Source organism: Camellia sinensis, chromosome 2 (genome assembly GCF_055761805.1).
Source record: "Camellia sinensis isolate YWXY chromosome 2, ASM5576180v1, whole genome shotgun sequence".
NCBI classification, from domain to species: Eukaryota; Viridiplantae; Streptophyta; class Magnoliopsida; order Ericales; family Theaceae; genus Camellia; species Camellia sinensis.
In genome coordinates this window covers 103,954,004-104,026,092 of record NC_138962.1, presented here as the reverse complement: position 1 = coordinate 104,026,092, position 72,089 = coordinate 103,954,004, and the positions used below count along the sequence as shown (strand labels likewise).

The following is a 72,089-nucleotide window of genomic DNA, read 5'->3' as shown; positions in this document are numbered from 1 at the left end:
GAGAGAAAGAGAGAGAGAGAGAGAGAGAGAGAGAGAGGGAGAAAGACGACCAAATAAAAAGAAGAGAATTTGAACAGGTAGAAGAGAAAAAATTGAATAAATAGGGTTTGGTAATTTGGTTTGGCTTCGTATTTCAAAAGATTAAAAAATAAAACAAAAAAATTAAACAGACAGAAGAATTTCAAGAAAAAAATTGAACATATAAGAACATTTGAATAGATAGAAAATTTACACATAAAAAATTTGGACAGATAGAAAATTTACGCAGATAAAATTTGGACAGATGGAAAAAATTTAAATAGATAGATATAAATTTCAACATATAGTTAAAAAAAATTTGAACAAATATGAAATTTTTTGAACAGATAAGAAATTTTTTTTGAACAAATAAGAAAAAAATTTAAACAGATAGTCAATGAAAGTCAACAGATAAAAAAAGTCGAAAGATAAATTAAGGGATAAAATTAGAAACAAAATGTCTTTCAAAACAAACAAAATGACTTCTCACCAAACTATTTCACAAAGGGTGGACCTCTTAATAACAAAAATATCCACTAAACCTAATACCTTATACGTTTGGACTTTTCAACAATTATCTCGTTTGAAAATCTCATTTAGCACTTAAAATTAAATGTATTAAGTGATAATCAATTAAACTCGTTTTTTAATTATAATTGATATTACTTAAAAATTAAAGTCTCTTGAAATAAATGCTAAGACTTAAGAAAATTTTAAGTTACATGAAACTTACTTATTCTAACTGAATTTATAACTATTATACATAAGTAATCAATATACACTATTATAAACCCACCACTACTACTACCATCACAAACACCATCGTCATGCTACTGCCACCAGTATTGTTATCACTACCACTACCGCCACCATTACCATTACCATTGCTACTGCCACTGCTGCCGCCGCCGCCACTACTGAATTTATAACTATTGATTTGATGATTTATTAATAAAATAACCTATTTATTATGAAATTAGAAACCTTAGGTGGCGTAATGTAATTTCTAGAACCGTAGGGGTAATTGGTAATTTAAGTAAACCTCAGGACGTGTGTTTGTAATTTATCCTTAAAATTTTTTAGAGTGGTTTAAAAATATGCTGTTTTAATAAATTTTTAATTTTTTTTTTTTAAGACTCGTTTAAGAATATGTTATTTTAGTAATTTTTAATTTTTTAACTATAAAACAAGGTAAAAAAATTAATATATTTAAAATAACTTTTTAATTTTTTACGAAAAAATATGTAAAAAGCAGAGAAAAAAATCTTTAATTTTTAATATAAGTTATAGATTTTTTAATATTTTTAGTAACATTTTTTCTTTTAAACTAAAAATATTACAAGTTAAACGAGACTTAAATTTTTTTTAAAAAAAATTGTGTATTAAAAATTCGTAATATAAAATACTCCCTCCGTCCTAAAATATTAGTCCCTTATTTCATTTTTCATTATCCTAAAATATTAGTCCCTCTTCAAAAATTAAGTACAAAAATAATATAAATTTCCTATTTTGCCATTCTTTTAAATTAATAAACAATATAAAAAGTACAATTATGATATTGATTTTCTCAAAAAATGTACTATCAAAAGGGTAATTTTGGAAAGTTAACTTTTTAAAAATTCAATAATTATACTATTAAAAAAAGTTAGATTCCCTAAAATGGACCATTATTTTGGGACGGAGGGAGTAATGTAATGGTGTGAATTTACCTTTTTGGCCCCTTATGTGAAGTCGCCAGAGCATATCACATGCTCGTTGATTGAATTTTTGTTTTTTATTTTTTTTTGTTTTTTTTCTCTTATGCAGCTGGCACGTGACAGGATTCTCATTTTTTTACTTTATTTTTTTGTCGTCTTGTGCGGCATGCACATGTCAGGAATCTCCAATTTTTTGTCATCAACGAGGGCCTTACTTTTCATCACCGTCCAAGGCTTGTAAACGGGTCCCGGTTAGATTAATTGTTGAGTTATGGTGGAGATTTTAAATAAATTGTCAAATTTTTTATACGGGTGCCAGATCATTTAATTTGTGTAAATATGAAAGGTTTGATAAAAAATTAATAATATATTTAAAATCATAATATTTTCCTTAATTTTTTGTGGAATAATTTATTAATCGAATTTTTTATGGTCATTCTTATTTACCGCAACTGTTTTATTTTTATTTACTGGTCGTCGATTGGTTGATTGGTCGAATGATCGGCATAAATAAATTTGGATAATTTGAACGCATCAAATTTGATAAATATAATATTTTTATAATTTTTTTGTTATATTTTTATCTAATTTTTATTTTGTAGTTACATCCACATTATTATGCATGATAGAAGAATTTTAAGGTTGTCTTAAGAAATGATAAATAAATTGATTTTTTTTACTTATTATAAGTCACTTCTCAAAAAAGGCATTGTAAACAATTTACAAAATTTATTAAATTGATTCTATTTTCTACCATCCATTGCTCCACCATCGCATTCTGCTTCCTCGATTTGATTTAGGGCAAATTTCACTTTACTCCTTGTCATTTGAATCAAGTGTGGTTTATCCCCTAACTTTTGGAAATGATCACAAAATTCCCACGTGGTTTGAGAATTAAAATACACCGTTAAACATTTTGTCCAACTTAACAGTAAGTGTGAAACACGTGGCAGACATAAGGAAGCTATATACTCGTTTTCAAATTTTAATGAGATAAATCGCACATGGAATAAAGAGCAAGAGGTTAAAGTGCACTTTCCCTTCCAAATAAATGATGCAAATATCCATAGTTCACACACCTAAGTTACTTATATACAATGATATTTTAGTCTTTTTCTTAAATTGTTAATGGGTTAAACGGTATTTAGGTCCACAATCCTGTGGATGTTATATGGTCATTTCCAAACGTTAAGGAGGTAAACCGCACATGACTCAAACCACATGGAGTAAAGTAAAGTTTGTCCTTTTATTTATTAAATATATTTATGAAAAATCTAGAAACCCTAGATGTTGATTTGTGATTATGTACCAATTTTAAGCTGAATATAACAATCCCAATCAAACAATCACAGACAAATCGACACAACGATTTTACGTGGAAAAACCACAATTGGACACCTCCAACTGTGATTAAAAAACCATGGGCAACAGCCACAAAACAATTTACTAAGAAGATTTAAAGGAATTACACAGGTATACTCTCAATTACCTAGCGAATCCACGCCTAATTGAACCAACCTCTATGTGCCTCTTCCAACCCCGTCTTCACCTTGGAATTGTCTTTACGATGAGCCACTCCAGAATCCACCGAAGCTTCAGGCTCGAATTCTTCAAAATCTACCGAAGAACAACTCTCTCTCTCTTGTGTATAACAAACAAAACCTTTGATGTACTCTCTTTAAACCATGAGTTGAATACTCAATAAAACATCAAAGAAAACTAACAAAATATCCCCAGATATAAACCTTAATATCCAACAAGAAGATCTGGAGGAATTAAATAGTTTTGGGAGAAAACCAACTATTTATAGAAAACCAAAGTAATCCTAATTTTGGAAGAAAATCAATTCCTTATAGAAATCCAAAGTAATCCTAGTTTTGGAAGAAAACCAATTCCTTATAGAAATCCAAAAGTAATCCTAATTTTAGAAGAAAACCAATTCCTTATAGAAGTACAAGAGTGAATAAAATTACAACTGAAAAAGTTTTGTCAAACGGGATTGCCAAGAATAAAAACCTAACAATCTCCCTCTTTGGCAATGCCGTGACAAAACACACCTAACAAATAAGATCCGAATCACCCCTAACCCATTACAGCCAACAAACACAAACTTCTTTCTCAAGGTCATGATCTGCAAAACAACTATTAGTGCCACAATCTCCAAAACAACTATTAGTCCCACAAAAGTATATTAAAAACCAATAAACATATGACAAGATTATCTTAAAGCATTTGAAGCATGAGATGGAAAACATGAATATATGCGACTTGGAGATTTTAAGAACATGCAGCATGAAAACCTGAAAACTAAAACACATGCACCCGACACATGGCATGAATATGGCTTGAATACATGAAATCCTAAGACACAAGCACCGGACAATCTTACTCCCCCTTGTTGTCACGAATTGACAAAGGAAGCTCAATCAACTAAAGCAAGATCAAAAACCACACAAACAGGAACAAGATGATGGAAAAATTAATAACCTGCGAGATGTAAGCAATAAACAAGTAGTGGATAACAACTGTCACGACCCAAACCCGGCCCTATGGGTTTAGCACCGTAACCGGCCAGTAATCCGAGATTACCGAAGGCCTGCAGAACAGTAATACAGTAAAACAGAGTACAGGGCCTGGCGGAAGCCAATACAGTAAATAAATAATGTCCATTGAGCTGTGACAGTCTGTATGCCAAAAAGATTCTCATACATTTATGCATAAACAGTACAGAACAGTATTTACAATCATTCAGACCAGGGACTCAATCCCTGCATAACAGTACAGAAAACATTCAGTCTATACAGAACAGTAAAACAGTACAGAAGGGGGAATTGTAAAACGCCCCTAAGCCTTAACAAATAGGCTCAGAACCTCGCAGTGAGGCACATAGGCTGGCTTGACAAAACTGGAGTTACCCTGACGCTCCTAGCTGCGGTCTGGAGCCTGTACACCTACATATATATATGAGCAGTGAGCTAAAGCCCAGTGAATAACATAATGCGTAAAGAGGTTGAGAATGAATGTCCTTACAGTATGAAAACAGTTCATTTAAACAGTATTCAGTCATTCAGTCAGTACAGTCATATGTGGTACATCCATTAGCATAACAGTACAGTAAACAGTAGGTCTTAAAAGACCGAGCAGTAATGATGGCCATTAGTCAGTAAACAGTAGTGGTTCCACGAGGGAACTGACAGAGAATTCTGTCACAGTAACAGTAAACAGTAGGTGCTAAGGATGCCACAATACAATTCAGAATATAAGACATACATTCATTCAGTTAACAGTAATCAGTTCAGAAAACAGTACAGTTCAGTTGTTCAGAAGATAATCATTTGTGAACATATCTTTACACAATCGTTACTCACAGAGTTCGGGCTACAGTATGCTAGAGCGTGCCTCTCCAGTCGCCAACCCTACACAGTTAACAGATTGAACACACTAAGCTACACAGTTGGGAAATAACATAACGTAATCCCTAATTTGCCTCGGTGTGTTCTACATCTATATCCCCAATACGATACCTTAAACTAGGCCTAAGAATGCCTAGAATGGGATGAGGATGCAAAGATGTAGATTCAAAAGCATTTTCAGAATTTTCAGAAAAACAGAGTCACGCTCGAGCGCAGGTTTCCCCGCTCGAGCGGACATGCAACAAAGGTACACGCTCGAGCGTAAACTTTCCCGCTCGAGCGTACTGTAAAAGTATTGGATGGGTGAAATCTCCGCTCGAGCGCCCAATACTCTGCTCGAGCGGACTGTAAAACAGTGCAGAGAGATGCTGGATGCTCGGATTCTACGCTCGAGCGCCACTTTCTCCGCTCGAGCGGGAGTGCAAAATCTGGAAAACCCAGATTGCATCTCCAAGCTCAAACTCAAGTTAAAATGCATCAAAACCGATCCTCTTGGGCTCATTTTCTGGAAAACATGTACAAACACCTAGAATAACATGTTTCAAAGCTCAATTTTGAGAAATCAAAGCCCAAGGGAGTTTAATTCAAACCATTTTCAAGAATATGAAGAACATGCAACATGCATGAATTCAAATCATTTCAAAGCTCCAATTTAATACTCTAAGGAGCCAATTCTTTCAAAAACAAGTTGAAAACATGGACCATTACAAAATTATGAACATGCATGCACCATTTTACCATGAATTCAACTCTCAAACTCATAAATTCTAACATGCATGCATGAATTAAACTCTATGTCAACATGTATGCACCAAAACATGGCTTAGCTCTATAATTGAAGCATGAATTGTGCAAGAATGGATTCTAAGACAACAACAAGAAGATGAATATCCTACCTTAATCTTGTGTTCAAGGTCTAGGAGCTCAAAGTAGCAATCAACACTTCAATTCCAAGCAACTCAAGCCAAAACTCTCAAGAACACATCAACTCTCTCTCACTCTCTAACTTGGGTCGGTTGAGTGCAAGAATGGGAGAAGAAGAGTTTGTTTTGATCAAATACGTGGAGTGTAATAAGGCTCAAAAGGTGTGAAGTGGTGGCCACTAAGTGGCAAAACGGTAATTAAGCCAAACTACGCGATTAATCAATAATTAATCTAATTTAATCATACCTAATCAGTTTTCAGATAAATATACCATAAAGTCACATTAATTATGAGGGTCCTAAAACATAAATCAATTTCCAGTTCGGCCGCCGACAAGGCCTTCAATTAGCAGTTTAAACATATAAACATGAACAGATTAAAGAAACAATCAACAGATAGAATGCAATTCAAACAGATGCACTTAATCACTTCAGTTCCAGTTTCAGTCAGTCAGTTCAGTATTTCATTCAGTTCGATTATCAGTCATGATCAAGTCAGTTATCAGTCATAATCAATTCAGTTATCGGTAATCAATGTTTAACGGTAATCAGTGGTGAGGGTTATTACAGTCTTCCCTCCTTATAAAGAGTTTAGCCCTCTAAACTCGAGTTACCTTCATTCTGGAAGAAAACAGGATTCAGTGGAAACAGGTCAGGATATCTTCTGGCCATGTCATCTTCCCTTTCCCAAGTGGCATACGCACCACCATGGTTCTGCCAGTCAACTTTCACTAGCGGGATTTCTTTGTTCCTCAGTTTCTTGATCCGTCTGTTAACAATCTGTATAGGCCGTTCCTCGTAAGTGTAGTCATCACTCAACACTACCCGAGTAGGCTCTATTATATGGAAGGGATCCCGGAGGTAATCTCTTAACATCGAAATGTGGAAGACGTTATGCATGTGCTCCATTTCAGGAGGGAGCGCAACTTGATACGCCACCGGATTGATTTTCTCAATAATCTCATATGGTCCGACGTATCTTGGTGCTAACTTGCCTTTGACTCCAAAACGAGTCTGGCCTTTCATCGGTGTCACTTTCACAAAAACGTGATCACCCACTTCATATTCTCGGTCTCGTCTTCTGACATTAGCATAATTCTTCTGCCTGCTCTGCGCAGTTTTCAGTCTCTGTTGTATCAGTTTCACCTTTTCAGTTGTTTCATAAACAATCTCGGGCCCAAACAACGGCCTGTCTCCAACTTCTGCCCAGCAAATCGGAGATCTACATTTTCTGCCATACAATGCCTCAAAAGGCGCCATGCCAATACTCGAGTGATAGCTGTTGTTGTAGGCGAATTCAACTAATGGCAGATGACTTTCCCAATCTCCCTGAAAGTCAAGGACACACATTCTCAATAAATCCTCCAGAGTCTGGATGGTCCTTTCTGACTGTCCATCTGTCTGAGGATGATAGGCACTACTCAGCCTCAATTCGGTACCCAATGCAGTCTGTAGGCTTTGCCAAAACCTCGATGTAAACTTCGAATCCCTGTCAGAAACAATAGACACAGGCACTCCATGCAGTCTCACAATTTCATCAATATAAATAACGGCCAATTTGTCCGCATTATAGATCGTCTTGACAGGTAAGAAGTGAGCAGATTCGGTTAGTCTATCAACAATAACCCAAATTGAATCCATACCTTTTCTGGAGCGAGGTAACCCAACGATAAAATCCATCGTGATATGCTCCCATTTCCACTCTGGTATGGGTAAGGGTTGCAATAATCCGGCAGGTCGTTGATGTTCGGCTTTGACCTGTTGACAATGAAGACATTTGGACACAAAGTCGGCAATTTCTTTCTTCATTCCCGGCCACCAGAAATTCAATTTCAGATCTTGGTACATTTTCGTGTTCCCTGGATGGATAGACAATTTTGAGTTGTGGCCCTCTTGCAGAACTCTTCTTTTCTGTTCAGTATCATTCGGTACACACAGTCTTTCTTGAAACTTCAGTACATTATTCTCAAATTTGAATCCCGGTCTCGGTTTGGATTCTTTTTCTTCGATGATCTTTTTCAAGAAGTCATCCAGTTGCTGTTTTTCTTTAACCTCTTCAATCAGTGCCGGTTGAGCAGAAATAGCGGCTAAGGTTCCACCTTGTTCTCGTAAAACAATTTCAATTTCAGATTTTTCAAGGTCACAAAGCAACTCTTTCTGTCCGGTAAGCAAACATGCTAAGTTTCCAATCGACTTCCGGCTCAGTGCATCGGCAACGGTATTGGCTTTTCCCGGGTGATACAAGATCTGTAGGTCATAGTCCTTTATCAGTTCTAGCCATCTCTGCTGTCTCATGTTCATTTCTTTCTGTGTGAAGAAATATTTCAAACTCTTGTGGTCAGTATATACTTCACATGTTACCCCGTACAGGTAGTGACGCCAGATTTTCAGTGCAAATACGACTGCAGCAAGTTCCAGATCATGGGTCGGGTAGTTCTTTTCATGCGGTCTCAGTTGTCGGGAAGCATAAGCAATAACTCTCCCATTCTGCATTAAAACACACCCAAAACCCTTATGAGAAGCATCACTAAATACAGTATAACCATCCGTACCTGAAGGTAAAGTTAAAACTGGTACAGTCACCAGTCGGGTTTTCAACTCTTGGAAAGCAGATTCTCTTTGGTCAGTCCAGTCAAATGATATCCCCTTCTGAGTTAGTTGAGTCAACGGTAAAGCAATCTTGGAGAAATCTTTGACAAATCTTCTGTAGTATACAGCCAACCCCAAAAAGCTTCGGACTTCAGTCACATTTGTTGGTCTAGGCCAGTTCACTACAGCTTCAATTTTCTGCGGATCAACAGAAATTCCATCTTTGCTAACAACATGCCCCAAAAACATAACATGGTCAAGCCAAAATTCACATTTAGGCAGTTTAGCATACAGTTTCTGTTCTTTTAAGGTTTGTAGGGCAAGTCTCAGATGATGTTCGTGTTGTTCTACACTTTTGGAGTAAATTAGTATGTCATCAATATATACAACGATAAAGTCATCCAGGTATGGTTTAAAAATTCTGTTCATGAGGTCCATGAAAGCAGCAGGGGCATTCGTGACTCCAAAAGGCATAACCAAAAATTCGTAATGTCCATACCTCGTTCTAAAAGCAGTTTTATCAATGCCATCTGGTTTAACTTTCAGTTGATGGTATCCGGATCTGAGATCAATCTTGGAAAACACTTGTGCATCCTGTAACTGATCAAATAAATCATCAATACGTGGCAATGGGTATTTATTCTTCACAGTTACCTTGTTCAATTCACGGTAGTCAATGCACAGTCTCAGTGAGCCGTCTTTCTTCTTTACAAATAAAACCGGTGCACCCCACGGTGAAGTACTGGGTCTGATAAACTTCTTGTCTAACAGTTCTTGCAGTTGCACCTTCAGTTCTTTCAGTTCGGTTGGAGCCATTCGGTAAGGGGCTTTAGAAACTGGCTGTGTTCCGGGAATCACATTAACAGCAAATTCAATCTCCCTGTCAGTCAAATCCCCTGGAAAATTATCTGGAAAAACATCTGGGAATTCTCTGACTATAGGAATACAGTTCACATTAGTATTATCATCAGTAGACACAGTCAATACAGAACACAGGTACCCTTTACACCCTTTTCTAATCAGTTTAACAGCTTTCACAGATGAAATCAGATACGGGGGAGGTACTACTCCAACTCCATTAAACACAAATTCAGGTAGACCAGGTGGACGAAAAACTACTTGTTTCGTTACACAGTCTATAGTGGCATGATATTTCGTTAACCAGTCCATCCCCAATATTACATCAAAATGGTCAATGTTCAGTGGCAGTAAATCAATAAACAGATGTGCATCTTCAACAATAATTTCACAAGCAGGATACATATATGCACAGGTCATAGATCCCCCAACGGGTGATGATACAGCTAACAGATAATTCATAGGTTCTAAGGGTCGATTCAATTTACGCGAAAAAGCATGCGACACATAAAAATGCGTAGACCCCGAATCAATCAGTACATAGGCATTCTGAGTACAAATAGAGAGAATACCTGACACAACGGTCTCGGTATTCTGCACATCTCCCGGTACTAGTGCGAACACTCGGCCTTGCCTCACGGGCTCTTTCCCGGTAGCTTTAGGGTTCGGTTTTGGTGGAGCATTTGTTGCTGCGCCGCTGGCTGCAGTTTTGCTATTGCCCTGAGGAGTAGAAGGACAATCTTTAACCATGTGGCCCACCTTGCCACACCTGTAACAAGCTCCAGATAGTTTGTAACAAACTCCCTTATGATTTTTACCACATTCAGAACAGGGCGGTATTGTACGGTTTCCTTGACTAGAAGTAGTCATTGACCCTGTATTTTGCTTTTTGTTCAACGGGTTGTGCTTGCCTTTCTTAGATTTAAAGCCCTGTCTTTTACCACGCCATTCCGACGCTGGTGTTTCAGTTTTCAGTGCTTCAATGTTTGATTCAGCCATCAAGGCTCGGTCGAGAACACCCACGAAAGTCGGTAGTTTCAAAACATTTATTCGATCGAGAATTGTAACATTAAGGCCGCCTTCAAATTTTCTGGCCTTCTTATACTCAGTATCCACCATATGTGGTGCATAACGGGCAAGTTCAGTAAATTTTGTTTCATATTCGGCAACAGATGTGGTGCCCTGTCTCAGTTGTTCAAACTCAGTCACTTTCCTATCCCTGACACACTGTGGGAAGTACTTTTCAAAGAAGGCTCCCTTGAATTGAGCCCAAGTCAAAACGGTATTTTCATCACGGATGAGCATCCACCACCTTCTAGCTTCTTCTTGCAATGTAAAGGTGGCTAACAGTACCTTATTCGCTTCCGAGCACGGAAACACTTCAAATAGCTTTTCTGTTTCACGCACCCAAGCTTCAGCCTTTAATGGTTCGAGGCCTCCCTGAAAGGATGGCGGTTTCATTTTGCTGAACTTCTGGGTCAGAGCAATAATATCCCCATCATTCACATTAGGTTCCGGCTGTACCGGAGGAGGAGGAGGCTGTTGGTTCTGTTGTTCCAGTCTAGTAGTTATCAGTTCTATCATTCTTTCCATTCTTTCCATTCTTGCCTCGGTAGACGAGGATTCAGGTTCATTTGCATTGTCCATGTCACTATAAGCAGTTATAACAGTTTTATACATAAGCAGTCATTTGTTTCACAGTTTAACACATTAGCAGATAGTCAGTCATAACATAGCCACACACTTTTCATGTTCATGAGATGCCCTAATTACTTTCTAGGACACCCTATAGCTCATTTGGACACGTGTGTGCGGTACGACTCGTGGTTAAGTATCGCTCTGATACCACTCTGTCACGACCCAAACCCGGCCCTATGGGTTTAGCACCGTAACCGGCCAGTAATCCGAGATTACCGAAGGCCTGCAGAACAGTAATACAGTAAAACAGAGTACAGGGCCTGGCGGAAGCCAATACAGTAAATAAATAATGTCCATTGAGCTGTGACAGTTTGTATGCCAAAAAGATTCTCATACATTTATGCATAAACAGTACATAACAGTATTTACAATCATTCAGACCAGGGACTCAATCCCTGCATAACAGTACAGAAAACATTCAGTCTATACAGAACAGTAAAACAGTACAGAATGGGGAATTGTAAAACACCCCTAAGCCTTAACAAATAGGCTCGGAACCTCGCAGTGAGGCACATAGGCTGGCTTGACAAAACTGGAGTTACCCTGACGCTCCTACCTGCGGTCTGGTGCCTATACACCTACATATATATATGAGCAGTGAGCTAAAGCCCAGTGAATAACATAATGCGTAAAGAGGTTGAGAATGAATGTCCTTACAGTATGAAAACAGTTCATTTAAACAGTATTCAGTCATTCAGTCAGTACAGTCATATGTGGTATATCCATTAGCATAACAGTACAGTAAACAGTAGGTCTTAAAAGACCGAGCAGTAATGATGGCCATTAGTCAGTAAACAGTAGTGGTTCCACGAGGGAACCGACAGAGAATTCTGTCACAGTAACAGTAAACAGTAGGTGCTAAGGATGCCACAATACAATTCAGAATATAGGACATACATTCATTTAGTTAATAATAATCAGTTCAGAAAACAGTACAGTTCAGTTGTTCAGAAGATAATCATTTGTGAACATATCTTTACACAATCGTTACTCACAGAGTTCGGGCTACAGTATGCTAGAGCGTGCCTCTCCAGTCGCCAACCCTACACAGTTAACAGATTGAACACACTAAGCTACACAGTTGGGAAATAACATAACGTAATCCCTAATTTGCCTCGGTGTGTTCTACATCTATATCCCCAATACGATACCTTAAACTAGGCCTAAGAATGCCTAGAATGGGATGAGGATGCAAAGATGTAGATTCAAAAGCATTTTCAGAATTTTCAGAAAAACAGAGTCACGCTCGAGCGCAGGTTTCCCCGCTCGAGCGGACATGCAACAAAGGTACACGCTCGAGCGTAAACTTTCCCGCTCGAGCATACTGTAAAAGTACTAGATGGGTGAAATCTCCGCTCGAGCGCCCAATACTCCGCTCGAGCGGACTGTAAAACAGTGCAGAGAGATGCTGGATGCTCGGATTCTACGCTCGAGCGCCACTTTCTCCGCTCGAGCGGGAGTGCAAAATCTGGAAAACCCAGATTGCATCTCCAAGCTCAAACTCAAGTTAAAATGCATCAAAACCGATCCTCTTGGGCTCATTTTCTGGAAAACATGTACAAACACCTAGAATAACATGTTTCAAAGCTCAATTTTGAGAAATCAAAGCCCAAGGGAGTTTAATTCAAACCATTTTCAAGAACATGAAGAACATGCAACATGCATGAATTCAAATCATTTCAAAGCTCCAATTTAATACTCTAAGGAGCCAATTCTTTCAAAAACAAGTTGAAAACATGGACCATTACAAAATTATGAACATGCATGCACCATTTTACCATGAATTTAACTCTCAAACTCATAAATTCTAACATGCATGCATGAATTAAACTCTATGTCAACATGTATGCACCAAAACATGGCTTAGCTCTATAATTGAAGCATGAATTGTGCAAGAATGGATTCTAAGACAACAACAAGAAGATGAATATCCTACCTTAATCTTGTGTTCAAGGTCTAGGAGCTCAAAGTAGCAATCAACACTTCAATTCCAAGCAACTCAAGCCAAAACTCTCAAGAACACATCAACTCTCTCTCACTCTCTAACTTGGGTCGGTTGAGTGCAAGAATGGGAGAAGAAGAGTTTGTTTTGATCAAATACGTGGAGTGTAATAAGGCTCAAAAGGTGTGAAGTGGTGGCCACTAAGTGGCAAAACGGTAATTAAGCCAAACTACGCGATTAGTCAATAATTAATCTAATTTAATCATACCTAATCAGTTTTCAGATAAATATACCATAAAGTCACATTAATTATGAGGGTCCTAAAACATAAATCAATTTCCAGTTCGGCCGCCGACAAGGCCTTCAATTAGCAGTTTAAACATATAAACATGAACAGATTAAAGAAACAATCAACAGATAGAATGCAATTCAAACAGATGTACTTAATCACTTCAGTTCCAGTTTCAGTCAGTCAGTTCAGTATTTCATTCAGTTCGATTATCAGTCATGATCAAGTCAGTTATCAGTCATAATCAATTCAGTTATCGGTAATCAATGTTTAACGGTAATCAGTGGTGAGGGTTATTACAGCAACACACAAACCAACTAATGCCAATTTCTCTTTCACTCAAAGCAACCACAAACACTGTACAGAAAACAATGAACAAAAAGAATCCGACAAAAATAATATGGTGGAGCAAGCAAGGAATTTCTGATTTGTACCTTGAAACACACAAGATTATCCAAGAAACACAATTACTTGAAAACACAATGTGCACAGCCTCTAGAAGATTCCTCATAAAAGAAAGTGATGCAGTATGTGAAAAGCATAGATCTCATGATAAAAGTGTGTGTGTGACTCTTGGAGTTCAACAAACACAAGATTCAAATCCTAGTAGTGATCTGATAGCTGGACCTCCGACAAAAGAATCTAAGCACAACTAAGGAAAGTCAAACCACTAGAAATCAAGGGGTATTTGGTGAGTAAAAGCGGAGGCTCCCCCTCAATCAATGAATCATTTATTTATTTATTTATTTTTTCACATCTTTTTCTTTTCTTTCTTTTGCACATTTTTTTTTCTTTTTCACATTTTTTTTCTTTCTTTTGCACACTCATTGGCGGCTGACATGCTCAAGAGTATGGAAACCGAATCAAAGAAGCATGGATATAATAAGGATGACCTGGTTGGTGACTCTGAGGTAGCCTTTTCCTCATGGCTGGAGTACAAAGAATAGAGGGGAAAGCCATGGAGATGCAAAAAGATGGAAGGTGGTTAAGAGACTCAACATCACCCATGATGTGCTAGTATAGGTCAATTCCTCTAGAAAAGCAAAAGATACAATGCCAGAAGTCCATAGAAAAAACAGATCACTAAGGCAGAATGCTCTGATATTTGCTAATCCAAGAGTGTGTACAGAATGAGACATACTAATCAAAAACACACACTCCAAAATGAGTAATGACCACAGAAAGCACACACATATTAACATGTAATGGATATTCTTATCAATTCCAATATGCACCAAGGACCACTCAAAAATTTCAAGCTTGCAAAACTATACTGAGAAAATCTTTTTGGATATTTTTTTTATTTTATTTTATTTTTTTTCTTAACCAAAGCAAGACAAAAAAACGAACATGCACACATTTTTTTTCATTAAAAAAAAAACACATAGAGACCCAAAAAACTAAACAGAGTAAACACATTAACACAAGTCAAGTTTTCTCACCCAAATCTTTTTGGTCTTAACAAAATCAGGTCTAGCGGACTTGGTAAGAGTCGTAGCGTTGTGAACACCCTCATGAATCTTGGTATTCCTAGACATGTAAGGTTGTCTCCTAACCCAAAAAGTATTCGAATTTCGACCCTTTTGAGACACTCTCCCATGCAACTTATAACAATAAGGGCGAATATGACCATGCATACCACAATGATGACAAATAAAAACAGGGTATACCTTCTTTTCTTTTACCTTACCAACTCTAGGAAGTTTGAGAAGTCTATCCTCATGTTGAATCTTTTGTCCTCCTTTTCCTTGAGTTCTTGTATCATGAGATATGGATACACTCTGTTGTTGCTCTTTCTTACCTCCAAAGCCAATGTCACTCTTGTCAGAATAGATTTGTTGAGACCCAATGATATCCTCCAAAGTCTTTGATCCTTTGTTCCAAAGACCAATGGTAACCATAACACACTTTAGCTCTTCCTCTTTCTTGATCATTAGTTCTTCCAAAACAACTTGTGACATCTCGAGAGATTCAATCTTTTCTTCATACATGGCATGGGTTTCCTGTAGCTCATTCCTCTCTGTCTCACAAGTCAACAGTTTTGCACAAAGAACTTGTCGATCATCAGCTATCTTGATGGCATTAATCCTAGCCTCGAAAATCTCCTCCTTCAGTTTGATATTCTCACTTTCACATGCTTTGAGTTTCTTTGTGAGTTTGTTATTCAATTTGAATAACTTAAGAGACTCCTTATACAACTTTTCATAAGCTTGCTCAAGCTCTTCATCCTTACGAATTGAATCCATTATCACAAATCAAACAAGATCTCGTTCTAAAAGAATTTTTTTTTAAAAAAAATAGAACAACCCGCTCTGATACCAATTGAAAACCCTAGATGTTGATTTGTGATTATGTACCAATTTTAAGCAGAATATAACAATCCCAATCAAACAATCAAAGACAAATCGACACAACAATTTTACGTGGAAAAACCACAATTGGACACCTCCAACTGTGATTAAAAAACCACGGGCAACAGCCACAAAACAATCCACTAAGAAGATTTAAAGGAATTACACAGGTATGCTCTCAATTACCTAGCGAATCCACGCCTAATTGAACCAACCTCTATATGCCTCTTCCAACCCCGTCTTCACTTTGGAATTGTCTTTACGATGAGCCACTCTATAATCCACCGAAGCTTCAGGCTCGAATTCTTCAGAATCCACCGAAGAATAACTCTCTCTTTCTCTCTTGTGTATAACAAACAAAACCTTTGATGTACTCTCTTTAAACCATGAGTTGAATACTCAATAAAACATCAAAGAAAACTAACAAAATATCCCCAGATATAAACCTTAATATCCAACAAGAAGATCTGGAGGAATTAAATAGTTTTGGGAGAAAACCAACTATTTATAGAAAACCAAAGTAATCCTAATTTTGGAAGAAAATCAATTCCTTATAGAAATCCAAAGTAATCATAGTTTTGGAAGAAAACCAATTCCTTATAGAAATCCAAAAGTAATCCTAGTTTTGGAAGAAAGCCAATTCCTTATAGAAGTACAAGAGTGAATAAAATTACAACTGAAAAAAGTTTTGTCAAACGGGATTGCCAAGAATAAAAACCTAACAATTTATATATATAATTTATTTATTTTAATATAATTAAAGTAAAATATTAATGTTTGGTAACGTTTACGTTTTCAGTTTATATTTACAAAAATTTTATAAACTGGTTTTTGTTTATTTTTAGAAAAACATAAACTACAAATGCGTTTGGTAATTGACAAAATGTTTAAAAAAAATTAAAAATATAAAAAAGAGTGAGAAATAGCAAGTGGTGGCAAGTGGTGACGGTGGGTGGTGGGTAACGGGTGGTGGTGGGTGATAGCGTGGTGGTGGTGTTGGCGGTGGCAATGGCGGTGGCGGGTGGTGGGTGGTGGTGGCAGGTGGGTGGCGGATGGCGGGTGGTGGTGGTGGCGGGTAGGTGGCAGGTGGTGGTGGTTGGTGGGTGGGTAACGGTGGCGGGTGATGGGTGGTAGCAAGTGAGTGGTGACGGGTGGTGGGTGGTGGTGGCAAGTGGGTGTCGGATGGCGGGTGAGTGGTGGTAGCGGGTGGTAGGTGGTAGCGAGTGGGTGGTGGTGGTGGTGGTGGTGAGTGGTGGTGGTAGGTGGGTGGCGGATGACGGGTGGTGGTGGATGGGTAGATGACGGTAGCGGGTGGTGGGTGGTAGCGAGTGGGTGGTGGTGGTGGTGGTGGTGGATGGGTGGCAGTTGGCTGGTGGTGATGGGTGGCTAGTGGTGGCGGGTGGTAGATGGTGGTGGCAGGTGGGTAATGAGTGGTGGTGGCGGGTGGTGGTAGCGGGTGGTGGATGGTAGTGACGGGTGGTGGGTGGTGGCGAGTGGATGGCAGGTGGGTGATGGGTGGTGGTGGTGGTGGTGGCGGCGAGGGGTGGATGGTGGTGGGGAGTGGCTGGTGGCTGGTGGGTGGCTGGTGTGTGGTGTTGGCAAGTAGTGGGTGGTGGTGGGTGGTGGGTAGTGAGTGGTGGTGGCAGGTGGTGGTGGGGGGTGGGTGGTGGTGGCGGAAGACGGTGATGGAAAATGGTGGCGGGTGGTGGCTAGTGTTGGGCGATAAAAAAAAAAAAAAAACTCAAAACGGAAACACATTTTTTGAGTTTACATTTTTTGGCCAAATTTATAAACTGAGACCACTGATTTATAAATCAAAACTTTACCAAACAAGTTTTTATTTTAGTTTTTAAAATTTTTGTAAATATAAACAGAAAATTGAAAACGTAAGTGTTACCAAACGGCTATTTTCACTCATTTATTTATTATAATAAATCTTTTAACTTTCATTAATTATAAATTATTATTTATAATTTTACTAAAACGATTTATTTGTAAAGTTACAAAATTAACTTGCTTCCCGCGCTCCTCCGCTATGATATGAGTGGGAGTGGAGACGGAGGATGACAAACCTGCTCTAAACTTGTTTTGTTGCCATCCCTACTCATTGTTATCAGCTATCTTCACCAATAACCTCCTTTGGCAACCACATTCAACCACCATCTCCCTCAATTGCTAATCACATGCCATCGCCACCAACCATCTCTTACAGGCAATAAACACCTTCGACCACCACATTTTTTTGAAAATCACTTTCAACCACCACTTTATAAATTAAGACAAATATTAAAAACTAAATAATAGCTAAAAATCTCTCTATCCATAAATAAATAAACACAAACACAAACACTAAAATCCTAAATTATAAATGAAGACATAATTTAAATCACAATTATACCACTTTATAAATTTATTCAATTTGTAATAGGTTTGAACAATTTCAAACAGGAAAACGATAACTACTGTATAAAAAAAATATTGAAATATATGACAGGTATATGAAAATTGCAAGGAATTTTTTTTCATAAATCCCATGTATAGGACTCATCTACGTAAAAACTCTTACTTTTTGTTTTTCTTATAACTCATTTAATACTGTGACATGCAAAATTACATAAACATTCAAATATTTCAATCACACATGTTTTGGAGTTCGAATTGTAAACTCCTAAGTAATGATATACTAGAAAGTCAACTTTTTAAAATTTCCAAACATGAATTCATTGCTACGAATATCTTAAATCAATATTTCAGTCTCATTGCAAAATCTTATTATTGCAAATTTCACAGTGATTTTGACAAGCATCCGTTATCATCCTAGTCGAGCTATCTTACTCCAGTGGCTTCGTTTGGCAAGTTTAGTTGGGATTAAAATAGTCAGTAAACGATAAAAATAAGTTAAAAAGTCAATAACATAAGATGTCACATTCAAATCATAATTATTTTTTACTTTTTTTATCAAAAAAAGTCAAAGAAAACAATCCAAACAAATTTTTTTATTCCAAGTTAAAATAACTAGAAAATTAATTGACAAACGATGACATTGCTTTCAGAACCACATTCAACATCAAGTGTGAACATTCACATTTGAGTTAGGCAATGTAAATACAAAAGATAAATTGTAAATTTGAAATCACGGAAGTTAATAAATATTGTATTTAAAATTTTATTCTTTTAAAATTATGGAAATTAATAAATATTTTATTTTCACACTTTTTTATAATATGAAAATTTAAAAATAACGCAACAAAAAATCTAAATGAAAATTAAATTACAATGTAAATGTTCACAGTAAATATCAAATATGCAATTAAAATTCGGAAAAACATAATATATACCAAAGAATAATGTGAATGCTCACAGTAAATAACAAACATACAACTAATCTTCAAAAAATAAAACTCATATCAAAATATAATGAATGTTCACAATTTATAATTAATATACAATTACCGTTAACAAAACTAACTCATAATAATGTAAACATTTACACTGCAACATGAAAACATAAAACAAAATAATAAAAAAAAAAAGTGAAAATTGATTATTTCGATTGTTCAATGATGACAAAAAATGATTGTTCAACCAACAAGTATAGTAACAAAAACAACAAACATACAACTAATTTTCGAAAAAAATAAAATTTATACCAACATATAATGTCAATGTTCACAGTTTACAATTAATATATAACTAGCCTTAAAAAAGATAAACTCATTCCAATGTAAACATTCACACTGCAATATGAAAACACGAAATAAAATTGAAAAAAAGTAAAAAAAATTGACTATTTCAATTGTTCAATGGCAATAAAAATGCTTGCTCAACTAACAAACATAGTAACAAATAATATACAACAAATCACCAAACAATATATAAAAAATCATCAAATAGTTCATATACATATTGACGCACCTTTTTTAGAAAAATCTATGTATAATAAACTCCGGCATAATATTGGTATATAAACTACACAATATCGATGACTACACAAACCGATAGGGAGATTACGGCTTATGTATACAATGAGAAAAAAATGATTGTTCATCGTTGATTTACCATCATCTCTGTTGCGAGTCCACCGCTATCTCTATCATTAGTCTATATATACAAATAACCTTTTCTTCTAAATACTCTTCCATGATAGAAGTTTATTGTAAAATAATGGAAAGGAATATCTTTGATAAAAGTGAATCCCTCACATTGAGTGAGGCAAACAAAATAATAAGAATAACAATCTTCTATATATATATATATAATATTTTATAGGGCGCTTGGGTAAAAAGACCAATTTTCAACTTTGTTTAGTCAAAAGTCTAGGTGCTAGAATTCTTTGTCCCAAAAAACAAGCTTAAACAAAATAACCAACATGCCCCTCTCTCTCTCTCTCTCTCACATTAAACCCTAACCCTCTCTCTTTGTATTGTAGTCGCTGGAGTCACCTGAGTCGTCAAAGTCGCTGCTCGACCTCTCGATCACATTGCACCACCAGCAAACTACCACAACACCTCTTTCTCATCCTCCTTCTCCTCTGTCGTCCTCCGCCACCGAAGGCCTAAAGAAGAAGATTCAAAGCGACTCTCTGCCACCAATGTCCGATCTATCTGGCGGAGTCAGTGCTATGCTCTCATATGACGATAAACGAGGAGGCGATGGTGGCAGATCTGGATATTTCAAAGCTTGACGAAAATGGTGTCACACTAGCTTGCTCCGGCGTTGGTACAGAGCATTTCAAGGTTCTTTGTCTACTCTCGGTCGTCACCTACAGAGAAACCCTTATCTAAGACGATCATCTGACGCACCGATTTTCCCTTCATGGTTTATAGCAAACTCTGGTGAGAGAAATAAACTCCGGTGAGTAACACTCTATCTGGTGTTCGTTAACACTGAATATCTCAATCTATTCATTCTCAAACCTCAACAAAATCCTTCCTTACAGGGTCTTTAGATGTTTGCCTAGATGTAGTATAGATGCATCAGATGGGCATTTCGTAGTGTGTGCATCAACATGTGTATAATGATCCAAGTAATCCCATAATTTTGGGTTTACGGTTCAACTTGTCGTATTCATGTGATCTGTGTAACCAAGTATAGCTAGATCTGCTTCAATGAGGTCTTTGGTCATTCGGAGTTTGGCATTCAAGATGATTATAAGGCCAAATACATTTTAATTGCAAAGTAACCTAGAATACAGATCTGTTGGGCAAAAACCTAAGAATACAGATCTGTTGTTACATAAATTTTTTTTTTCTTTATTGTTGTTGTTGAACAGATAAAACAAACAGACAATTTTTTTCTTTGTTGTTGTTGTTTATCATCCCTCCCTAATGATAATTTTTTTTTCTTTGTTGAACATATATATTTTGGATTTAGTTGTTCATATGTATAAAATTGTTGTTGTTTCTTTTTTTATCTGTTTTATGTTGTTCTTTTTTAATTTGTTGGTGTGTTGTTATTTTTTTATCTATTGGTGTGTTGTTGTTGTTGTTGCCGTGGATAATTCCAACAGATAGAAAACAAGTTTGTGAAATTTCTAATAGATAGGAAAATGGACCTTCAATTTGAACAAATAGAAAAAAAAATTTAACAGATAGATATAAATTTCAATAGATAGTAAAAAAAAGTCAACACATAGAATAAAGTCAACAGGTAAATTAAGGAGTAAAATTAAAAACAAAATGTCTTTCTAGAATAACAAAATGACTTCTCACTAAATTATTTCACAAATGGTAGATCTCTTACCAATAAAAAATATCCACTAAACCTAATACCTTACATCCTACTTAAATTGGATTTATCACCAATTTTTTCAATTTTAGATATATGATAAATAAAAGATATCTAATAAATGATTTTCTCTCTCTTAGATATATGATAATATATATATATATATATATATTATATAATAAAAGTCTATAAGGATAAAATAGTTCACATAATACTTCTACTATAAGATAAAAGATCTATTGCAAATATATGGGATTAGATAGAACACAAGAATATTTTATGAATTTATTGTGTTACAAGTCCTTTAAATAAGATTTATAAATAAATTTCTCTAATGGTTAAAGTTGGAGATTTAAATAGAAAAAATAAAAAATAAATAATTACATTCGAGCAAAAACAAAGTTAAAGGGCTCACATGGAAGAATTAAAAAATGATTATATTAAAAACTAAAGTTAGAAGACTCACTACTTGTTGAATTTATTGATTTGACAATTTATTAGGATATTTAAAAAAGAAAAATTTATTGATTTGACAATTTATTAGGATATTTAAAAAAGAAAAATCTCTCTTCCATCTTTCTTTAATTACTAGTCAATTATATCTTGTACACATTATTAGGTTTAGAAAGTAAACTTTTATATTATTTTCTTATTAAATAATTTATTTTAGAGTTATTTACCTAAAAGTCCTATTTATAAATGATATGGTAGCTTAGGTTCTATCTAAGATTTTTTTGAATCAATAAGTCATATTTAATAAAACCGAGAATATTATCAGTTTTTCTTAATATTTAAAACTAAAAATAGTATCAATTTTGCGTAGTAATGTTCTAAATAATTGTTTCACTAACTAATAAAAAAAAAAACATAACATGAGATTAAACGATTTTACCTTTCTACTTGTTGATTTGATTCAACTATCAAATAAAATTGAGAATATTATCAATTTTTTCTAATTTTAAAACTGAGATTATCAGTTTTTTATTTTTAAATATATATTTTTTTAGTTTTGCACATCAATGTTCCATCATCATGTTCCTTTATAGACACAATTTTCAATTTCGTACAAAAAAATAATTTAGTTTTTTCAATTTTTTTCAAAAAGAAAAAATATATATATATATATATATATTTTAGTTTTTTCAATTTAGAAGTTGATATTTTAAAGTTTTAAAAATCAAAATAAATATCAAATCATCACATTTCTTTATAGATAATCATAAACGATAAACAATTATTGTTTAAAGGATAATTTTGATTATTAAAAATTTAATAAGACTTGAAAGTTCAAATTTTTTTAGTTATAATGGAGCATAAGTTCATAAATTTAGACATGTGTATAAATGCCCCTTTATTCTAATTCTTTTCTTTTCTTCTCCTTTTATTTTATTAAATTACTCTATAATTAATTGCTTCAACATATTCATCTTTTTTTTTTCTTCTCCTCAAAATATTTTGAAGAACTCAAAAATAAATTCAAAGAAAAAATGATTGAAAAGGAAAATCCAACAAAAAAAAGAAGAAGGAAAATTGAAGCATAAATGGGTAAAAAGTAGGGAAAATTGCAAATATATAGAATAGTGGAAAGAAAATTGTACTATAAATTGAATTTTTTTAATTTTTTTTTTTAAACGACTTGGACACACAAAGAATTACAAAAAGCACAAAAATAAATCTGCAACATGCACACACTAAGATTACACCATCATAAAAACATACTTTTTTCCCACTGCTCCTGTTTTCACTTTAGTTAAAGGTGCCTAAAAACCATTTGTCCATTTGAATAATTAAGCCAGCTATTAGTGTGCCCTTTGTTAATGTAAATTCTGTTTTGGGGTCATCTTGTATTGGGTATTGACCATGTTTTTAATTTATGCATTGCTTGGTTTGTATAGAGTTTACAACCTTTACCTACCAAAGTTATTCCTTCGGCCTGTTTTTCCATCTCTGTGTTGCTTCCTTTCTTACCTTTCTTATCCTTTACCTACATACCAAAGTTGTTTGAAATTTGCAGAGGTTATTCGACCTGTTTTTTTTATCTTTGTTTTGCTTGGTTTCATTACCTTTCCTTCTTTCAGAACAAACACCATGGACGTATTTGGGATCTTTATCTCTACATTTGTGCAAGCTACGGTTGATAAAGTGTCCTCGTTTTTAATCAACTTAGTGAGCACAGCTGACGTTGGCACTGGCATCCAGAATTTGAAGAAGGCATTAGAGGATTTAGAGACTCTGTTGGCTGATGCAGAGAGCAAACAAGTGTACGACAAGGATATCAAAAAGTGGCTAGAAGAGGTTCAACCTTTGGCTTACGATGCAGATGACTTATTGGATGATTTTGCCACTGAAGCTCTGGAAAGGAAGCTAATGGCGGAGGAGACGACGATGGGAAGAAGACCAGCTAAGTTTCCACGTCTCTCTTCTATTGTTCCATTCAATTTAAAAACTAGGTCAAAGCTAAATGAGATTACTAGTCAATTACAAGAAGTTGCAACAAAAGGAAAAGATCTTGGTTTTGATAAAAGACTTGTTGGGAGGATGTCTACAGATCTATGGCAGAGATCACAAACTACATGTTTGAAGGAGCCTCACATTCATGGCAGAGATGAAGACATGAAGCAAATTATCGAATTGCTACTTGGGGATGCACCTACTGCCAAAAAGTTTGATGTAATTCCTATTGTAGGCATGGGTGGGATCGGCAAGACTACACTAGCTCAGCACATTTACAATGACGACCGAGTGGGAAAGCATTTCAATATGAAAGCATGGGTTTGTGTTTCTGTTGACTTCGACATTCTGGGAACAACAAAGGCAATTCTCGAGTCATTCACTCACCGTCCATGTGATTTGGGCAAGTTAAATGAGGTTCAAGTCCAACTAAGAGACACACTGGCAGAAAAAAAGTTTTTGCTTGTCCTAGATGATGTGTGGCACTATGGACATGATGGGTGGAATTCACTACGATTGCCATTTGGAGCTGGAGCACCTGGAAGTAAAATCGTTGTGACAACACGAGAAGGAGGTGTCGTAAAGCAGATGGGTATGGATGAGTATCTCAATTTGAAAAACTCATCATATGATGATTGTTGGTTAATCTTTTCCCAACATGCATTTGAGAATAGAAATATCATGGAATGCTCAGAATTGGTATCAATTGGTAAGAAAATTGTTGAGAACAGGTGCAGAGGCTTACCCTTGGCAGCAAGGGCCCTTGGCAGCTTATTATGCTGTAAACAAGAAGAACATGAATGGAAAGAGATACTAAACAGCAATATATGGAATGAGGAAAGTGGCATTCTCACAGCATTGAAATTGAGCTACCTTCATCTCCCTGTCCATTTGAAGAGGTGCTTTTCCTACTGTGCAATTATCCCAAAGGACTATGAATTCATGGAGGAGGAATTAGTCTTGCTATGGATGGCTGAAGGTTTAATTGAGCAACCAAAAGGTGGAGACCAAATAGAAGATTTAGGCCGCAAGTATTTTCACGAATTGGTGTCAAGATCATTTTTTCAACCATCAAGTGGTAACAAATCGAAATTCATAATGCATGACCTCATCAATGATTTGGCTCAAGATGTCGCAGGGGACAAATGTTTTAGGTTGGAGAATAATTCGGAGTATGGCAGGCATAACAAGATTTTTGAAAAAGCTCGACATTCGTCTTATGTTGGTAGCTGTTATGATGGAATCAAAAAATTTAAAGTTTTTGATGATGCCAAATGCTTGCGAACATTCGTACAGTTTTTGCCACAACGTTTTCACTTCATAACGAGGTACTTGACGCATGATTTGTTGCCAAAGTTAAAATGCTTATGTGAGTTGCGTTTACAATGTCTTAGCGTGGATGAACTACCAGATTCCATTGGAGATCTAAAGCATTTGCGCTATCTTGATGTATCCGATTCCAGGATTACAAGGTTACCTGACGCAGTGGTAACTCTCTACAATTTACAGGTCTTGTTTTTGAAATTTTGTCATCAACTTCAGAAGTTGCCTCTAAACATGGGGAGGCTGGTGAACTTGCGCCATTTCGACATGACTGGCGTGCATATTCCATCATCAGAAGAGATGCCACTACATATAGGTAAATTAATTAATCTGCAAACATTGTCAAATTTTATGGTGGGTAAAGACTGCAGGCGTAAAATAGGAGAGTTGAAAAACCTATCACACATTCGAGGGGCAATACACATATCAAGACTAGAGAATGTCAGTGGTGTTAAGGATGCAAGGGATGCCAATTTAATGTCTAAGGAGGAGTTAAAAGAGTTATCACTAGAATGGGATGAATCACATAGTTCACAGAATGACATAGTTGAGAGGAATGTGCTTGACGTGATGAGACCTTTTAAATTGTTGGAACGACTCACCATCAGTGGGTATCGCAGTACAAAATTTCCAAACTGGGTTGGAGATGTTTCATTCTCCAAAATGGTGTTCATGCGATTAAAAGGTAGCAAATGTTGCACATCTTTGCCACCACTTGGACAACTACCCTTACTTAAAGACCTTTACATTGAAGGAATGAGTGCAATAAAGCGCCTGGGTTGTGAGTTCTATGGGCAGCAGTGTGGTGCCAAACCTTTCCGCTCTCTAGAGAGACTGAGCTTTGAGTTTATGCCAGAATGGGAGGATTGGTCTGCTTTTGAAACAGAGGGAGTTCAGCCATTCAGTCATCTCAGTGAGCTTTCCATAAAAAATTGCCCCAAACTCGTTGGAAGATTACCAAATGATCTTCCTTGTCTCAATTCCCTTAAAATTGATGGTTGTTCGCAGTTGTTGATTGATGTTTCAAGCCTCATTCAGCCATCACTTGCGTCCTTGTCAATGAATAATGTTATGCTCCCTAGACTTCCAGCACTCTTAGGGATGAAGAACGCGATTGAACTTGGTTCCCTCACCTTGGATATTGGACATGTTACAATTCTCGACTCCCTCTGCGATCCAAGCACAACTGATGAAGAGTTACTGGCTAATGAAATGTCTAAGCATTTGACTTCAATAGCTGCTTTGAGCATTTCTCATGTTGAAAAACTGGCGTTCCTACCGACATGGTTTACTCGAGATTTGATGGGACTCAAGAAATTGAACATTAGTAACTGCCAAGAACTCGTAACATTGTGGCGGAATAAGGTTAGAATACAAGTATGTCTCCCTTCCCTCTGCCATTTAAAGATTTCTCATTGCCACAAACTCGTTTGCTTGTTTGAAGAAGAGCAAGAAGAAGGAGGAGAATGTTTGAAAAAGCAGCAACATGATGGGCTGCGTTGCATGACGAGACTCGAGTATTTAACAATTGAAAAGTGTGGAAGGCTGAAGAAACTGCCAAAAGATCTGCACACATACACATCTCTTGGGGTGCTTAGAATCGACTGTTGTGCAAGTCTCATCTCTTTTCCAATGAAAGGTTTGCCATCTATGCTGAGAGAACTTAGAGTTTCAAATTGTGATGCTTTGGAGTCCCTACCCGAGTTGATGACACTCAATAATCTGCTAGAGTTGCGGGTTTCTGAATGTGCATCACTCACATATTTATTGTCAAGAGGTGGGCTACCATCCACACTAAAACTACTTCGGATTCAGTTTTGTAAAAATCTGGAGTCACTTTTTGCAGAGGAAGGGATCAAAATTGAGTGTCCATCTCTTGAAAATATTGAAATTAGCAATTGCAGCAGTCTCAAATCTTTACCAGAAGCCAATAATCTCAGGAATCTCAGTGAATTGGAGATATTCTGTTGTTCTAATCTGGAGCCCCTGTCACTTGCTGGCGGTGATGAGAACAACATCAACCAACTCACTTCGCTTCAAAAGCTGTTGCTACTTCATTGCAGAGCAGGAATGGTCTCCTACTTTGTCAAGGAAGGGAGTTTCCCCACCAACATCACTTCACTTGAAATCGGGGATTTCGTCGGTCAACTTCCAGTTCCGCCTCCATCTCCATTAGAGCGGGGTTTGCACAAACTCTCTTCTCTTACAACACTCGCACTTGTAGGCTTAGATTGGCCGTGGGGAGAGACGGTGTCCTTTCCAGAAGAAGAGATGTTCCTGCCCACCTCTCTCATCAATTTGAACATTAGAAGCTTCCGAAATCTGGAAAGACTCTCTTATGAAGAGTTACAAAACCTCACCTCTCTCCAAACACTTGAAATCTGCAGTTGCCCTAGGCTCGCGTCCTTTCCAAAGGAAGGGTTGCCTCCCTCTCTTTTGCATCTACTGATCTATAAGTGCCCTGAGCTTGCGACTTTTCCAGAACTAGGCTTCCCTCCCTCGCTTTTGTCACTCATGATCTGGGGATGTAATCCAATACTGAAACAGAAGTGTGAAAAGGGGAAAGAATATTGGCCCATCATCCAATACATTCCTCGAGTATATTTACAAGTAGAATAAGCAACCAACTGCAAGGTACAAACAAACAAACACAATCTTTGGTACCATTTTTATTTATTTATTTTTATTTTTTTTTCATTATCAATATAATCTCAGATTTTTATCACAACTGAGAGTTTACTATCTACTTCTTTTGAATAGTAAGGGAGTTATAGTTTGTTGTGAATGTTGAAATTACTAATACATTACTGATTAATTATTATTAAAAACACTGCTCTGTTTTTCAACTCATTCTTTGTCTTTTCCTTTTAAATATTTCATTCTCTCTTAATTTTCATTCTCATTTGTTATTTTATCTTGTATTATTCATAGGTGCTAATGGAAAAAGTGCCCTATTCATTTTGAAAAGAGTTTGGTTATGACTTTTGAAAAGATGTTTGAATTGTGTGGTGTGAGTTTTAAAAATAGTTTTTGAATTGAGTTTTGAATTTTGTGTTTAGTTATGAGTTTTGAAATTTTTTGATTAGAATCACAATTCCAAAAGTAAACCAAATGTAACCTATTTTTCTATAAAATGTTTTCTCTAGAAAATGATCGCCTATGTTTGATTGCAACTTGAAACTAATGTACTAGTGGTTGTATTAGTTGTGGTGTCGGTTGTAGTAGGGGTGGTGGTGGCGGCAGCGGTGGTGGTGACAATGTGGTGGTGTTGGTAAGACTTCAGACCAAAAAATGTTTTACAGCCCGGGAAAAAAATTTCACCTTCAAAAGTGTAAAGCATTTTTCACTCAAAAAGGCTTGTTTTTTTATTGACCACGGAAAACATTTTCCATTTAACTTTCATTTTCTATCATACTAACCGCTAGAAAATGTAACAAACATTTTTCCAAAAAATATTTTCCGCCAAAACAAACAGAGCATGAGAGATGAATTTTTTCTAGGTTTAGCAAATATTCTGTCAAAGGGGTGGCTATTGATGACTGTTTGGTTTCAAGTTTTTGTGTCAAGTTTGTTCCCCTGTTTTTACTCACCCTGAGCTGAATTCATGCATAATCCACTGCCATTCTTCTAAAATAAAGATTCTCTTAATTCATCCATGTTTAAGTAAACAATAGAATCCTTGCACTTCTGTTCTACAAGTACCTGAATGGAAGGAAAATTTTTACTTCTGCACCATGTTTCAATTATATTTCGAGTTTGCATTTTTGTTAGGGCCTTAAGAGAATTTTATTTTACTGTTGTGCATTTAACATGCATTCCATCTCATTTTGAAAAAATATGCATGTACAAGCTTTGAACTTTATAAATCTGGTTTTTTGAAGTCTATTGCAAAGTATAACATCAATTTTTGATACTCTTCATGATAGTGACTCACTCAAACATAATTCTTCTATTGTTACCATCATTGTAATTTTGAGTTGTTTCAAGGTCTGACTTTAGTAAATTTGAAATTTACTAATGATAAGCTTATGCATAAATTTTGACAATCTATAAAGATGTGGAGCTCATCAATCATCCAAAATCTTAGTCACTATGTTCATGGTCTTCCATGCTCACCTATGGATGACAATCAAAATCTACTCTGTAGGTTCTGAAGGTTCCCTTTTACTTTAGGAATACATTAGTTCTCTAATTCATCCTTGTCACCAACTCACGCAAAAATATTTTTTTTTCCAGGTTCTTCATTCACAATCCAAGCTAGATGGTGCCTTTTCTCTTGATCTTTCATTTTTCCTATACTGCTGCTTCGATTCTAGGTAATTGGTAGACAAAATTTCCTTTGTCTTTAATTTCATTATGTTATCTATTTGTAGTCCATACTGTGGCTTCCAGATTCATTTCAATAGAATTAGAATTATGTATTCCACTTTTGCAATTTTTTGGACTTAGGTGGGACATGAAAATTTGGTGTGTCCCATTTATGCAGAACATATAGCAATGCCAGAGACAGCATAATGTATCATATCCATGGCAGCATGGAATATATTTTGGGAAAATTAATCTATTACATCAACAATTGAAATGTTGACATATGATGTATTAGCTAGCTACATAATGTTTCCAATGGCTACAAAATAAATGGTTCAGTAATTTGTATTAGTTCGAGTTATTTGTTCTTTTTTTAAATTGCCAAGACAAGAGCTAATGAGTGGTTCCATTTCACTTGGAATGTTGATATTGTTTTTCATCTACTTCATGAGTACGTTCGCCTACTCCAACAAATACAAACACACCTCCATGAGCATCGACACTATTTTTAACCCTAAAGAGGACAACTTCCTTAGTCTGTTACAAACCTGCAGTTGCAGCTTGTAAAACTGTAATTTTCTGTATTTTTTCAATGTTTTGTTGAAAATTTAAATAGAAAAATGTACTGACTATTGTCATTACATTTTTGTTCTGATGGCTTTGTTGTTGTGGAAACAAACTTTAGGATGCATGCATGCTTATCATCTAAACTGCATTGCGAGTTTTTGCTCCTCTTTTCAAGGTATGCCAGAAATTTGCTTGATAAGTACGTTGGATGCTCTATTCTAAAATAAGGCTTTATCTAGTAATGTAGAAAACTCTCATAGGTGATAAAGGATTAAGAGACAGAAAAAAAAAATGATAAAGGATTAAGAGACAGGAAAACAAAATGATAAAGGAGTAAGAGATATTTCAAGATAATTGAGAAGAAGTCCTTTCCATAATTGAAAAAAACCTCCCTCCAACACAATCTTAGGCAAGACTTTTGATCATTTAAATTTCCAGACCTTTGAAAAAAATCACTTTGTGTTCTTAAGCCTTTCTCCTTGCATGTTATTCTGCATTTGACAGTTAGTAAGCCATCTAGTCTGGTCAAAATCCATGTGGGGAATCCATAGTTACTTTACCACTCCAAAAATGGCAATATGGAAGAATCAGTCATTTCATCTTTTACTTGATAGAGTAGCTAAGACTTTACAATAATAGTTAATAAAATGATGAAGTTTGGTCCGTTTTCCTTTATGTGAGTTTGAGTTTGGTTGCTAATTTCAATTTATTTGTTATTAAGAAAATTTGCTTGCCATCTCATCTGTACTACAATTGTGTTCATGTATATTACTTTGAACCTCTTATCAACTTATGGTTTTGTTTCCTTATCTTGCAGGTAGCTTTTGAGGATACTTGAGACTCTCCACAACAATATTGAGGTTTGTTATAGGAAAACTATTTAAAAAAAAAAAAATTGGTAGTGCAGGCTAAAATACCCATGCACATTTGAGAGTTCCCTCGTCGTCAAAGGCAATAGATTCTGTGTGCAATCTGCAAGAAAGGATTTGAAGTGATCTGAATGCCTAGTGTGTGATGATTTGGAAAGTTAGACGGATTCCATGTTGATGCCAAAGTTTGCTCCCTTATTGATGAAAGCACTGATGTCTGGAATGCAATGAAGCTCTCATCACATAATGCTTTTTGGATTTTGAAGCTGAGTTGATATGTAAAATCCCTTTTTTCCCCAAGGCTTGCTGATGACAAATTGGTTTGGCACTTTACTAGAAATGGCCTTCTATTTTCTATTAATCGATATATCATTTGGAGATGGATTTGCAAAGAAGACAAACAGGGGTCAGTTCTTCAGATGGGGCGAGTTTTGAAAGGGCATTTTGGAAGGAGATTTGGCTGCTGAAAGTTCTGAATAAAATGAAAATCTTTGGATGGAAAATATGTTCGAATATCCTTCTTGTTTAGTGAAACTTGAGTAGGTGCAAAGTAATTCAATTTGATGACTGTTATTGTACATTAGTGCTATTTTTGGTGGTTTGAGTTAGCTTACAATGTGATTGACAATGTTAGCATTGTAGTCATTCACTTCCGCACCCAACAAAATTTGTGGATCAATGCAATTCTGGGCCCTTTTTAAGTCTCTTGACACAACACATCTTCATTTGTAGAATTTAACTTTCACATGGTATTCACTTTTCAAGAGCATTCTTGAGAGAGAGTATGTTTTGTTACTTGCTCATATAAAGGATGTAAAGCACAATTACTTGAACAAAGTCCTGATCCTGTATTCAATTTAGTTGATGTTTTGAAGCAAAATGCTAGTTTGGCACTTGGAACATAATACCTGCCCAAAAAAAGTAAAAAAAAATAAAAAATCGTATTGAGTTGAGTATAAAATTTGTCTAAAGGAAAAAGACGAAATATATATGTGGACATACATAATATATCTATACCACATGTGTGTGTGTGTGTGTGTGTATGTATATTCAAAGCCTTAATCTCATTTATCTGTTATAATTTCTTCCTATTATTGTCATAATGGCTGATAGTATTATTCCTCATTCTATGGCTGTCAACTTTAATCTTATTCTAGCATTGTAGTTGTGGAATGATTATTTTGCAACATTCGGATTAATACAATGCTGAAGGGCCTCTTGTTGTTTTATGGTTATATGGAGAGTTAAAACACGTGGATCTAATTTAGTTTCTAATTTGCTTCTAATGACTCTCAAACTGAAGTTAGAGTAGTGTTTTTTGTTCACTTTTCTAAGTACAAACTCAAGTCTTTTAATTTTAAACTCATTCTCAACACTCAGAGAACTTGATACTTGATGAATTTTGAAAAATCTCCTTGATATATCCATGCTTCATCCAAAAATTGAAGAATTTGAAAAGTTTTCTCAATTTAATTTTGGGCATGTAAATTAGGACAATGATATTTAAAAACTTGAATCCATTGGGTACTATTAACTAATACTCTATCTAACTTGCTGGGTTGTTCTTTTTTCTTGTTTTTAAGTCCAAGTGAACCGTTGAACTCATGTATTGCAGCTCATCAAGATTGCTATTTCCAGTGTCTCACTTTGAAACTTTTAAGGCTGTGTTTAGATTAAGAATTTTGGAATTATGGAGGGGGAGAAAAATAGATAGGGAAGTGAAAAATTTTAGCTTCTATTTCATGAATTTTTTCCCTTCTTTTTTTCTTTCCTTCCACAAATCCCCCGCAAATCCTTGATCCAAATGCACTTTAAGAATATCCTCTTCCCAAGTGAGGCAGGAATCATGTCCTGTCGTGTCGTCACGGGTTCGTGTCCCAAACACCCAACACTAGCATGATCCATTTAATTAAACGTGTCAAATATCAAGACACGGACCTAACCTACTTGTGATTATATCAATCCGAACATGACAACGCTAACATGGTTAGCATTAGAATTTATTTTAGATTATAAGCAGTTTGTGCAGCCTAAATCCAACAAACTTGTTTCAAATCACATATAAGGGTAACTTATTTAAATATTAACACCAACAACATAATATATAGAATAAAATACATTAAAGTGTGAATAACTTAAAGTAATTGCACTTATATGGAGATGCAAGTCGGAGCAATGTGAGAGGTGTATCCCATGCCACATATTCCATGTGCAGCTTGTTACTCTTGTGTCACTTTCATTGATTTTGTATGTTGGTAAGGTGAGTGTGGGGGGAGCCATCGCATTTGTCTTGATTTATGCTTTTTATTCATTTGTTGTTGTTGCGAATGAGATTTTGAGGAAGCATGTTCGGAGGTTGAAATTGGATGTTGTTACACTGTTGCTTCCTGTTAAAGGAAGTGTGTTCTCTCAAGGGAACCAAGAGGATGACTCTATCTATAGTACTTTGCTTGACATGGACACAAAAAGTGATACAATCATATCCCATAGTGCATTGCCTCAGTAGATATGGGCGTCAAATGTCGCAATATATTCAAATCAGTCAACTAAGGTGTCTAACAATGAGAGGCATGTGTGGGGCTGGATTGATGATGGCATAGAAACTGAGCACTCGTCATTCTCCTATTCTAAACTATGTTTGACAATGGAGTTGTTTTTAACAGCGCCACGCCGGTTGACAATTCCTCTAGTTAAGGAATCTTGGTCAAAAGTCTCTACATTGTAGGCAGTGCTTCACTTGCTCCCATTCTTCTGGCATTTCTTTGGAGTACTCAAGACTGTGGACTCTAAAAGCAGAAAGGTTGCTTATATGCTTGGTGTTTCCATTGCTTGTGCATTTGGTGTTCTTGCATTTCGATACACTAGATCACATCGTCCACCTCAAAAGTTTTTACTTCCATTGGTTTTGGGTGGATTTTTTATGAGTATCGTTTGGTTCTACATGATTGCAAACAAGCTTGTTGCTCTATTGGTAGGATTGGGTGTAATTCTAGGGGTTGTTAATCCATCAATCCTGGGATTAAATTTATTGGCATGGGCAACTCGATGGGTGATTTAATGTCAAATGTTGCATTGGCAATGAATGATGGGGATGGTGTGCAGATTGCCTTGTCTGGACGCTATGCCAATATGATGTTCAACACACTTATTGGTTTGGAGATCTCAATGCTGCTTAGAGCCTGGTCAGAGAAACATTTTTTTGGATAGGTAGGTCAGAGAAACCTAGCTTGTACATTGTTCCACAAGACAGAAGCCTCTTCTATACTATGGAAAATCTCATCTCAGGACCTATTTGGGCACTTGTTGTTTTACCAAGATATGATATGCGTCCTACCAGGAGGCTTGGAGTAGGCCTCATTGCCCTCTACCTGATATTTCTCTCTGTTGGGGTAATCACTTCCACAAGAATCATATCATTGGCTAGTCTAAGTTGACATTTGATGTAGCGAATATTAAGGAAGAGCAGTGTGGGTGCACTATCTCACATCGCTCTGTGAGAGATCACAACTCCACTACATAAGTGGACTAACTCCCTCAGACGAGTATGAGGCCTTTCAAAACCGTGAGGGGCTTTGCCTAACTCCAAAACGGACAATATCGTGCTAGTCGAGGAGGGTTAGCTGCTTCATTTGGCGCTGTCTGTGGGAATTTCCTGCTCAGGCAGCTAGTCCACTGGGGAGTTATGTGGGTGCACTTACCCACATCGCTCTGTGAGAGATCACAGCTCCACTACATAAGTGGACTAACTCCCTTAGACTATTATAAGGCCTTTTAAAGCCATGACGGGTTAGTTGCTGGTTTTCGCCTGACTCAAAAGCGGACAATATCCTGAATTACTTAAAATATTTAAAAAGTTCACTAAAAAATGAAAAATAAAAAAACTCAAAAACTATTTTTAACAATTGTAAGTGTGATTTAAACTTCTCAAAACAATAGATCATGAATTTATATTTGATGGGGGTCTCTTAACTTTTTAATGAGATTAGTTTATATCAAACAAAATATTGATAACATAAATATTTTTGATTTTTTTATTTTTGATAGTTTGATGGGTTACTTGGACCCCATTGGTTACTATGTGGAGTCACCCCTAAACAAAATACATCTCCACTACTTAGCGGCGATGGTGGACATTGACCACATTGACAACTACGATTGGGGTGGCGCTGTTCTAGTCACCCTTTATAGATACACTAGTGTTGTCATGCGTAGTTGAGAGATGACCATCGAAGGGCATTAGAAATGATGGAAGGTACAATTTACTGTTTTATGTCATTTCTACATTGCACGTGTCATTTATGCATTTATTCTGAAAATTTTGCCTGATCTTGTACTAATCAACTCTCTGAATTGTAGATCTAGAGCTTTGAGTATTTTAGGAGATGGACTAGCATGTCGTCCCGACAATACTTCTGTTAGCATTGCCGCCAGGCCCCACGGTTGTCGAGCTTTTACAAGTTTAGATAGTATTTTGACATAGTGACCCCCGATCAAGTAATTGGCTTAATCCCTCTTCAATCATGTACTCTGTTGCTCTCATTCATTATGCTGTGAGATTTCTAAACTTCATACTTGTCTTGTTTGTGACTTGGTCGTTGTGGGCAAGTGTGGCATCGGATATCGTGATGTGCTTCATAGCAGTGCTCGCCATCACTCTGGTGAGTTGGAAAGGATTTTGCTAAAGAACCCCTTCTGTCGAGTTCGGTATTTCAGCAAGCAGAGATGCTGCTAGTCTATGGGGATGGCCACCCCCAGAGTGCCTGTCATGGTACCAGATTACATGCGGACTACTGACACCTTCATTGCAGAGGACATCATACCAACCATAGAGGGCACCAATGTAGAGATCTTTTATGATATGGCATCTAATTCCTTCATGACCACGACTTCCTTACTAAGTGAAGGCAGAGAAGCATATATGGCACAGTACAATCCATCTGTCCTTAATATTGTGATCAATTCATCGTGCATGCACCTTGTGTGAGACAAGAGTGTGTGTTAGTGTGTGACTACTTCCCATTTTTTTATGAAAAATACTAGGAATCCACCCTTACAAACCTCGAATTTACCTCGAATGTGTTTGTGTAGTGGAAATTGAATTGATGAAGTATGAGGTCTACATATGAATTGAATCTAAGCCATTGATTTTTTTTTTTTTTTTTTTGGTAAATTCTAAGTAGGAAAGGGTGAGTTTGTAGTATTGTTGCTTTTTATATAGGAGGCAGAGTTACTATTTCATCCGACCAGTTGTTTTATTTATTTATTTATTTTTTTCCATAATTCCATTTTTACAAGCTTTTATTTTCAAAACCATAACGTTATAAATTTTAACCAATTGAGATTTTACAATGTTAACGTTAGCTTAGACAATAAAATTCAACCACCACCATCACTAACCATCACAATAATCATAACACATTTTAATTATTATATCAAGTTTCTTATAATTTGAAATATAAAAATCAAATAAACAAATCCTAAAATTGATTAAAAAATCAATTTGTTCCAAAAAATTATAAAATCAATCAAGATTTTTGAAGCAAATCGATTTCTTAGGAACCTCCTGAATTAATTTATGTATATTGCACAAACATATCACTCCCTACATTAAAGACTCCAACATGAAACCCATACTTTGATGTGCATACCATGCCTTTTTGGTGATTATAAGTTAGTTTTTTTTTTCTTTTTTTTTTTTAAGAAGCAAAGAAATAGATATATTTTAGCTTGAGTAGCCATTTACTTGTCTAGATAGTACATGAGTCCAAATTAACTTTAGAAGTAAAAAAAAAATCAAAATCCTTATTAATTAGCTTAATATCATTAATAATAGCCGTAATGCTCCAATCAGGAATGCCTTGCCATTGCAAAGTAGATACCAAAACTTGACTATCTGTGAAAATGGAGCTGCTTAACAGATACTGGCCTATAGCCCAATGAATAGCTTACCAACACGCTTTAACTTCGGCCAGCAATGGAGAAGGAAGCTGCATCCTAGAAGCATAATCTTGAACACATAATTGATCTACATTGAAAACACATGCCACGCCCGGACTTTGATCAGCTGCCCGCCACGGACCATCTATGACAAAAGTCCACACCTAGTAAACTGTCACATTAGAGAGAGAATTTGAAGCATACATATATCATCATTATTACAAACATTTGCAGTAGATGTTAAGGTATTAAAGCCTACTCTAAACAGGGGGATGATCTTCAAGTAACATTAGAGGTAAGCTCTTGAGTAAGAAGATTTGCTTGTACTTGTGTCATACTCATCCCTTTAAACACATAACTATTTCTCTAACGCCAAACGGTCCAAAGAATAGCAATGGATTGAACAATAATTTCATGATTCCAAACCTTCTTAATCTATTGTTTGAACCAGTCCCAAAAGAACATGGGATTTCCTCTAGAAAAATAAGGCCTAATGAAGAAGCTTGCCAAACCCGTTGAGAATACTGGCATTCAAAGAAACAGTGTTCCACAATCTTGATCCCTTTATCACATCGTGGACAACTAGGCTCAGTGGAAACTCATCTCCCATATAACACCCATCGGACTGAAAAGATAAAATAAAGACACTTCTATAAGAAGAGTGTCCACTTAGGTAGTCTAAGATTCTACAATCGCTTCCAAATGGTATTATTAGAATGGTGATGTGTACCCCTACGGCTTGAGCTTGCTGCATATAAATAACCCGCCTTAATGGTGTATTGGCCAGATTTAGTAAAGCCCCAAATAATTTGATCTCATGGAGGCACCACCGGTAAATGAATACCCCTAATATAATCTATGCAGCCTAGTGGAAAGAATACTCGTAAAAGATCGATCCTCCAAGCATGATTTTGAGTATCAATGAAATGAGATAGATTCAAGCATGTTAAAGAACTGCGAACAGTTGGAATCCATTGATCCTCCAAAGAGGATTAATTAACTTACCATCCCCTACCAAACATGGACTTGAGAACTATGCTTAAAATAATTAGTTTTTGATGAATTAAGTTTTTTTAAATTTGAAAAATAATAGCCAGTAGTTCAAAGGGGAAATATCATTTTAACATCAGTACAAAAAATATTTGTGAAAAAAATCTTTAGAAAATGCATTAAATACCAAAAACACACACACACACACACACACACAAAAAACCGAGAATTCAGTAAAATTTTAATATTCTTGTGTATTTATTGATTTTTAAAAATATTTTTGTACAAATATTTTACTTTTTGGATACATCTAAGTAAGGTGCATCTAAAAAATTAAAAAGATTGCTTAAAATTTTAAAAAATATTCACTAAAAACAAAAACAAAAAAAACGAAAAATAAAAAACTCAATTTTTAGAAAATTAATAGAGAAAATTGAAACCAAACATAGTGTGCTAAAAATGCAGGGTAGAATATCAGCTTCCAAATCTTTTTGTAACTGGAATTACAAAGAAACCTTGTATAATGCTTTCAAAGAAAACATGCAAGTATCGATGCCTAGTTGTCTGTAACATCATGTTATCTTTTTTGAGACATTTTAAGAAATTATTTCATCTTTTAACAGAAGCTAAGACTTTACAGTAATAGCTAATGAAATCATAAACTTCGGTCCTCTACTTGTGTTTTTCTTTAAAAGAGCTTGAACTTGTTTGCTAATTTTATTTTATTTGTTATTAACCAAATTCTCTTGCCTTTTTTGGATGTTTTGTCATAGGAAACAACTATGCCAGACTCTCTTGCATGCAGCCTTGGTTGCTTTGAAAAGTTAGTAGGTATGTTTTATTTGAAGGGTATTGAAACAGGGAAGGGTATGTTTTATTTGTTTCGTTTTCTTCTTTTGATAAATAGTTTTCTTTTGTTTCCTTTTTTTATTTGGGTGGTTTTTGTTTTTTTTGTTTTCTTGGTATGTATATTTGTGTGTGTGTGGATGGGTGTGAGGTGGGAGTTGTTGATAATAAGCAGAGTTTTTCAAGTTATAATTAATGGTGAAATCTTGCTTCTGCTTTTTTTTGTTGATCAACGTGAAATCTTGCTTTCTTTCAAAGCCCTTAATGGGATGCTCTAAGCTGCCGGAATGTGGATGACTTGGATGGTTATGTAGGACTAACTTTATGACTTATATGTAATATGTGGATATTGCTGCTCATATACCAATCTATGTGTGTTCCACCAAATATATTTTTACATTTTCTATGTTCTCTTAGGTGTAGAACTGAAGCATACAATCCCACCCCTATTTTTGTTCTTATATAAAGCTAGCCATAATTTTTTTGTTACCTACAGAGGCCAATAATACAAAAAAGAAATTTGCTTGTTTTTTTGTTCTATAAGAATATAATTTGCTTCTTCAAAATTTGAACCATTGTATTTGCAAATAATTTATTTATTTTTCAATAGAAAGCACATCCTTGTGTTGTAGAAAGAATGCCCTCTGTACCAGAAAATGTATATGATCATTTGCAAATGAAAATATTGCTGATTCTATTAAAGTTCAATATTTAGTACATGTCAGCTCCCAGTGAAAAGTGAATTAGTTATGTTTTTGTGACTCATCAAGTTCTTGAAGACATATCCTATTTTTCAAATTATTAACATTTACGAAGTGATTTATATCTTAATCTGTTTGACAATGATCTGAAATTCAATTTTCTTTAACATATTAGGTTGTGGATAAGGTTGGGATGACACCATCTTATGTTTATGATGAGTTCCCTTCTGGCATAGGAAGTTTTTGCAGATGCTTGCAACTTTGCTTGAGAAAAGATGGTAGTGAAGGCAGAGACACTCATGAAGGGATTTGAATACTTGAAAAAACATACCTTTTCCCATTAGAGGACGCAAACTACCAGAAATGAACGAGGAAACAAGAAAAAAAGAGAAGAAGAAAGGGACGAAGTAGAGATGTGAGAAAATGTACAAAGTTGTTTTTTGGCTGTTCAAAATGCTGCCTTTCGCTTTTGTTTTTTTTCTGTAATTTTATTCACATACTTGTGAGCTTCACCACTGGTCTTCCACTTCAAATTGTGAAGTACCAATTGGCACCCATGATCTCAGGAGAGCATAAATTACTGTGAACCTTGGTTTGTCATGCTTCTCTACTTGTTTTGAGGTGATCAAATATATAAAAGAGTGTTCCATTTCAATTCTTTTTCCAATAAAATTTGGGTGCTTCCATCTAATTGTTTTCCACTTGAATCTTCATACAATCCAAAATGACACAATGATATTAAATTTCCTGAATTTTACCCTGCCCATATTTTCTATCATTTTGTGTCTTGTTGGAGTATTGAAGTATTTGTGTCATTTTGGACCAAATTGATACGAATTTAAAAATTAAAGGACAAAATTGGCATAAGAGGCACTGCTAATGTAAACCCCCTACCCACCCACCCCCCCCAAAAAAGAACTAATGACATATATAGCATTATTTTCCATTCAACAACTGCATAGTAGGTTTTTTAATATTTTTTTCACCTCTTATTTTGAACAAGTAAATTGTAAGTTAGAAAAGACTTTACAAGTTCGCACAATGCTATAAATGGGTTAGCACATATTCTGGTTATGTGCAAAGAACAGCACATTTGTCAGCCTCACAAGTAAATTGTAAATCAGAAAAAACTTGTATAGGTTCTCTCCTCTGTCTTTGGTTTCCTCCTCACAAGTTAGATTTGATCTTTCCTTTTTTTTTTGTTTGTTTTCTTTAGTGGATTCATGTTGTGCTTCTTTGCCTCACTTTCCTTCAGTAGGGGTTGGTATGTTAAGATTAATTGTTTGGGCAGTTGAAAGGCAGTAAGGATATTCATGTTGATTTAGCTCCATGGATGATGTATGACAGCTACTTCCTAGCTAAGTTATTTTAGCTTTGCAGCTTTACTATGGCAAACAATAGTTTCTTCTCTCAAGCTAAACTCCATCTGGTTTTGCGGCTTCATCTAGAATTCAATCAGCTAGCTCCTCTATTTCTGAAATGTTCAGTCTTTTTGCTATTCTTCTAGTTGTAGCCTTTGTAGCTCGTGTTTTTCAAGTTTTTGTTCTAAGCTCTATTTTCCTGTTTTGTTTGTCATGTTTAATCTAGTATGGTCTGGTTAAACTCTTGTACTTTGTCTCTTTTATCAATGAGTTCTTGAAATGGAATGGACTAATTGTGGCATTCTTATGGTTTATTAACCATGTTAGCTATCACAACAATATTGTCAAAAAGGGTTCTCACCAGGAAATTAGAAAATTTGAAAATTTTATTTATAACACCATTCATGCATCTCATACCTACATGGAATACTGTAATTCTTTTTACCACATGAAATTCTGATTTATTCCAATAATTTGGCATGCCATTGATATGGAGATGAGAGATCAACAATTGAAAGCACAAAAACATTGCCTCGGAACCAGGGGTGCAGTGAAATCATCTCACTGCCCTGCTCCATTGAACTGGTTTTTGCAGTCATCCCTGCAACGGTCTTCACCCTTGCAGCGCCAAGTTTTGTGACATTCTCTTGCTTTCACCATGATCACCATCTTTTCATCTGTATAGACTTACAAATGTGAGAGATAAATGGAAAGTCACATATAAAAGTGAGAACACAAATAAAGTGTGTTGAGTGAATTGTCCAGTAGTGGTGTAGGTCTGTGTATTCAACATAGACTCTAAGATACTAGTGTGGTGTGAATGTTGGTGAAGTTGGTGTGTGCTTGTGTATGACATGAGTGCTTAGTAGTGTGAGAACACAAATTGTGTATCAGGATTTATGTGTGCTATTGTGTACAAGTCTCTTGTGTATTGCTGGATTTGTTAATTAAAAAAAATTATTTGTTGATTCAAATTCAAGAAAAAAACCACCAGTAAATAATAAGCTAAACTCGTTCTCAAAAATGAATTAAAGATGAACAAGGTTTTTAAATTGAAATAAAAAGGCTTACTAGCAAGGGTTTGAATTTATTACAGTTGCAGCTAGCTTCTAATTAAAATGCATGCACGTGTGTGGAAACCATCATGTTCATTATTATTGCCTACTTAATTAGCAAATGAGGATTTCTTTCTCTCTCTCTCTCTGTTATTTTTTATTTTTATTTTTTCAATAGGTAGGAGATTAACAAATATGAGAAATATTAGACCATGCTGGACAATTAAAGTCCAACAATGCCTAAAAGTCACCCTAAGCAATAGTCCAACAACCACTCGAAGAAATATTCAATAATATACACTACTAGAAAAATAACTTTTTGCATCTATTTTTTTGCGACTGATTATTTAACCGTCGCAAAAAAAATTATTTGCAACGGCAAATCAGCCAAGCAAAAACTTTTGAACCACACCCTAGACAATCCAGCCTACTTGTGAGACCATCATTGGGGTCCTTAATGACTTTTGTGCTGTTTCTGGTCAGAAAATTAACTACTTGAAATCTAAACTATTTGTGTCCAACAACATCCCTCCTAATCAAGCTAGAGCCCTAAGCTCCCAGAGTGGCATTCCCCTCACTCAAGACCTTGGCAAATATTTGGGATCTCCTCTCCTTCATAAAAAAGTCAGCAAAAATATGTTTAATGAGATCCTTGAAAAGCTGAAAGCCAAACTCTCAGGCTGGAAAGCAAGGAACTTATCCTTAGCTGGTAGAGCTACACTCATATAACCTGTTACCTCTGCTATTCCTAGCTATAATATGCAAGTCATGGAACTTCCTAGACAATTTTGTGACGAGATTAATAGAAATTTTCTTTGGGGAGAAATTGATAACAACAGGAGGGTCCACCTTGTTAACTGGAACAGTGTGTGTAGACCTAAGGAGGATGGTGGACTTGGCCTTAGAAGAGCTAGAGATCAAAATGCTGCACTCCTCACTAAACTTGGCTGGAGCATGTTAACTGAGTCTAGTAAACTTTGGTGTAAGGTCCTACAAGCCAAGTATCTTCAGAACCACACCCTTTATAACTGGCCTATGAAGAGGGAGCCTCCCACATTTGGAAAAGCATATGTAAAAACAGGGACATTCTTAGGAAAGGGGTTAAATGGAATGTGGGTAATGGGGAGGCATATCTCTATGGCATGATTGGTGGTGTGGACAAAAACCTTTGGATCAAACATATACTTCCCCAAAAGTTAATGATGAAGATAGGGTGAGTTTACTCCTTGATGATGAAGGAAATTGGAACCCTGAATACTGTGTCTCAGCAAGACCTCCAAGAAATTCTGCAAATCCATAGACCCAGGTATGTGACCTTCACAGATGCCCCTACCTGGTTTGGATCCTCTGGAGGAGACTTCTCAACAGCATCTGCTTACAAGACCATTGTAGGACATGAGATGGATGGGATTGACTGGAGATGGATATGGAAGATCAAAACCCCTCAAAAGTTGAAATGCTTTCTCTGGCTTATACTCAAGGATAGACTGTTAACTAATCAAATGAGGCTCAGAAGATGCATGACAAATTCTGAATTATGCCCTAGATGTGGCAAGTCCAGTGAGGATATGAACCATCTCCTGAGGGAGTGTCCCAACTCCAAAAACATCTGGACTGAAATAAAGAATGCCACTTGGTGGGAGGAAGGTTGTAGATTGCCTCTAATTGAATGGGTGTCTACTAATATGAAAGCAAAAACTTTATTTTTTGGGAAAAAATGGTCTCTCTACTTTGTGGTTATCCTATGGCAGATCTGGAAAGACAGAAATCATCTGGTCTTTGAAAATTCTATTCACCCCATTCAAGTTAGTCTCTAGAACATTAGAGACTATGTACTTGAGATTGATGAGGCATTCCAATCTCCTCTCCACCCTAACCAATCCTTACCTATTCTAATTGACTGGCATTTCCCTCCTGCAGCTAAATTGAAATTAAACACTGATGGCTGCTCCAAAGGAGATCCTGGACAGGCAGGCTATGGAGGGCTCTTGAGGGATGCAGCAGGCACATGGATATGGGAATACTATGGAAAGCTTTGCCACTGCTTCAGTGTAGAAGCAGAGTTATGGGCCATTTACAGGGGTCTCACAATTCTATTTCAGAAAAGCACAATTGATGTAGCGATTGAAACTGATGCCACTCAAGCCATCAAGCTAATCCAAGATGGACCAAGCCATGACTCTCCTTACAAGGCCCTCATAGAAGATACCAAGTTCTTAATGAGAAGATGTAATTGTACACTGAGTCACACACTGAGGGAAGGAAACAGAGTTGCTGATCGTTTGGCAAATTTAGGAGTGGCACAAGATGAACATGTGATTCTGGAGGATCCTCCAGAAACTGTAACAGCTTTGGTCAAAGAAGATATGACTGGAGCTCATTTTGAGAGGGACTAGCCCTCCTATCTGTTTGGTTTTTGTTCTAAGACCTTTCTTGTTTTCTATGTTTTCATCTGAATCAAAAAAAAAAAAAAAAAAAAACTTTTGAACCCACTCAGCCTAAGCAAAAACTTGCGAGCCCACTATTGGAACCCACTCAGCCCAATTTATATTTTCCTTTTTTCTTAAACTCTCATTTCCCCCAAATCTGATTGTGTAAAACTTGCCCTAGACTCTCATTTCCCCCCAAATCTAATTTCGCTCGATCGTGTCTGAGTAAGAGAATCTGAAGAAGAGATCACTATGGTCGTCTGAAGAAGAGATCTCCAACGGTATGAACTCTCTCTCTCTCTCTCTCTCTCTCTCTCTCTCTCGTTTCAGTGAGTCTCTTCGAATCATTCATTCGTATTTCAACTTATGCATCTCTCTACTTCGATCACTTGAACTCACTGAACTCACTTTAATTCGTATTCGACTTCTTTATCTTAACTCACTGTAATTCGAACTTTTTAGTCAATCTATTGATTTTTCCACCAGGTAGTCTGATTCTGGAAACAAGCTTTGGTTTGAATCAATTCTTCCTCATCTGCTACAGGTACAAGCTGAGCCATTCAATTCTTAATTGTTATCGCTTCACCTTCCAATTCTCACCCCTCTCTCTCTCTCTCTCTCTATATATATATATAGCATTGCTCTCACATACTTGCTTGATTTCACCTCCTTTAATTCCAGATAATTTGGTGAAACTGCAAGCGCTGCAGCAGTTTGTAGCACAGGGTGCTTGTTTCTAGAATCAGATTCCATATCTGTAGCAGCATCTGTAATTCAGGTCTGAGAAAGGTCAAATATCAACGATGATAAACTATGCATATTTAAATGTATTGCTCATCTGTTAACATTATCGATTTAACAACTATAAGCAGTGATCTCTATTTATAGAAAAATATTCATGTTAAACATTAGGTTGGGCATTGCATTTTATCTCTCATCCGTTTTTCATTTTGTGAAATCTTTGTGTGCAATTAATTGATTCCGTTAATTTGTTAAATATTGATGTTGGGCACTGCCATATGTGTCCTTGTTACAATATCCATAAGGGAACACATTGTTTCCATAGTTGTGTGAAAGAATGACTGTCTTACTTATTTTGCATCAAGGTATGTACTTTAAGAACTTGGTGAAGTTTAGGTGTAAATGGAAGTTGACTGAGTGGATAACTTGTAGCTAATCTTTTGTAACAAATTACTGGTGTGGAAATTATTAAATTGGGTTGTGATTACCATACCTGAGTGACTGACTACAATAATTATTCACTATGATTCTGCTGATAATTTTTAGTTCTTTCATCACTGCCTCTGAATTAATGTGTTATTAATTGGGTGGATCGGACCAAGTGATGAGTTTGGCCCTATATTGGTTTAATATTCAGTTTTATTGACTATCAAATAATGTCAAGTTTTGTTTGTCCACCTTACCTTTTCAGATAATCTTGGAGAAGATTGCCATGTCTTTGAAAACCTGTTTGAGTTCTGTCAAATTTATGCTGGTGGAACTACAGGTAAATTATGATCAAATGGTATTGTAATTTAAACTTGAGTGGCATTAAGTTTTCCTTGACTAGGGATTGAAGTTTTTTGGCAGATGCTGCACGCGGATTGAACAATCGGCTTTGTGACATTGCCAATAATTGGGCTGGTGGACTACATCATGCCAAGAAGTGCGAGGCATCTGGTTTTTGTTAAATCAATGACTTGGTTTTGGGGATTTTGGAGCTTCTAAAATATCATCCACGCGTTCTATACATTGATATAGATGTGCATCATGGTGATGGTGTTGAAGAAGCATTCTATTTTACAGACAGGTAATGACAACTCTCTCTCTCTCTCTCTCTCACACACACACAATGCTTGTGAATGTGTTCTGGAAGGGGGAGGGGGTTGAATAGGGAAACCTAAATTTTTAGGCGTTATTTCAATCTTTCTTCCTAACTTACCTTTCCTGTCTTGCATTGAGCCTATTTCAACTTTTTATGTGCTTCTATTGAATTTGATATGCAACTTTTTCACTCACAAGTTAAGTGTTTGGTTGAACAATTTGTTTTCTTCTATTTATTTCCCAAACCCAAGCTATGCAAAATTTTAAATTTATTATTTCTTCAATTCAAATTATAGACCAATTAGTGCTTAATCATCACACTTATTCTCAATCATAATATTTTACTTTTCACATTAGAGCTATATGTTACATGGATTTGGGTACGAGTATTCCATCCGGCTGTGTGTCCAAGCATCATTTTTCCTAAACTTAAATATTATGATATTGGGATATACATCTAGAAGTTGGGTATAAGTATGGGAACTTGTTTCAATCACTTGTATATATTGCATGTTGTATAATATTATTGGATAACATGTAAATTATTTAGAATTGTGTTTCAAATTAAACGAGATTTAGAGAAATATGGAATTTATATATCCCATTTCTTGTAAGAAGCTAGAAATGTTTATTTACATGCAAATGCGAGTGTCTTCTTTTTCAAATATAAAAGTAGAGGATTCAAGTGTGTAAATTTATTGAACACATATCCCACACTCTTATCCTTGTAATATTTGGTAGACACGAGTACACTAGGAAAGTAGAAGAGTCCATGTAACATAGCATAAGAGTACCACTGATGCATCATACACATAATGGTAGAGATGAATGCCAGATCTAGCTATCCATGGGGAGGTTATCTTTAGGTAGAAAGAGCTCCCTTTCTTCCTCCATTTAGCATTTAGGAAGAATTTAAAGTTCACTAACATTTATGGCAAATTTATGCATGAATCATAGTCATCTCAATAACATGGAAACATACTAAACAATGTAAAACTCATGAAGTTTAGAGATGACCACAAGATATTATAGTGGTTCGGTTATTTGCCTACATCCACTCCGAATGTACCTTACCTGCATTATTCCATCCTAAACCCGTTTCACATACAATACAACAATACAATGGGTTTAAGCCCACCCAAAACCACAACCTCCAAATCTCAAACTTAACACTTCACTGGATTAAAACCCATGAAATGAACTTCGAGAAGGAAACCGATTCCCTCAAGCCCACAGGTCTTTACATGAGACAAACTGTAATGTGTGATATAATTAGTGTACAAACTACACTAAGGGGATGAGGTTTATACCTTTCACAAGTGCATGAATTTCGAGACTTCTTGGAGCAAGCTCTTCCACAACACAACTTGTGTTGAAGGTTGAAGATTATTCTCACTCAGAACCTGTTGATCCGAACGAGGTGCTTCTTTTGGAAAATGTTGCATATATAATGATGATTCTTAATTGCCCTTTTTGTTAAATTGGTACTGGAACAGTCTTTATGCAGCTTCCTGATTACCATGAAATTATTGAGGGTCCGATGGATTTTCGAACTGTCAGGATGAAACTAGAGGAGGGGCGTTATTCCAACTTGGATGAGTTTCAGGTTGGTTTTGAGCTCTGGGCTGATTTGTGGTTTTGTTAGTTACTGTATTTTGTTTCACTCAAGGTCATTACTATAGTGCAGAGTTAGTGTGTGGATTAAATACAAGATATTTTTCTTGTGCTTTGACAATCCATGAGTGTCTTTAAAATCACATGTTGGCCGCACCATACATTTTCATTTCCATCTTCTTCTTTTATGGTTTTTTTCCTCAAGTGGTAAGTGCTTACTCCTGAACTCAATGACTCTGAATTTCATGCTTGTGCTTAACCAAAGATATTAATTGCTAATCTGTGGTTGAAACTGGTAACTGGAAATTACTGTTGTGATTAATATTGTTGAGTCAGTGGTTCTAGCTTACTCACAAATACATTAGTTACTAATGCTGGGGTGTAAATGGCAATTGCAAATTAATGTTGTAATATATAATGCAATGTGATGTGAAAATCTACGCCGTTCAAAGTTTCCCATGCTTACCCAGAAATACATTAGTTACTAATGTCGGGATGTAAATGGTAACTGGAAATTAATGTTGGAACATATGATGCCATGTGATGTGAAAATCTACCCTGTTCAAAATTTCCAATGTTTTCTGGAAAATAATTGCATAAATGAGTAATGCCAGGAGATTTGAGAACTCAATTTGTAACCTACAGTCTGCAGACTGTAGTTTTGTCTCTAGAAGATGGTGGCCAAAATCACTCAGTGTTGGAGGAGGGAGAAGAGAATTATTGTTTATCATGTTGGATCTGGGTTGCAGTATGTGATTTTTATATGCTTGTGCTTAACCAAGGATTTGATGAATTTGATGAATTATCTCCCAAACATGTATCTATGATTTGATGAATTTTCCTTTTTTGTGGTTAAATTTAGTTACATTAGCAGGGATTGTATTTGATTTTTGAATCCTGAAAGTGCTGGAGATTAGAGAACTCGAAGCATGATGTGGAATTTGTCTTTGCTTTCAATGTACCATGATTTTGCATCTATTAATGGAAACCTCCTTTCTCCAGTCCATAATTGAGCGTGGTGCATTTCTGTGCTTGCTGAATCTGTTAACCCATAATCATAAGAAGAGCATCAAGCAAGAAGCCTGTTGAACAATCTCAAACATTACTGTTGGAAACAAGGAACAGATACAGGTAAGCATTTAAATATTTGCAACTGAAAAACTCAAAGTTAACTACTAGAAATACTCAATTGACTACTCCCTGGAATTTTATATCTATTTGTTATACCAACAAGTTGATGATCATGACTTTATTTTATATGAATTTACTTCATTTTACTTAGTTACAGTATAGTATCACCATTTTCTCTTGACAATTTCTTTTGAAATAGTTTTATTTTTATTGTTTCAAGTTAAACTGCATTAACTTTTCAAGTCACATGTATATGTTTTTGCAGGTTTTGTTGAGGGAGTAGTTGATATAATTGAGCGGATGATGCTTGGGAGCCAAACTGAGATTATGTTGCTCTTTTTTTTTTTTTTTTTTTTTGAGGACTTGAATCTTTTAGTACAATATATTTTGAGGATGGTTGATGGATATTTGTTTTGCATGTATGAAAGTGTATATTTTGTTTGCACACTTATATGTGAATAGGTTAATATTTCTATTATGAATTTAAATTATTTTGTTAATTTTGTTATTTTTTATTAAAAAAAATTGTTACGTGGTTGCAATTGATTTTTTTGTTGTAGCAAAGGTATATATGATTTTATTATAAAAATAAAGATTTGCGACAGTAAAAAAATAGTCGATAAAAGTGTTTTTGATTTTTTTTTTTTGTGTGACGGCAAAATAGCTGTTGCAAAAAGTAGATTAGGTAGTCGCAAATAATTTGTGACTGTTATTTTGCAGTTGCAAAAAGTATGTCACCCCCACATTAGCGTCCCCAATTTGCGGTCGTATGGACCATCGCAAAAGGTCTTTTGCGATTGTGTTTTCATTCTTTGTGATGGCTTGTGACAGTCGCGAAAAACACTCTTTTTAGTAGTGTTGCCGATGGAAAGTTTTGGGTTACAATGGTGGATGGAAATTCTTAATTCTAAAATCAGAAACTTTAAAAATCAAGAAACTATATCTAATGAATGAATTTTGAATTGAATTTTTACTGTAACTTTATTACATATTCAATTTCATATTAGAATTTTATTATAATTTTTAGGAGTCAAAATCCATATAAACTGATGTATTCAAATCTGTCCAAAAAACTATTACAAAACAGTAATTTCAGAAGTGTCGTTCTCTTTGGTTATAAATCTGAAAATTATCAAATTAGCGTCATTAGAACCAGTTACAAGTCTAGTTACTTACATTTTTGGCATTGCATTGATTACTCGTGTATATTAAGAGAACCATTAATTTCTTTAAAGTGCTGCAGAAAACAACCTGTTTGGATATAATTAATTGTAAATAATTATTTTAATAAGCAAATCAAGTGAAACCAATTGGGTTTGAAACTTAAGATATATTAGTTGATATCTGGAGGATTTTGAAATTTTTCGAATAACGTGGAGTGGGGTTTTAATTTTCAAAGTTAGTGAATAGATTGGAAAAACTAGTTTAAAATTTTGTTTTATCTTAAAGTTACTTTTAATTAAGTTTCGATCTGAACCCATGTCTTGCGTAATTTTAGACCTTGAAGAAATGAACTTAGATATTATTTATGAGTAACGGTGAGTGGGGTTGAACTGTATTAGTGCGCTTTAGTATGAGGTACTTAGTTTAATATTCTTTTTAGAATTTTTGAATTAGTAGCAACATGTAGTTTCTATACTTGGTTCAGGACACTAGTTAAACATTTATACTCTATTCGAGGATTAAATTATTTAGTTTTCAAGTGAGTAGTTGTATACTACATATTTTTATAAATATTCCCCTACCCTGAATTGTTAGAAAATTAAATTGTTATTTCAGGACTAAACTGCTTTGATAAATTATTATATTATCAATGAAATTAAATTATTTCTGAAATATATGTAAACTTGGCATACTGTAAACTATTTGTTATGGTCTCATGTTTATAATGGTGAATTACCATGTTTTGCAAAATTGAATTGTATTGATTATTGGGACCATCTGTATATAAAAGTCTAGGAAAATTATTCCACTGTGTGTGGTGACTCTGGCCACTAGAGAACAGATTCACGTTGGGTTATGATGACTTTAGTGCTCAACGATTGTAAGGAAAAGACTTAGGCTAGGCTAGGTGACCTTCAATCAGATCGTCTTAGAGAAAAGACCCCAGTTGCCATATCAAGGATGACTCTTGGTTCGATATTGGATCCAACGGGCTTATTGCCTTGAGAACTTTGTGGCATATTACTTATTATTCTTAGTACTCAGAAAATTATTGATGATCATGTTGTAATCTGTTTCAAGTGGAGAATGTCATTTGTAATGTTCTTAAGAGACATGAGTATTTTTAATTGTTGAACTGTAGAATCTTCTTTTTGAAACAAATTATCTTTATCAAAATTGTATGCCAATCTAGTCCTGTGATATTTTTCTTATTTTGAAATTGAATCCTGTTTTTCAAAACTGTATTTACTATCCATACTTCTATTTACTGAGCTATCAGCTGACTTAGTTGTTTATCATTTGTGACGACCCCACCATGTACAATGATTAGCACTTACTTAATTAAGGAGATTTGAATTTGAATTATCAATTATTCTAATTTAATCTGAGATTTATGAAAATTATGGAGATTGATTCGTATAGGACTCTATTAAGGATTTATTTTGAAATTAAAAATTGAAAGCCTAAATGGCTTAAGAGAGTACAAATGGTGAATTGAATTAGTTTAATTTCGAGTAGCGGACCATATGGGAGTTTAATTAAATATTAGATTTATATTTATAAAATTGAGATTTGGTTAATTGGGTTCGAATTGGAGATACTTAAGTTAAGCGGATTGGGAATTAAGCTTATTATGAATTAAATTTGTTGACGGAAATCTTGAGTTAATCTGAAAATTAAAGGCCTTAATAATGTGAGAAGTTAAAATTCATGATGGAAATAAGTTTAATTTCGTATTTGGAGCCTTTTGGGAGTTTGATTAAAAATCTGATTCAGAATGATAAATTTTAATATAATTAATTAGGCTCTAAAGGAAGTCAAATTAGACGAATTAAATTATGTGGGATTTATAATTAGATATGGTTAATTTAATTATGTAGTAATTAAGATTTATTAAGAATATGTGTTATTTAATTAAATTAATCTTAACCATAAATTGAATTGTGAAATGATCCACAATTATGGGTGTATGTGGGTGTCGGTGTGGGTGTGGGTGTAGTGAGCAATTCTGTGGGTGTGATGACAAGTGTATGTGTACGTGTCATGTTGATGGGCAAGAAGTGAGGTGCGTGAGTGTATAACCTGGTGGGTTCAAGCATTATACTTAGCTTTGAGTAGAAAAAAAAAAAAAAGGGAGGAAAGAGAAGGAAGCAGAGAGAGAGAGAGAGAGAGAGAGAGAGAGAGAGAGAACTTACTTCATCTTTGTTGCTGGGAACTCTAAGATTTGTGAAATTGAAGGAAGAGCAAAGGAAAATGGAGGGAAATCAACCCAACATACTGAAATTAAAATTGAAGGTACGAAATTTATGTTTAATTTTGTAGAATCTTTGTATTATACTTGAAATTAAAGATGAGTTTGGGATCAACATCATGTAATTGGAAGAAATTAAGATTAAATTAAAGAGTATGAGCTAGGTTAATAAACATGGAAAATAATTTTAAGATTGAGTTTGATTTTGAAGACCTTGATATAATTGGGTTCTATATTTATAAACATTACGAATTTTAAAGAATTTGGGTTAATCAATTTCATATTTTTAAGAAGGAGGAAAAGTTTTATAAATATTGAAGTTAATGGAAATCTAGAATTAATCTTAAAGTTAAATGGGGTTTTTGATTTGTTTTGAAAACCAAGAAATGGTTGGATGTTAATCCTTAACTCATGCATGTAATGTAAGTTAAGAAATTGATTCATAATTTAAAGATTATAAGTTTGTGATTGAGTTTTGGTATAAATTAAGAATTTAATTATGGTTTGAGCTTGATAATGTAGAATTGGTTAGATTTTGATAAATGTTTCATACATGCAATTGATTTTCTAAGAAGTTTATAACTTTAATTTCATGTTTTTCAGGAAAATAGAAAAGAGCTTGAAGTCAATTTTATGTATTAAAAGAAATTGACAAGAAAATGAAGAATTGGAGCTAAGTTCAAGTTTATGAAAGTAATTTAGAAATTAATTATTTTGGATTTTATTTTGAAAGTTGTAATTAAATTAAGCTCCATAAATTATATACAATTTTATTGTGCATTTGATTTTGAAAAGGAATTTTAGAATCACGAGTTCATGGGTTTTGATTTAAATATTGTGTTTCAAGATTTTGAGCAAATACTTTATAAATAAATAAGTGTTTATGTTTTCTAAAGTATTTTCAAAGTTTTGATCAAGATTAGTATGGGTTTTAAGATTGAAAATACACTGGGAAGCTATTTTTGAGATATTTAGAAATCAATCCATTTGGAAAAGAAGGATTTAGTAATGAATGAATATGTGAAATGAGAACCCGACTCATTTGAATAAAGAAAGAATAAGTATAGTAGAACTTCGGATTACTTAGACAAAAAAAGACAAGAGAAGCCAAGTTAAATCAAGGAAGTGATATTGCATTTCAATGTGTATATGTTATGTGTTTGTGTAGGTCACTTGCGCGAGGAATATCATCCGGCCAAGCATTGTGAGTAATTTCTTTGTAAAGATATTTTCGTATCTGAATTACTTTAAGAATGACTATATTATCTGATAATTTGGGCCACCTATGTTTTGTTATGAAATGTCTATGAAATGTTGACACGATAAGTTTGTGAACAAGAACCTTGGAGTTGGAACCGTTACGTTATACTTTGAAACTGTAAAACGTGTACGATAAGATATGTTTCGAAAATGAGATTTTGTTAGGAATGAATGAGTAAGATATGATAAGCTTTTCAAAAATGGAATTTGTTTAAGAAGGAATGAGTTCCTTTTGAAACGATAACTATGATAACAGCTTGGGAAATGTTTTTTGATCCCCAATGACTTCTGTATAGTATTCAACTCGTCATTTACGTTCAGTATAAGTTATTGACTCATTGTGATATAATATATGACGCCGATGTTTTATGATCGTTTCTCATGATTTCGATTGTATTGATCGTTTCGCATGATTTCGATTGTATCGATCGGTATGATATCTGCCCGTTATAGATGTTTTGAATAAAGTCGCCGAAGTGGGCATTTTGCATAAGTGCGTCCTATATGGACATTTTGTACCAAGTCGTCCCAAGTGGACGTTTCGCATAAGTCGTCCAATAAGAACGTTTTGTCTAATGTCGTCCTATATGGGTGTTTTGCATGAAGTCGTCCTATGTGGGCGTTTTGTATGAAGCCACCCAATGAGGCCGTTCCGAATGTTTCGTTCCGCCGTGAACGTTCTGTGTGGTATTCCGACAAGTTTTGACAAGGCAATTGGGTACTACAAATTGTGGTATGTCAAGAACGTTATATTGTTTTGTTTAAGTTATGAATCTCATTTATTTAACATCTTTACATCGAGTTATTCAAAGGGCTCCAGCTCACTGTATTATTTATGTATGTAGGTGATCATGTGCGTGACCAAGCCTAGAACTTCTGCCTGGACTCTGTCCTGTCAACCAACCTATGTGCCTCCCGTGGAGGTTCCGGATATATCAAATGGTCAAAACCATGTGATTAAAGTTTAAGTTTTGTTTATTCTGTATTTAGGGCTAAGTCCCTTTTTGTCTAGTCGGCATATATGATGATGTGATATATACATATATATAATAATAAAAAAAAAGGTTTAAAATTTTTTTGTCTCATATAAGTCTGCACAGCTCAATGGACGTTGTATATTTATAATTTGCTTCCGCTAGCCCCTAATAATTTTTTTTTCTGTTTAAGAAGCCTTCGGTAATCTACGGATTACTAGCTGGTTACGATACTAAACCTGTGGGGGCGGGTTTGGGTTGTGACACATTTCCAAGTGATAGAAGGACTAGAGTGGACTCATGGTGTAATGGGGACTTAATTGCATAGACCTCTAGGACATTCATTATTTTGTTTTAGCTTGTTATGTCGAATTTGTGCATACATTGTGGTTGGATTTTATTTAGAATTATTTTATTTTGTGAGCGGTTTGTGTTCCATTTAGTATATATTTTTGGAAGTTGGTTATGGCTGGTTTTACCATTTATACTTGTGACTTGTCACTGGATTGGGTTTTGATTTATTTATTTCTGAGCTATCGTCACATTTATTCTTTGTGATTTTGGGTTCATGTTTAGGCGTAATACGTGTGCCTTGGGCTAAGTCCCTGTGGGCCACGGCCGGTCATGCCTAGATTTGGGGTGTGACAACTGTGCTATGCAAATTTCCAGGTTCCTCTTCTCTATTCCCTCCTTAAAAAATTTGAAAAAATAAAACGAAAAAGAAAACTAGCATTTCTTCATGAGTAAGTAGTTGAAGGGTAATTCCTTATTAGAATAAATTGCATAGTATAGAATATGAGACAGAAATCATAAATGAATCCAAATCAGCCCAACCTCTTGATGCCACAAAATACATATATATATATATATATATACACACACTATTATAAGAGGCTCGTGGCATAGCAATGCACGTTGCAAGTGTATATTGATATAGTTTTGAAGAAAATATATTATAATTGTCAATACTTGACATCGGAGTTGTTTCAGTAACTAAATGAAAGATTAATAATCTCAAAACCGAAGAAATTCCACACACGTGTAGTGTGAGATTTTTTCCTTTTTTGCCCTTCCAATTAATGAAAGTTAAAATTATCAAACAAGTTAAAATGTGTTTTTTTCCCCTCTTTCCTATACAATTTTGGTTTTTAAAATTGCGTTACATATAGCTTCCTTTTGTGTTCACACAAAAATGAGATGTTAGATTAATATAATAATAATATAAAAATATAAGTTGGTTTAAAACTTTTTTCCCACAAAACCGTTTGGTTATGGTTGACATCCCATTTTCCCCCAATTTTAATAAGGGTGGTATTTTATTTTAATATCTTTATTTTTTATTATTTTATTCTATTTATTTTAATACTCACAAAAATATTCAGAATTTGTTGAAATGGAGCTCATCATTGAATTCAGAGACCTTACGAAACATGTTCCCGTTGAATTTAATCACTCATAGAATGAGATTTTGGCTATGAAACATTTCAACTAATCACAAAGTGCCACATGACCAAAGCATATGGAACATCCAACCAAAAGACGCCACACAATGGGTGTATGGTACAGCATCAAAGCAGCGCATTGATTGATAGCCAATCACCATGGACAGGAGGTGGTCATGGTGGCTGATTGGGAAGAGGAAGACGGAGCTCTGGTTGTTTTTTTATTTTTTATTTTTTCCACCAAAATAACGTCGTTTTGGTACACTACACAAGCACGACAGACAGAAACCAAAATAACGTCGTTTTGGTACACTACACAAGCACGACAGACAGAAACACTACAGAGGATCTGAACTCCTCAAAGATTCTCTAACGGCTCTTTTTATTTTTATTCAATTTTCTTTAGTCTTGCAAGTTGTCATTGAAGTACACGTGATATGAGTAAAAAAAGAGTAGCAAACCAGATTGGAAAATGAGCCACTGAAGATGAGATGAGATGAGATGAGATGCCATTATTGACTTCTCTAACAGCTCTTTTAATTTTATTTTTCCACTCCTGCTATCTGCCATTGAAGTATAGATACAGATATGAGTAAAAAAGTAGCAAAACCTGGTTGGAAAATGGACCACTGAGTGAAACCAGATGCCAGTATTTACTTCTTTCATTATAATTATGCTTATACCCTTATTTCACGGTTTTGATTTTGATTTTGATTTTGATATTGATATTGATTTTTTTCTTTTAAAAAAAAAGAGTAAAGTCACATAACACATGTCTTCATTTGTAGCTGGTTAGGTGGCTGATTTATTAGAATTTACTTTTCAAGAGTATTCTTTAGAGAGAGTATGTTTTGTTACTTGATCAAATAAATGATGTAGAAGCGTAATTACTCGAACAAAGTTCTGATTCTTATTTTAGATAAGTTGATGTTCGGAGGCATAGGGGTCATTCTATTTACACACCACTTTCCCTCTCAAGAAAAATCATTAATTAATTTATTTTTTATTACAATTTTAATCTTAAGTGAAATGACTATAAATGACAAGTTATGATACACCCCATTTGTGTATTTACCATAAAGGATAAGAATCAATATAATATAAATCATCAATTTCAAACTTGTTTCTTACGTATCTCTGTCAATAATTCAAAAATCCTAAAACCAAAATCAAAAACCCTTCAACAAATAATCAAAAATATAGTATTATTGAAGATTTTGATTGGATTTAATGAAGGATGTATCTGACAATTCTCATTCGGAATAATGGAGTAATGAAAAGGTTTTTTTTTTTTTTTGTTGTTTTCGTCTTCGTTTTCATTTATGAGTAAATCGTTGTTCGGTTAACCAGAAGTGAATGATATATTATTGTTCGACAAACTACAATCGAACAAATTACATCTGTTCAACATACTACAATCGAAGAACTTACATCTGTCCAACAGACTACAATCGAACAAGTGCAATTTGTTCGGATTACTACGGTCGAACTTTTTTATTTAATTCAACTCTGTACTGCCGAACAGTTATACATTTTTTTTTTTCTTCTAGAACTGTGTTGAGCAACACCACCGACAACGTCTTGATGAGTGTTTTGTGTTCACCGGTGTGAATAGAGAATGGAGGGGGAGATGAATATCATGGGTGTGGGGTGTGTGCCTGTGTGGGGGCAAAGATGGAACTTTGTGTGTATATTGTTGTGGGTGAGTGCGTGAGTAAGGGTAAATATATAAATTTGTGGTGTGTGATGAGAAAAATATTTATTTTTGCAAATTATTTTTGGTGTGTCTTTAGAAGTGGTTTGCATTGAGAGAGAAAGTCGTGTGTAAATAGAGCCTCCCGAGGCATAGTGCTAGTTAGGCCCTTGGACATAATACCTTCCAAAATTAAAAAAAAAGGTAAATTATGCAAATGGTCCCTGTAATGTACACGACGTATCAATTTATTCCTGTTGTTTCAATTTGCTCCATTTTGTCTCTTAATTTAACAGATTGTGTCATTTTAGTCCAATAAATAATGGTTGTTAAGTTAATTTAACGGAAAAGTCAAACAATGTGTCAATTTGATCCCTGTACTTTACAAGATGTGTCAATTTGGTCCCTGTTGTTATAATTGTAACAACCCTCACCACTGATTACCGTTAAACATTGATTACCGATAACTGAATTGATTATGACTGATAACTGAACTAATCATGATTAATAATTGAACTGATTAAAGTACTGAAACGACTGACTGAAAACTGGAACTGAATTGACTGAGTACATCTGTTTGAATTGCATTCTATCTGTTGATTGTTTATTTAATCTGTTCATGCTTATATGTTTAAACTGCAAATTGAAGGCCTTATCGGCGGTCGAATCCAAAATTGATTAGTGTTCCATGATCCTTAGAATTAATGCGATTTTGTGGTATAATTATCTGAAAACTGATTAGGTATGATTAAATTAGATTAAATTAAGCTAATTAACGAGTTAGGCTTAATTACCATTCGACCACTTAGTGGCCACTACTTCACTTGCACATGTTGAGCCTTGCATACACTCATACATAACACATTTTCCTCAGCCTTATCTCCTTGCCTTGCCGACTTAGAGGGTGTGAGGGAGAGAATTGATTTGTCTTTGAGGAATTGGCTTATTCATCTTGGGTTGCTTGAAGAATTGATGTATAGACTCCATATTTGAGCTCCTAGTCTTGCATTGGAGACCTAAGGTAGAGTAATTACCCTCTTGATTATCTTGTTCTTGCATGATTCATGTCAAAGTTGAGGATTGAGCTATGTTGTAGTTCATACATGTTGATATAGAGCATAATTCATGCATGCATGTTTGAATTGTTGACTTGTGAGTTGATTTCATGGGAAAATGGTACATGCATGTCCATAATTTTGTAATGGTCCATGTTTTCAACTTGTTTTTGGATCAATTGGCTCCTTAGAGCATCAAAGTGAAGTTTTAAAATGATTTGAATTCATGCATGTTTGCATGTTCTTCATGTTCTTGAAATTGGTTTGAATTAAACACCCTTGGGCTTTGATTTCTCAAATTGAGCTTTGAACCATGTTATTCTATGTATTTATAAATGTTTTCCAGAAAATGAGCCCAAGAGGATCGGTTTTGATGCATTTTAACTTGAGTTTTAGCTTGGAGGTGCAATCTGGGTTTCCCAGATTTTGCACTCCCGCTCGAGCGGAGAATCCGAGCATCCAGTATCTCTGCACTGTTTTACAGTCCGCTCGAGCGGATGATTGGGCGCTCGAGCGGAATCATGTGTCTCAAGCTCGAGCGGGCGTCGAGCGTCCGTCAAGCGGAGATTTCACCCATCCATTACTTTTACGGTACGCTCGAGCGGGGAATTTGACGCTCGAGCGGGTACCTTTGTCTGCATGTCCGCTCGAGCGGAGTTACCTACGTTCGAGCGTGACCCCTGTTTTCTGAAAAATCTGAAAATGCTTTTAAGGTACATCTTTGCATCCTCATCCCATTCTAGGCATTATTAGGCCTAGTTTAAGACATCTTAATGAGGATATAGATGTAGAACACACCGAGGCATATTAGGGATTAAGTTATGTCATTTCCCAACTGTGTAGCTTAGTGTGTTCAATCTGTTAACTGTGTAGGGTTGGCAACTGGGGAGACACGCTCTAGCATACTGTACCCCAAACTCTGTGAGTAACGATTGTGTAAAGATATGTTCATAAATGAATATCTTCTGAACAAATGAACTGTACTGTTTTCTGAACTGATTACTGTTAACTGAATGAATGCATGTCTTATATTCTGAACTGTATTGTGGCATCCTTAGCACCTACTGTTTACTGTTACTGTGACAGAATTCTCTGTCGGTTCCCTCGTGGAACCACTACTGTTTACTGACTGATGGCCATCATTACTGCTCGGTCTTTTAAGACCTACTGTTTACTGTACTGTTAGGCTAATGGATGTACCGCATATGACTGTACTGACTGAACAACTGAACTACTGTTTAAATGAACTGTTTTCATTACTGTAAGGACATTCATTCTCAACCTCTTTACGCATTATGTTATTCACTGGGCTTTAGCTCACTGCTCATATATATATGTAGGTGTACAGGCACCAGACCGCGGCTAGGAGCGTCAGGGTTACTCCAATTTTGTCGAGCCAGCCTATGTGCCTCACTGCGAGGTTCCGAGCCTATTGTGTTAAGGCTTAGGGGCGTTTTACGAATCCCCCTTCTGTACTGTCTTACTGTTCTGGATAGACTGACTGTTTTCTGTACTGTTATGTAGGGTTGAGTCCCTAGTCTGAATGATTGTAAATATTGTGCATACTGTTATGTACTGTTTACGTATAAATGTATGAGAAGTCTTTTGCATACAGACCGTCACAGCTCATTGAGCATTGTTTATTTACTGTATTGGCTTCCGCCAGGCCCTGTACTCTGTTTTACTGTATTACTGTTCTGCAGGCCTTCGGTAATCTCGGATTACTGGCCGGTTACGGTGCTAAACCCATAGGGCCGGGTTTGGGTCGTGACAATAATTTTCTCAATTTTGACAGGGACTAAATTGATACATTGTGTAAAATACAGGGACCAAATCAACAAATTGTTTGACTTTCCGTTAAATTAATTTAACAACCGTTATTTATTGGAATAAAATGACACAATCTGTTAAACTAAGGGGCAAAATCGAGCAAATTGAAACAACATGGACTAAATTGACATATTGTGTAAACTACAGAAACTATTTGCATAATTTTCCCATAAAAAAACTATGGAGTCGAGTCTAAAATGTTTTTTTAGACAAGGGATTTTCAAAAGGAAAAAGATGGAAATACGTATATGTGGACATACATAATATATCCATACCATATATATATATCCTCTTAATCTCATTTATCTCTTCTAATTTCTTCCCACTATTGTGTGTAGTGATCCAAACTTGTGGCCTTTGTTTGCGCATCTAATGGTGGCACTAAAGCCATTGCAGTGTCTGAAGATACCTTCACAGTTTGACTTGAAATAAGATCTCAGTGAATACTACTACTCTTTGAATTGAAACTATTGCATCAGTGTGAATAGGGAGCATTTTGTTTGGCTTGGGTGAGTGTGTTGTATTGTGTTGTTTATGACCTCTGCACATTGTGGGGCTGAAAGAGGATACAAATTAGAGGGCATTGAAAAGACACAGCTGCTCATTTTTGTAAAGTTAGTTTGCATAGTTTCGGTACGGAAAAAGATTGACAATTTGAGATGTACATTTGTGTAAATATATACCTTTCTTTAAATGAAATGTTAAAACTGTTAATTAAATTTTCAATAAGCCACTAGGTGAGATGACTAGCAAATTATTGGAACAGAACACCGGGACCCCACAACTCAAATCTAGAGAAATTGCCAACTTTTAAATGTTTAACTTTTCGGAAATTTGATTATTATAGAGGCACTTGTGATGGAATATAAATGGTTAGTGAGCCTATGCTTTATCATACTCATTTGTACCTAATCCATAAAAGAACTAGAAAAATGATTTTAAAAATAAAAATTAAAAAAGACTAGAAACCAAGAAGTCCAAAGACAATGAAATATTAAACATTATTCATAAAAGGCCGTCCTCTCTCTCTCTATTCCTATCTCTTCCTGATCACATCCACCAATTATACAGAGAAATTAATAAAAAAGTAGGTAGCAAACAAACTGGTAAAATGGCCAATGAGATGAGACTCCTTTATTGTTGATTTCTAATTTCTTCATACCCTTCTTTCACCACTTTCTCATGTGCTTTTGGTCAAAACTTACAATCTTCAGCTACTACACATTTTCAGAGCTTCTTCAAATTGTTCGTTTGTTTTATCTCTGTATTGCTTTGTTTTTGATGAGTTTCTGACTTTTCATATCCTTTACAATTCCAAAGTTGTTTGAAGTTTGCAGAGTTTCAGCCTGGTTTTGATCTCTGTATTGCTTCGTTTCTTACCTTTCATATCTTTTATCTGCCAAAGTTGTTCCAAGTTTGTAGAGGTTCTGCCTATTCTTGATCTGTGTATTGCTTCATTTTGACTCAGATTCTTACCTTTACCACCAAAGTCTGTTCCAAGTTTGTAGAGGTTCTTCAACCTGTTTTTGATATCTGTATTGCTTGGTTTCATTACCTTTCCTTCTTTCAGAACAAACACCATGGACGTATTTGGGATCTTTATCTCTCCATTTGTGCAAGCTATGGTTGATAAATTGTCCTCTTATTTAATCGACTTAGTGAGCACAACAGACGTTGGCACTGGCATCCAGAATCTGAAGAAGGCATTAGAGGATTTAGAGACTCTGTTGGCTGATGCAGAGAACAAACAAGTGTACGACAAGGATATCAAAAAGTGGCTAGAAGAGGTTCAACCTTTGGCTTACGATGCAGATGATTTATTGGATGATTTTGCTCTCGAAAGGAAGCTAATGGCGGAGGAGACAACGATGGGAAGAAGACCAGCTAAGTTTCCACGCCTCTCTTCTATTTTTCCATTCAATTTAAAAAATGGGTCTAAGCTAAATGAGATTACTAGTCAATTACAAGAAGTTGCTACGAAAGGAAAAGATCTTGGTTTGGATAAAAGACTTGCTGGGAGGATGTCTACAGATCTATGGCAGAGATCACAAACTACATCTTTGAAGGAGCCTCACATTCATGGCAGAGATGAAGACATGAAGCAAATTATCGAATTGCTACTTGGGGATGCACCTACTGCAAAAAAGTTTGATGTAATTCCTATTGTAGGCATGGGTGGGATCGGCAAGACTACACTAGCTCAGCACATTTATGATCACGACAAAGTGGAAAAGCATTTCAATATGAAAGCATGGGTTTGTGTTTCTGTTGACTTCGACATTCTGCGAACAACAAAGGCAATTCTCGAGTCATTCACTCACCGTCCATGTGATTTGGGCAAGTTAAATGAGGTTCAAGTCGAACTAAGAGACACACTGGCAGACAAAAAGTTTTTGCTTGTCCTAGATGATGTGTGGCATTATGGACATGATGGGTGGAATTTGCTACGATTGCCATTTGGAGCCGGAGCACCTGGAAGTAAAATCATTGTGACAACGCGAGAAGGAGTTGTTGTAAAGCAGATGGGTACGGATGAATATCTCAATTTGAAAAAGTTATCATATGATGATTGTTGGTTAATCTTTGCCCATCATGCATTTGAGAATAGAAATATCATGGAACGCCCAAAATTGGTATCAATTGGGAAGAAAATTGTTGAGCATAGGTGCGGAGGCTTGCCCTTGGCAGCTAGGGCCCTTGGCAGCTTATTACGATGTAAACAAGAAGAGCGTGAATGGAAAGAAATACTAAATAGCAATATATGGAATGAGGAAAGTGGCATTCTCTCAACATTGAAATTGAGCTACCTTCATCTCCCTTCCCATTTGAAGAGGTGTTTTTCTTACTGTGCAATTATCCCAAAGGATTACGAATTCGACGAGGAGGAATTAGTCTTGCTATGGATGGCTGAAGGTTTAATTGGCCAACCAAAAGGTGGAGACCAAATGGAAGATTTAGGCTCCAAGTATTTTCACGAATTGGTGTCAAGATCATTTTTTCAACCGTCGAGTGGTAACAAATCGAAATTCATAATGCATGACCTCATCAATGATTTGGCTCAAGATGTCGCAGGGGACAAATGTTTTAGGTTGGAGAATAATTTGGAGTATGGCAGGCATAACAAGATTTCGGAAAAAGCTCGACATTCATCTTATGTTGGTAGCAATTATGATGGAATCAAAAAATTTAAAGTTTTTGATGATGCCAAATGCTTACGAACATTCTTACAGTTTTTTCCACCAAGTGTGTATGCATCGCGGTCCTTGTGTGTGTATGCATCGAGGTACTTGTTTCATGATTTGTTGCCAAAGTTAAAATGCTTACGTGAGTTACGTTTACATTGTTATCACATGGATGAACTACCAGATTCCATTGGAGATCTAAAGCACTTGCGGTACCTTGATGTATCCCGTTCTAGGGTTACAAGGTTACCTGACACAGTGGTAACCCTCTACAATTTACAAGTCTTGTTTTTAAAATTTTGTTCTCGACTTCAGAAGTTGCCTCTAAACATAGGGATGCTAGTGAACTTGCGCCATTTTGACATGACTGGCGTGAATATTCCATCATCAGAAGAGATGTCGCTACATATAGGTAAATTAACTAATCTCCAAACATTGTCAAATTTTATGGTGGGTAAAGATTGTGGGCGTAAAATAGGAGAGTTGAAAGACCTATCGCACATTCGAGGGGCAATACACATATCAAGACTGGAGAACGTCAGAGGTGTTAAGGATGCAAGGGATGCCAATTTTATGTCTAAGGTGGAGTTAAAAGAGTTATCACTAGAATGGGAGGAATCTCACCGTTCACAGAATGACATAGTTGAGAGGGATGTGCTTCATGTGATGAGACCTTTCGAATTGTTGGAACGACTCACCATCAGTGGGTATGGTAGTACAAAATTTCCAAACTGGGTTGGAGATGTTTCATTCTCTAAAATGGTGTTCATGCGATTAAAAGGAAGTAAATGTTGCACGTCTTTGCCACCACTTGGACAACTACCCTTGCTTAAAGAGCTTTACATTGAAGGAATGAGTGCAATAAAGCACGTGGGTTGTGAGTTCTATGGGCAGCAGCATGAAGGCAAATGTTTCCCCTCTCTAGAGAGACTAAGCTTTAAGTTTATGCCAGAATGGGAGGATTGGTCTGCTTTTGAAACAGAGGGAGTTCAGCTGTTCGGTCAACTCAGTGAGCTTTCCATAAAAAATTGTCCCAAACTTGTTGGAAGATTACCAAATGATCTTTCTTGTCTCAATTCTCTCAAAATTGATGGCTGTCCGCAGTTGTTGATTGATGTTTCAAGCCTCGTTCAGCCATCACTTGCGTCCTTGTCAATGAATAATGTTATGCTCCCAAACCTTCCAGTGCTCTTAGGGACGAAGAACACGATTGGACTTGGTTCCCTCACCTCGGACATTAGCCATGTTACAGTTCTCGACTCCCTCTGTGATCCAAGCACAACTGATGAAGAGTTAGTGGCTAATGAAATGTCTAAGCATTTGACTTCAATAACTGCTTTGCGCATTTCTCATGTTGAAAAACTGGCGTTCCTACCGACATGGTTTACTCGAGATTTGAAGGGACTCGTGAAATTGGACATTAGTAACTGCCAAGAACTCATAACGTTGTGGTGGAATAAGGTGGGAATACAATTATGTCTCCCTTCCCTCTGCGATTTGAAGATTTCTGATTGCCCCAAACTCGATTGCTTGTTTGAAGAAGAGCAAGAAAAAGGAGGAGAAGGTTCGAAAAAGCAGCAACATGAGCGGCTGCCTTGCATGACGAGACTCGAGTACTTAACAATTTCAAATTGTGGAATGCTGAAGAAACTGCCACAAGATCTGCACACATACACATCTCTTGGGGTGCTTAGAATCGAAGGTTGTGCGAGTCTGATCTCTTTTCCAATGAAAGGTTTGCCATCTATGCTGAGAGAACTTGAGGTTTCATATTGTGATGCTTTGGAATCCCTACCCGAGTTGATGACACTCAATAATCTGCAAGAGTTGAAGGTTTCTGAATGTGCATCACTCACATATTTATTGTCAAGAGGTGGGCTACCATCCACACTAAAACAACTTGGGATTGAGTTTTGTGAAAATCTGGAGTCACTTTTTGCAGAGGAAGGGACCAAAATTGATTGTCCATCTCTTGAAACTATTTGTATTGAATTTTGTAGGAGTCTCAAATCTTTCCCTGAAGCCAATAATCTCAGGAATCTCAGTGAATTGCGGATAGGCTGGTGTCGTAGTCTGGAGCCCCTATCACTTGGTGGTCGGGATGAGAACAACAACATGAACCAACTCACTTCGCTTCAAGATCTGTGTTTATATAAATGCAGAGCTGGAATGGTCTCCTACTTTGTCAAGGAAGGGAGTTTCCCGACCAACATCACTTCACTTGAAATCGGGGATTTCACCGGTCAACTTCCAGTTCCGCCTCCATCTCCATTAGAGTGGGGTTTGCACAAACTCTCTTCTCTTACAACACTCGACCTTCGAGGCCCAGCACTTGGAGAAAGAGGTTGGCCGTGGGTAGATACGGTGTCCTTTCCAGAAGAAGGGATGCTCCTGCCCACCTCTCTCATCAATTTGAACATCCTCCACTTCCCAAATCTGGAAAGACTCTCTTATGAGGAGTTTCAAAACCTCACCTCTCTCGAATCACTTTGGATCGGTGAATGCCCTAGGCTCGCGTCCTTTCCAAAGGAAGGGTTGCCTCCCTCTCTTTTGAATCTACGGATCTCTGGCTGCCCTGAGCTTGTGACCTTTCCAGAACAAGGATTCCCTCCCTCGCTTTTGTTACTGGAGATCTATAGATGTAATCCAATATTGAAACAGAAGTGTGAAAAGGGGAAAGAATATTGGCCCATCATCCAATACATTCCTCGATTACATGTGTAAATTCCCTGAAGCCGCCAACTGCAAGGTACAAACAAACAAACACAGAATCTTTGTATCATTTTTATTTATTTATTTATTTTTTCATTACCAATATCATCTCAGATTTTTATCACCATCTACTTCTTTCGGATAGTAAGAAAGTTTTCTTTTGTATATTTTTTACTTTTTAATGTGTCCAATCTTTATTTATCTAAAAAATAAAATATTTGTAATTATTTTTTAAAAAATTCAACAAATACAAAAAAAAAAAAATTAAAATATACTATTTTTTTTAATTTTGTATTTATTTTGTTTGTATGCAAGTGAAGTTTTAAAATATTTTTCATAAATATTTTACTTTTGAAATGTATCTAGGTGTGTAGATTAAGTGAATCTACAAAGTAAAAAAATTACTTAAAATATTTAAAAATTCACTAAAAATAAAAAATAAAAAACTCAAAAACTATTTTTAATAATTGTAAGCGTGATTTAAACTTCTCAAAACAATAGATCATGAATTTATATTTGATGGGGTCTCTTAACTTTTTAATGAGATTAATTTATATCAAACAAAATATTGATAACATAAATAATTTTTTATTTTTTGATAGTTTGATGGACTAACACGTCGTCTCTTGGTCCTGACAATACTTCTGTTAGCATCGCCGCCAGGTCCCACGGTTGTCGAGCTTTTACAAGTTTAGATAGTATTTCGATATAGTGACCCCCGATCAGGTAATTGGCTTAATCCCTCTTCAATCATGTACTTTGTTGCTTTCATTCATTATGCTCTGAGATTTCTAAACTTCATACTTGTCTTGTTTATGACTTGGACATTGTGGGTAGGTGTGGCATTGAATATCGTGATGTGCTTCATCGTGGTGCTCGACATCACTCTGGTGAGTTGGAGAGGATTTTGCTAGAAGGCCCCTTTTGTCGAGTTTGGTATTTTGGCAAGCAGGGATGCTGCTAGTCTATGGGGATGGCCACCCTTAGACTGCCTGTCGTGGTACCAGATTGCATGCGGACTACTGACACCTTCACTATAGAGGACATCATACCAGCCATAGAGGGCACCAATGTAGAGATCTTCTACAGTGTGGCATTTAATTTCTTCATGACCATGACTTCCTTACGAAGTGAAGGCAGAGAAGCATATATGGCACAATACAATCCATTCGTCTCCACTATTGCGATCAATTCATTGCACATGCACCTTGTGTGAGATAAGAGTGTGTGTTTGTGTGTGACTACTTCCCTTTTTTTTTTTTTAATGAAAAATGCTAGGAACCCACCCTTACGGATCCCGAATTTACCTCGAATGTTTTTGTGTAGTGGAGATTGGGTCTACATATGAAATGAATCTAAGCCATTGATTTCTTTTTCTGGTAAATTCCAGGAAGATAAGGGTGAGTTTATAGTATTGTTGCTTTTTTATAGGAGGCAGAGTTACTATTTCATCCACCCAGTTATTTTATTTACTTTTTTATTTTCAAAACCATAACGTTATAAATTTTAACCAATTGAGATTTACAATGTTAACGTTAGCTTAGACAATACAAGCCAACCACCACCATCACTAACCATCACAATAATCATAACACATTTTAATTATTATATCAAATTTCTTATAATTTGAAATATAAAAATCAAATAAACAAAACCCAAAATTGATTAAAAATCAATTTGTTGCAAAAATCATAAAATTGATCAAGATTTTTGAAGCAAATCGATTTTTTAGGAACCTCCAGAAATAATTTATGTATATTGCACATACATATCACTCCCTACATTAAAGACTCCAACATGAAACCCATACTTTGATGTGCATACCATGCCTTTTTGGTGATTATAATTTATTTATTTATTTGAAGCAAAGAAATAGATATATTTGCTCGAGTAGCCATTAACTAGTCTAGATAGTACATGAGTCCAGATTAATTTTAGAAATACAAAGAAAATCAAAATCCTTATTTATTAGCTTAATATCATTAATAATAGCCGCAATGCTGCAATTAGGGATGCCTTGCTGTTGCAAAGTAGATACCAAAACTTGACTATCTGTGAAAATGGAGATGCTTAACAGATGCTGGCCTTTAGCCCAATGAATAGCTTACCAACACTCTTTAAATTCATCCAGCAATGGAGAAGGAAGCCATATCCTAGAAGCATAATCTTAAACCCATGATTGATCTATATTTAAACAAATACATGCCACGCCCGCACTTTGATCAGCTGCGTGCCACGAACCATCTATGACAAAAGTCCACACCTAGTAATCTGTCACATTAGAGAGAGAATTTGCAAGCATACATGTATCATCATTATTACAAACTCAACAGTAGATGTTGAGGTATTAAAGCCTACTCAAAACATGGGGATGATCTTCAAGTAACATTAGAGGTAAACTCTTGAGCAAGAAGATTTGCTTGTACTCGTGTCATATTCATGCCTTTAAACACATAACTATTTCTCTAACGCCAATCAGTCCAAAGAATAGCAATGGATTGAACAATAATTTCATGATTCCAAACCTTCTTAATCTATTGTTTCAACCAGTCCCCAAAAAACATGGGATTTCCTCTAGAAAAATAAGGCCTAATGAAGAAGCTCGCCAAACCCGTTGAGAATACTGGCATTCAAAGAAACAGTGTTCCACAATCTCAATCCCTTTATCACATCGTGGTCAACTAGGCCTAGTGGAAACTCCTCTCCCATATAACACCCATTGGACCGAAAAGATACAGTGAAGACACTTCTATAAGAAGAGTGTCCACTTAGGTAGTATAAGAATCTACAATCGCTTCCAAATGGGATCACTAGAATGGTGACATGTACCCCTACGGCCTGAGCTTGCTGCATATAAATAACCCGCCTTAATGGTGTATTGGCCGGATTTAGTAAAGCCCCAAATAATTTGATCTCGCAAAGGCATCATCGGTAAATGAATACGCCTAATACAATCTATGCACTCTAGTGGAAAGAATACTCGTAGAAGATGGATCCTCCAAGCATGATTTTGAGTATCAATGAAATGAGATAGATTCAAGCATGTTCAAGAATTGCGAATAGTTGGAATCCATTGATCCTCCAAAGAGGATTAATTAACTTACCATCCCCCACCAAACATGGACTTGAGAACTTTTAACGGAATAAAAGTGAGAATTCTACTAAATAATTAGTTTTCGGTGAATTAATTTTTTTTAAATTGAAAAATAATAGTCAGTAGTTCAAAGGGGAAATATTATATTAACATCAGTACAAAAAATATTTTCAATTTAGTGGTTAAAGTTGATTAAATTTTCTTTTGATATTGCAAAGTTTCCACTAAATTAATATTATTTTTTCCAATTTTCATTAAAATGGTGTTTCCCTTGTGTAGAAAAGAGGAAATACATGATCAGGATCTACCTACTGCATAGAAAAGAACTATCCAAAACACGCCACTTAAAAAATAAAAAATAGAATTAAAAAAAAATGAAAAAAAAACTTCAACCCTTCATCCATTCCTAAAAAATACCACTGTATCAGCAGAGCATTACACAACTACTACTAAATCAGAACCTCGTAATTTACACACAAATCAACAAGTTTCTCTCCAAGCTCCAATTTGCATATCCAGTATTCTCTCTCTAATAATAAAAATTCCTGGACAAAACAAAACCAGATTATCAGCACAATCAATGGTATTTAATTGCTGTATCAACCAAAATAACGGCAAGTTACAATACAAAAATGGATTGTTTGTGGTACCTATAAAATGCTCAAACTGAGAAAGATAAAATACCTTTCATCTTTCAGGTGAATTTCTAACGTAGTAAGATTATGGATTAAATACATTTTTAGTTCCCAAAATATGAGTAAATTAGAACAATTTTTATATATTGGGAAAACGATTGACACAATTTAAACATTGAGGACCAAATTGAAACACTTTCATACATTAGGGACCAAATTGATACAATTTAAATATTGAGGACCAAAAATGTAATTAAGCCTAAAGATTATAGTAGGGCCCTAATCTTGGCAACTTTACCAAAATCCAAAAGACTAAAAATAATAATAAAAAAGGGCGGATGGACAAAATTTAGGAGGGCGACACTATTGAAAAGCATAGCATCACTTTTTTGATACTTTTCACGATGGTAACTCACTCAAATGTAATTCTTCTATTGTTACCGTCATTGTAATTTTGAGTTGTTTTAGGTTCTAGTTTTTGTAAATTTGAAATTTACTGATGATGAGCTTATGCATAAATTTTGAGTTTCAGATATTAGGGCCTTGCTCTGAATGAATAGTTGGAAGATAATTTTTTTTTTTTAGGGGCTTCATTCAGAATTTGAGCTAGACGATGCCGATGCCTCTTGATCTTTCATTTTTCCTGTACTGCTGCTTCGATTCCAGGTACTTGGTAGGCAAAATTTCTGTTGTCTTGATCCGATTTTATTTCAATAAAATTAGAATTATGTATTCCACTTTTGCAATTTTTTGGACTTAGGTGGGACAAAAAATTTTGTGTGTCCCACTTATGCAGAGCATATAGCAGTGCCAGAGACAGCATAATGTATCATATCTATGCAGCATGGAATATATTTTGGGAAAATTAATCTATTACATCAACAAACAAAAAAAATGTTGACATATGATGTATTAGCTAGCTATATAATGTTTCCAATGGCTACAAAATAAATGGTTCAGTAATTTGTATTAGTTTGATTTATGTGTTCTTTTTTGAAATTGCCAAGACGAGAGCTAATTAGTGGTTCCATTTCACTTGGAACGCTGATATTGTTTTTCATCTGCTTCATGTGTACATTCGCCTACTCCACCAAATACAAATACACCTCCATGAGCTTCGACAATATTGTTAACCCTAAAGAGGACAACTTCCTCAGTCTGTTACAAACCTGCAATTGCAGCTTGTAAAACTGTGCTTTTCAATATTTCTTCAATGTTTTGTTGAAAATTTAAATAGAAAAATGTATTGACTATTGTACTTGACTCTTTGTTCTTAGGGCTTTGTTGTTGTGGAAACAAACTTTAGGATGTATGCATGCTCATCGTCTAAACTGCATTGCGAGTTTTTGCGCCTTTTCTCAAGGTATGCCAGAAATTTGCTTGATGAGTACTTTGGATGCTCTGTTCTAAAATAATGCTGTATCCAGTAATGTTGAAAACTCTCATAGGTGATAAAGGAATAAGAGACAAAAAAAAAAAAATGATAAAAGGAGTAAGAGATATATCAAGATAATTGAGAAGAAGTCATTTCCATAATTGAAAAAACCTCCCTCCAGTACACTCTTAGGCAAGACTTTTGATCATTTAAATTTCTAGACCTTGAAAAAAATCACTTTGTGTTTTTAGGCCTTACTCCTTGCATGCTATTCTACATTTGACAATTAGGAAGCCACCTCGTCTAGTCAAAATCCATGTGGGCAAGCCATAGTTACTTTGCTACTCCAAAAAAGACAATATGGAAGAATAATTGAAAAGCCTAGCCCATACTTCTCCTTAAAACTCAAGTATCAAGGAGAGGGAAACTGAAGCCTTATAACCAGCATAGATGTGGCAACTTCAGGTGATGTGAGACACATTCCAACACCTCCCTAGACCACAACATATAG

At 35.6% G+C, this 72,089-nt stretch overlaps 3 protein-coding genes and 1 pseudogene across 11 annotated transcripts; all 4 read left to right on the top strand.

The window, feature by feature from the left end:
• The first annotated feature begins 20,086 nt into the window (after window positions 1-20,086).
• Window positions 20,087-31,740, top strand: LOC145820246 (putative disease resistance RPP13-like protein 1). 3 transcript variants are annotated; one of them, XM_082915336.1, is made up of 5 exons: window positions 20,087-20,632; window positions 23,584-27,913; window positions 29,516-29,595; window positions 30,273-30,329; window positions 30,972-31,740. In XM_082915336.1, the coding sequence occupies exon 2, from the start codon at window positions 23,594-23,596 to the stop codon at window positions 27,896-27,898; it is 4,305 nt and encodes a 1,434-aa protein (XP_082771462.1). In that variant the 5' UTR covers window positions 20,087-20,632; window positions 23,584-23,593; the 3' UTR covers window positions 27,899-27,913; window positions 29,516-29,595; window positions 30,273-30,329; window positions 30,972-31,740. The 3 variants fall into 3 exon arrangements, 2 of the variants coding, with proteins under 2 accessions (XP_082771462.1, XP_082771461.1); XM_082915335.1 differs by lacking the exon at window positions 30,273-30,329; XR_014361442.1 differs by lacking the exons at window positions 23,584-27,913; window positions 30,273-30,329 and having other exon boundaries at window positions 20,099-20,632.
• Window positions 31,741-32,125: 385 nt separating this feature from the next.
• Window positions 32,126-39,810, top strand: LOC145816763 (cation/calcium exchanger 4-like; annotated as a pseudogene).
• Window positions 39,811-42,865: 3,055 nt separating this feature from the next.
• LOC145789247 (SWR1 complex bromodomain subunit bdf1-like) lies at window positions 42,866-54,662 on the top strand. 7 transcript variants are annotated; one of them, XR_014361436.1, is made up of 10 exons: window positions 42,878-44,623; window positions 44,829-44,886; window positions 45,024-45,120; window positions 45,775-45,849; window positions 45,933-46,152; window positions 47,663-47,772; window positions 48,783-48,911; window positions 53,495-53,530; window positions 54,193-54,319; window positions 54,432-54,662. XR_014361436.1 is itself a non-coding variant. In XM_082915334.1 (8 exons), the coding sequence occupies exons 5-7, from the start codon at window positions 46,104-46,106 to the stop codon at window positions 48,867-48,869; spliced, it is 246 nt and encodes an 81-aa protein (XP_082771460.1). In that variant the 5' UTR covers window positions 42,878-44,623; window positions 44,829-44,886; window positions 45,024-45,120; window positions 45,775-45,849; window positions 45,933-46,103; the 3' UTR covers window positions 48,870-48,911; window positions 49,177-49,356. The 7 variants fall into 7 exon arrangements, 1 of the variants encoding a protein (XP_082771460.1); XR_014361437.1 differs by lacking the exon at window positions 53,495-53,530; XR_014361441.1 differs by lacking the exons at window positions 53,495-53,530; window positions 54,193-54,319; window positions 54,432-54,662 and adding an exon at window positions 49,177-49,356 and having other exon boundaries at window positions 42,866-44,623; window positions 48,643-48,911.
• A 7,498-nt stretch (window positions 54,663-62,160) lies between these two features.
• On the top strand, window positions 62,161-66,486 carry LOC145816759 (putative disease resistance RPP13-like protein 1). The gene has a single exon (XM_082912711.1). The coding sequence runs from the start codon at window positions 62,161-62,163 to the stop codon at window positions 66,484-66,486; it is 4,326 nt and encodes a 1,441-aa protein (XP_082768837.1).
• The last annotated feature ends 5,603 nt before the right edge of the window (window positions 66,487-72,089 follow it).

Excerpts from the sequence above, each read along its gene's own strand:
- LOC145820246 (XM_082915335.1), top strand. The coding sequence starts at position 23,594 with ATGGACGTATTTGGGATCTTTATCTCTACATTTGTGCAAGCTACGGTT.
- LOC145789247 (XM_082915334.1), top strand. The coding sequence starts at position 46,104 with ATGTGCATCATGGTGATGGTGTTGAAGAAGCATTCTATTTTACAGACA. Across the intron at positions 46,153-47,662 it reads GCATTCTATTTTACAGACAG|TCTTTATGCAGCTTCCTGAT; the intron begins GTAATGACAACT and ends GTACTGGAACAG. Across the intron at positions 47,773-48,782 it reads CCAACTTGGATGAGTTTCAG|TCCATAATTGAGCGTGGTGC; the intron begins GTTGGTTTTGAG and ends TCCTTTCTCCAG.
- LOC145816759 (XM_082912711.1), top strand. The coding sequence starts at position 62,161 with ATGGACGTATTTGGGATCTTTATCTCTCCATTTGTGCAAGCTATGGTT.